This window comes from Mytilus galloprovincialis, chromosome 13 (assembly GCF_965363235.1).
Source record: "Mytilus galloprovincialis chromosome 13, xbMytGall1.hap1.1, whole genome shotgun sequence".
Classification (NCBI taxonomy): Eukaryota; Metazoa; Mollusca; class Bivalvia; order Mytilida; family Mytilidae; genus Mytilus; species Mytilus galloprovincialis.
Window position 1 is genome coordinate 17,899,505 of NC_134850.1, and position 62,800 is coordinate 17,962,304.

Below are 62,800 nucleotides of genomic sequence, written 5' to 3' on the forward strand. Positions count from 1 at the left end.
CTATTGATCTATATTTTCGAATCTGGCACTACTAAACTATAGCACTCAGACAAATTAGCAAAATTAATAACAAAAACACTATTTCACCATTGATTGTTGAAATGTAAAAGTTATTATAGCAATTACAAGCAAAATAGGATATCGGAGAATTCGGCTACAGAACAGTTTAAAAAATCTAAAAATAAGAACGTAAGAATAATACAATGTAACCATAGACATAAACATTATCGTTACTTCAGGAATGTAACGGTTCTTAACCCGACCTTAGGTGAAAAACACCAAAACATGGTACGTCTCATCCGGTTACATATGAAAAATGATGAATAAAAAATTGTCATTTGAATTTGACAGTTGTAGAAATTAGACCTTACAGATAAAAGTTCTGACTCAAAAACATACATGTTGAGTGTTTCAAAGCAGCATTCTTTTTTTATGTACTTGTGTTTAACATTTCGGAAACTTGAGATGACCTTGTTACTACAGATTGGTTACAGGAAAAGAAAGGCTGCAAATTTGATTGAATTACTTCCGGTGATTGATATTATCATATATGCAATCAAAGGCATTAAAATTTTTACTGTAGTATTGGACAGGTTTAAATTTTACTCGTGCCAATAATCATTTAGAGGGGTAGTACTAAATTGATGATGTCAACAACTATATATATTTGTTGAATAATATTTGAACCACAAATTAATACTTTGGTTTTGAAATATATTTATCATTTTACATGTTTCAGCAGATTTAAGGGAAAACGATGCTGTTAATCAAAACCGATTTATAAAGTGAATTTTACGGAAATTGCACAGTACGAATATTTAACGAACATGAATAACAATTAAACAGTTGATACACATTCGAATGGTAAACGTGTATTTAGTGGGCAAACATTTAAAATTCAAATGCATGGTCATATTGTATATTGAATTTACAACACTGATGAGTTGAACAAAAAGACTAAACATTTCTTAATTGACCATGTGGATGGTCTGAACAGTACTGAAGAACGGAAATTCATTCATATGGGAACAAACTGTGCGCCTATCTGTGACGACCAATTTCATTTTCATACGTGTCGGAATTTTTTGGACATTAGTCAAAAACAAGAAGATCAAAGAAGCCAGATCATTTTATTTCACATTCAGATATATTAATTGATGATGTTCTTTCCGTTAACGATCCAAACTTTCTTGATTTGGTACCATGAATACCTCCAGAACTAGAAATATCAGACACGGTTTCCCCCGTCTCATTTTAAACTTATACCTCGAATTTGACATAAGCGGTCATCTCAGTACCAGAATCTATGACAAACGAGACAATTTCAATTTTGAAGTAATAAATTTCCCCCACCTTTGCAGCAATAAAGCAACTTCATCTGTATTTGGGATATTCATTTCCTATGTTCTAAATAATAAGGATGTTCTTATCACAAGCAAAAAACCCTAGCCGTATTTGGCACAACCTTTTTCAACTTTTGATCCTCAGTGCTGTACAACATTGTACTTTTTTTTACTTTCGAACTTTTATATCTGGGCGTCACTGGTAAGTCTTGTGTGGACGAGGCGCGTTTATGCCGTATTGAATTTTAAACCTGATGCCTTTTGTTATCTATTATTCATGTGTTTCTTTGCATAATACGTTCTCCTATTTATTTGTATTGTAGTCCTGTAATATTATGTTGTCATTTTAATGTTATATTTAACATTGCCATTAAAATGCGAGGTTTGGCATGCCACAAAACCAGGTTCCACCCACCATTTTTTCCTTTAAAAATGTCCTATACAAGTCAGGAATATGGCCATTGTTATATTATAGTTCGTTTCTGTGTGTGTTACATTTTAACGTTGTGTTTCCGTTGTGTCGTCTGTTTTCTTTTATTTTTGAGTGTGAATTCACATTACTATAAGACGTGTCACGGTACTTATCTATCCCCAATTCATGTATTTGGTTTTGATGTTATATTTGTTATTCTCATAGGATTTTGTCTAATGCTTAGTCCGTTTCTGTGTGTTACATTTTAATGTTGTGTCGTTGTTCTCCTGTTATATTTAATGCGTTTCCCTCAGTTTTAATTACCCTGATTTTGTTTTTTGTCCATAGATTTATGAGTTTTGAACATCGGTATACTACTGTTGCCTTTATCTACCTCATTCTGTATTCAGAACTTTTTTTTTGATGCAGCTTAAATCGGATTTTTCTAAGTGAGTCATTATAAAGGCAAGTGTCAAATCGGCACTGGTAAAGGTATGATTTTCGCTACTATTTAACTATTGCTGTTTTGGCTTTTTAACTTTATTGATTCCAGCGTAACTGGTAACTCTTTTGTTTGACGAACAAAATATAAGCCTGGTAACTTTGATGGGGAGTTTTTTGTTACCACTCAATTGTTCGATGCCATTCCTGGTGGATTTTTTTCTCTCCCCGAGGTTATCTCCTGCCTTGTAGTCAGCATCTATGTGTTAACATAATATATTATTGAAATGGTCATGTTTATATATGAACAGTTTACAAATTTAAATTGTTCGCAATACTAATGTTTTTCTACCTCCAAGAATGTAATGGAATAGATTACCTTAGCTGTATTTGGCAAATATTTCGGCATTTTGGCTTCTTTATACTCTTCAACTTCGAACTTGATTTTGATGTTTAACTTTATCACTGGACTAGTATATATTTGTTTAGGGGCCAGCTGAAGGACGCCTCCGGGTGCGGGAATTTCTCGCTACATTGAAGACCTGTTGGTGACCCTCTGCTGTTGTTTTTTATTTGGTCGGGTTGTTGTCTCTTTGACACATTCCCCATTTCCATTCTCAATTTTATTTATCGTTTCGAAAGTCTCTGATGAATCGTTTGAAGACAGATACGTGCGTCTGGCTTACAAAATCAAAAGCCTTGTATTTTGATGAGTTTAATTATATACACATTGGATGGTGCTCGGTGCTGTAACAAAAAAAAATCTCACCGCCTTCAAACTCTGAATATTAGAGCTTTGATATGATACCGTATGGAGACATCTTGTGTAGTAGGAACCCATCAATACCGTCTGTGTCGGGATGTATAAGTACCCGGCCACGTCTACTTGTATTTTTGTCCATCTGATGAGTTAAGCCTTTTTCAACTGATTTTTATAGTTCGTTCTTATGTTGTACTGTTATACCACTATCCCAGGTTAGGGGGAGGGTTGGGATCCCGCTAACATGTTTAACCCCGCCACATTATTTATGCATGTGCCTGTCCCAAGTCAGGAGCCTGTAATTCAGTGATTATCGTTTGTTCATGTGTTACATATTTGTTTTTCGTTCATTTTTATTACATAAATAAGGCCGTTAGTTTTCTCGTTTGAATTGTTTTACATTGTCTTATTTGGGCCTATTATAGCTGACTTTGCGGTATGGGCTTTGCTCATTGTTGAAGGCCGTACGGTGACCTATAGTTGTTAATGTCTGTGTCATTTTGGTCTTTTGTGGATAGTTGTCTCATCGGCAATCATACCACATCTTCTTTTGTATATCAGTTGCTCCTGAAGGATACACAGTTCCTATTCAAGATTAGCTCCCGTTGTGTGTTCTCAAGCAAGACAAATAAGGGATTTTTTTTTTGATTTTTTGATTGAGTTAAGCCTGACAATTGTAATTTATCGTATGTTTTTCTATGTTGTGATGTTACGCTATTGTTTCAGAAAAAGGGAGAAGGTTTGGTACCATTAAAACGTTTAATCCCGCTGCAAATGTTTGCACCTGTCCTAAGTCAGGAATCTGATGTACAGTAGTTGTCGTTTGTTTATGTAATTTATACGTGTTTCTCGTTTCTCTTTTTTTTTTATAGATTAGACCGTTGGTTTTCCCGTTTGAATGGTTTTACACTAGTAATTTTGGGGCCCTTTATACTTGTTGTTCGGTGTGAGCCATGGCTCCGTGTTGAAGGCCGTACATTGACCTATATTGTTTTACTTGTTTTAGATTGTTATTTGGATGGAGGGCACTCACACCACATCTTTCTATATCTATAAATCACCTTTTGTAAAGTCAGAATCAAAGTCTTATTCGTCGGAAAAGGACCGGATGGTGATTAATACAAGGGAGACAAATCTAGTGTTATCTATGACACAAAATTTCTATATCGGAAAACCAAATTATGTTGGCATTACACTTCCGATGCAGTGACTTCAATTTTTTTCATTTGGAACCCTGAAAGTAATAATTTCTTTGAGGCAGTAACCCTCTGTAAAAGAATCATAAAAGAAACACAATTCTTGTAACAACGTTTCAACATGTTCAACCGGGAGATATATACATCATGGCTGCAGTTTGTAATTAAGATAAATCAATATTTACAAAATGCATGAATGTTTTGTATTAACTTGTTGCTTGGTTTATTTTGTTTTCTATTTCATTTTGTATGTTACTTTCCTTAAACTTATTAATTATCTGTCGTTTATCGATATTTCTGCATTTTAGAGATCAACACTATTGTCGAATGTGAGGTTATATATAAGTTTTGCATATAAAGGTTGATCCCGAAGTACAATTATAAATAAACCATTTATACTGAAGAAGGTCCCACATTTCAACACACAACCAGCCGTTCTTTTTAGATAATGACAATGGATTATTTGTTCCCCATCGTGTGTAATTCATATCTTTGTTTTTTCCATCGGAAGTAAACCATTTGTATACTCCATGGTCATTTTTCCCACCAATCCAAAAGGTATTTGCTGAAACAAAAAGAAAGACATTTTAAACAATATTTTTTTAAATAATACTTAACAGTTGTTTTGTATGCATTTTTGCGGTAGATGTTCAGTAAGAATAACTTATTTGTTAACCTCAAAAGCTGATATGTTCGACATATTTCTATAGTTCTAACTATTATACCTCAGTTATCAGTTTCTATATAAAATAAGTACACAATATTTTCACTATTTTTCATATTGCAAGCGTTAAACTATTGGACCTCGGTGAAACTATTTGACCGAAAGCGTCATGATATTTCACGTAATTTCAAATGCAGCTACATGATTGGATAACGTTGAGAAAGCCGCGGGAGTTACGACATCGCGTTTTACCTATTGTATTTAGGGTTGACATTAGTGCGGGGCGTGGCTTTGACATTCACAATATATATGAAGTAAACGTGAAGCAGATTGGTTGCGTTTCTGGTTTTTATATTCCGATAGTTGATTTAGCACCGACATTTATTGTCTGTTGTGACTTTCGGTATGGTAAAACTTATTGACTTGATATTCGTGGAATAGAAAGTTTATTGTCCACTTGAATACAACTATTGCCCTCAACTACGTCTCAGGGCAATAGTTGCACCTCGGGGACAATAAACTTACTATTCCACTCATACTCAGTCAATAGGTATCAACTATCATTCGTTCTACAGTGAAAGACGATATTCTACAACATTGTGATGTGATTGCGATGTATATTCAACAAAGTGTTAATCAGAAGAGAAATATCAAACTTGTATTATTCACTACAATCAAAACAATTTTTCAGTTTTTCAACAATTTATGTTTTTCAACACTTCACGGTACTATTTCTAATTCACAATTAACAAATTTACCGATAATATTATCAAACTACTTGACCTTTGATCGACAACATATTCTTTCAGTTTGGGGAATTGATATTTCAGCAACGAGTCAATATTCAAATTGACGACTTCAAACTGGAATTCACGACGTACGTGTGATTTTAACTTACAAATCATTAACTCTCCCACTTCAAAGAGCTCCATACAATCTGACAACCGTATTACTTTTAGAATCTCCATTGATAAGATACGATCGTGCATACTCAAACTACATCATTAGCAGAATTAGGGTGCAGACTTATAAACTGATCCATCTAAGTTCTGAGGAAGCCCATCTAAACATTATTTGTTTGGTCACCATCACAAGTGATTGGTTGCTAATGATGTTAATAGTCACTTCCTTCGCCTCATTTTATACTAATACCTCGAGTTTGACAATGGGGTCATACCAGAACCAGTACCAGAATCAACGATAGACAAGACGATTTTAATTCTGAAATAATCCGTTTCTCCCACCTTCGTAGCAAAATACCAACTTCACCTGCGTATTATCTCCTTACTCGAACATCCCGCCATTGTGTTACCGGTATAATGCAATTGTCATTTTTTTGTATTCTTGTCTTTCATTATTGCTTATGTGCTTTGTCCATATGCCATTATTTTTTCTTTGTTGAAATAATTGTTTGTCTTTATAGGGATTCAGATTATTGCACAATGTTGACTTCTGTATCCCTATTTTGACGTTTTTACCTATATGTCTGTTTATTCTGTTCTCATTTTGTTGTCAATATAATAAAAGTGTATGCAATTGTCATACAAATAAGACGTTTAGCTAGCTAAAAACAGGTTTAATCCACCATTTTCTACACAAGGAAACGCCTGTACCATGTCAGCAATATGACAGCTGTTCTCCTTTCGTTTGACGTGTATGAGCTTTTGATTTTGCCATTTGATAAGGGACTTTCATTCGTGAGTTTCCGTGAATATTACTTTCAACTCTCAAGGTTATATCATAGCGGCAATTTTTATTTCCTTTACTAATGCTCTTCTGGCTTATAATATCCATTTCATATTCTGGACTTTTTTTGTAATTTCAACTAAGTACATCATTAAGCGATTCATTAAATTGATAACTAAAAAACACAATTTTCAGTTAGTCTAATGGCATTTAACTCAGAATTATGATAATCAGTTTATCACGTGTTTCATAGAATTACTGAAACTTGAATTCCAAATTTATTGAATAGAACTTGCAAACACTTACAAACATTTAGACAATTAGATTACGAATTATTTGAATTATTACCAAATTAATATGATACCCTTGCCACAATAACATATTGACAACGTATAATATTATAGTCGGGACGGGTAGAAGCACTTTGGTTTCCTTCAAATTGGACAAATAAACTCATCATAGATACCAGGTTTGAAATTTTGTATGTGCACGTTTAATTAATACAAACCTGTATTATTACGAGCAGTGTCTGCTAGCCAAACGGCTTCATTTTCAGAATGAATATCTGCAAGTGATCCGTTCTGTTTTCTGCATTGCTCCTAAAAACAGAGATATTTAGATTTCGACACTTTTTGTTATGAAATTATAAACTCTCTTTTTTTTACAATGTACGTGTCAACGTTTAACAAACCTTAAAATGAAAAAGAAAAGACTAGTTGCCACTCGTTTATCATGTTTATCAAAGAATGTTAGGTATTATTGCATAGCAATATAACATTTCCCACAGAAAGTAACCAAAAGTTAGCGTGCAATACATTCCTATATGGCACTAGTGCAATAAATCTTCAAAATTCATGACGTCATCAACGACAAAATCTTAGTTTAAACCCGTTTTTACTTTCAAATATTATATTGCTATACAATAAAAGGGTTATTACATGAATATTGGGGAATATTGTCCCTCGTAGAACATATATTGCACTCGCAAGCTCGTGCAATATAAAGTTCTAGTCGGGACAATATTCCCCAATATTCATGCAATAACCCTATATTATGATTATAGAGTAAGTTATTTAAAAAAAAAAAAATCTAAGATGATTTAAAACGGAGGACATCTTGTTCACTTTATTTTGCCACTAGATTACATTGTGATCAGATATAAAGCACATTTTGTTTAAAGTTTAATTTGCAACGCAATCCGTTTGGAAAACGAAAAGTGTTTTTGAGATTCTTTAAATTATATAAATGGTGTGAAGGCTAACATAGGGTTTTGTGCATTTTGCTATGTTGCCTTTTTTCATGATTCTGTTTAGTCAAATCTTAATAAGTGTGTTTAAATAACAGAACTAAACATGACATTTGTATTACAAAAACATAAGGTATACTTTAATTCCAATGCAACACATAGAAAAATGCTACAAATGTATCACCTCTAAGGAAGATATTTTGATGTTATAAATGTTTAATGAAGTATGATCATATAACTTAAAAATGTACTCACAATACAGAGCGGACATATATTTTAAAGTCATACATGTACAATAAGTCTGCAAAATTGAAGCTAAGTTTTTTCTTCCGTTTGTTCATCATTAATCTAAAGTCTATCACATTTAAGGTTTATGACAATAACTATGACCATGACAGATCCCAACGTTATTGGCTACTGCTCGTTCTATCGATTTATAAAAAAAATCAGCTATATATAGGGTATTATATGATCGAATTTATATACATATTGGACGGCCAATTTATAGTGTGCCGAGTTAAATATATACAGATTGACCATAATCATCATGATTCGTGACAGAAGGAGCAGGCATCATGTCTCCTACATACATGTATTAGATTTAAAGCTCTAATAACACATGATAAAAATACTGAACATAAGATTTTCCATAATCACCTGTGAATCGTCCCAGGACATCGTTTCATTACTAAAGAAATAACATGCACCGAAGTCGATACGTCTTATCCATTCAAAAGGGCATTCTAGCTCATCACCTGTATGTAAAATAGAAAACACAAAAATAAACTTGTTTATCAAAAAAATGCATGGTTTAAATCTTTTGTATTTAAATTCAATATTAAATCAATACACCAGCCTTTGCTGAAATCAAATTTCAGGTTTTTTTTTTGTATTCTGTGTAAAATGGGAAAAAATCTCAAATAAACACGTCAATAGTTAAAAACAAGTTAAAGATAACAGTGAGTTACGAGTTCAAAGGCAGTTAAACAATTGAAGCAAATTACCACCAAGGTGGTTTGTCTGAAATGAATTCTTTTTGGCATTTTGGTAGACATTTTTGTCAACCTTTAGATTGTATTTGGTAGAAAAACATATAAAATAAATTCAGATTCGTAAGTATGCCGTAATTGTATTATGTACATCACGCATACAGATACCATACGCATCAGATATCATAGGTCTCGTCTCGTACTTGATACGCATTGAAACATGCGATTGTGTTTGTTATAATCCTTAATACAGTCTTGGCAGGATGTTTGGAACATTAAGCTTCCATGCTTACAAACATTTTCAGTATTTTGTTACCAAAATGCTTTCTCAAAGGAAACTTTTCCGGAAAATGTTTCTTATCCATTAATATCATTTATGCTCTATCATGGAATCTTCAAGACACAGCTTCATGATATTTCCAGAATACCCTCCAACAAGTAATAAATGCTTAGATATTGATGTACCTTAACTAATTTTAAAGAATGTAGACTACTATGCAGTTTTATTTCTTGACCGGATATTCCTAGATCTTTTTTTGTTTTGCTTTTATCATCTCTGCATCGTTTGTACTTAGTTTTGGACGCTTTGTTCATGAGCTTCAATGAAGTATCATTAGTTGTAGAAATCTAATGATGCAGTACAATTGGCAACATACCATTCGTGTTATTATGACGGTTTCACTCGCTTTCAAAGGAATATTACACATCGATAACAGTAATACTTATGTTATAAGAAAATGAATACACACCTGACTTATTGCTTTTCCCACTAAAAAATACATATACACACCTGACACATTGCTACATCCCACAAGAAAATAGATACCCATGCCTGACTCATTGCTATTTCCTAAAAGAAAATAGATAAACATCTGACTCATTGCTATTTCCCACAAAAACTGAATATACACACCTGACTCATCGCTATGCTTTCCCGGTATCTCCAAAGGTGAGTATTTGTTATCTAACAAACTGACGCTCTGAGTTAGATCTTGTATTGTGTCACACATTGTATTCCATGAATTAATTGTTTCGTTTAGTTCTTGTTTGAACTGTATGGATGCATCCCGTAAACCTTCAATTTCACATGAAAGTGTCCGCTTAGTGTGTTCAATTACATTTTTTATCTGTTGTGATTTACCTTTCAAAGTGACGATTGTATGTTCGTTATTATTAACCCTAAGAAGTAGAGCATGGTAATTTTCTTTCATAACGTCAACTTCCATTTTGAAATCTGTAATATCTGTACCCTTACGTTCGGCATTTACAGAACTTTGAGTACTTTGATTCACCAAACTTCCATTGCAGGAATATGACAGGAAAGAGAATATCACTACCAACCAGATTTTCATTTCATCAAATTTCTCACGTCTGCTAAAAATGTAAATTCGTTTAAAAAAAAGTTAAAAATAATATTTCTTTGAAATAATCTTTATGAACACAACACTGAGATGAAAATAGCACAGACGAAAATTATATTGTCCGCATGTTGAACGAAAATGAAATAATGTTGTCCCTTCACGGCAATAATCAATATGTTGCATACAACTTGTCCTACTTAGTACGGACGGTATAAGGTTTTCCAAACGTTTAACTAACAAGACTCTTCTTTATCTTCTTGAATTGGAAACAAATGTAGTTAACTTCAAATTTCATCAAGATTATTGACATGATGTGCATAACGTAAGGGGGTCATATCATTGAAACACTTGAATTGAATACTTTATGTACTTGTAATTGGAAACATGCTTATTTTGAGATTAAATGCATGTATATGCAGAAGTTAGATTATTTTTATTTATTAAACGTTATGCATATTAAGGTGACAGTATTAACACTAATTCACAAATTCGATTTATCAGACACTATAATGGATAAACGAATTACTATTTCATTTTGTAATAGAAAAACATGGCTCAGAGTAAAAGTAAAAGTATCTTTTAATATATTGTGGGTTACTGTAAACCACGAATAAACGTCAAACTTCATGCAACCAATATACCTTGGAGTTGGGTAATTTTATACTTCGATTTCATACTTATGACTTAATATATACACATATATTGTCAAAACAAATCAACTTTTTATTTGTGCAAAGAAAATGTCAAATAAATACAATATATTTTATATAAACTGTTGGCATCTCTGTAGAAAGTAAAATCTTTCTGGTTTAGTCAAAACGATTATAGTTGTCAATTGCATGCTTATTACTGTGCTAATACCCCATACTTACATGCAGCAATAGCTACACTAATTATATATAACTAACACAAACATTTTCTCATACTTATTTATATTTTTAGTCTTCGTAAAAATTATTATATTATTTTCAATCTAATTAAAATATAGATCTCTGATTGTGTTATGCTCATATGTAGTATAACGAGATCTATATTTTAATTAGATTGATTATTTTCATATTATATCATTATATATGGCCCTCGTTCGTGAACTTAGCAAAATGGGCATATAAATCTCTATCTTACCAAAATCATTGAATTTCTTTATTCTGTCAGAATGCTTAAATTGAAAAAAGGAATTGTTAGAAATAAAACAACAACAAAAAAGCTTCTTCTTCCACGATTATTCTCTTTGTCCAACTAAGCGCATATCCCCCCCCCCCCTTTATTTCTTAATTTGTTAATGAATTCATTTAAGAGAGATTACAGTTTGATATGTTCGCTACAATTTATATTGGCTTTATTTCTGTACTCCCGAACGTGATTTGTTTAAAGTATTCGCCGATGATTTGTGTCTACTTACTGTTTGACAAAAAAAAACTTGTTTCTTATGAAAAAAATATAGGATTAAATATCTTTCGCGTATACCCTGGGCCATATTTTGTGTAATTGTAATTGTAATCATTAATCAGTTGTAATTGATTACAATTTTTCAATTAATCATTAAAATCATTAATTAGCCAAACATCGAATTGAATTGAATTTAATTAGTTACTTTTCAAAATATCTTGTAATCCTGATTACCTTTTGATTACATTATGTTTACAATGAAAAAAGTGTTTATGGTCAACATGTCACTTCTTACATGCATCTTTTGTTAAATATTTAACTAGTTAAAAAAGTTTTATTTAAAGCATATGTTAATTGGTGTATTTACTTCAGTAAAACATAAACAGTTACAGTACTGAAAGTCATCATTAACCTGAGTAAAGGGTATTGTACATGTATTTACAATTTTAATATGTATATTTGATAATGACGGTTATATTCAAGTTATACTTTTCTTTAATCCCTAAATTATAATCCTTTGTTAATATTGTGATTATTGTCACCTTTGAATCAATAGCGATGAGATTTAATTGAGGTCTGTTTTTTTTTGCAATTACCAATTTTGTATAACTGTAGGGCAATATAATTTATTTTATCTAATTTGCACAAACAATTTAAATTTTTTATATTGTTAAAAATAAACAAATGTTGATATATAAACTGACATGTGAATTGCAATAATCTTTAATACTTAAGTTTTGTTTAGGATTTTTTAAATAATTCTATTACAATTTTAGATATGTTTTTAACCGGTAACTATTTCATCTATATTTTAATTTCAAAAGACTGCACCCTGAAGAACATATAACGTCTGGATGATGTCAGAAAGACAAAAAAAAACGTTTTACAAACCTTTATTCAATTGAAGTCAACATAATTCAGAGATCAATGATAATAAAGTGTAAAGTTTCAGAACCTATAACACAATGTTCAGGTGTATATGTTGTGATTCTTTCTGGTTTATGAAATTGATGAAGTTTGAATTTATTATTTATTAAGATATAAAATCATTTCTCAAAAAGTGCTTCAGTTATTCTTAACCTTTATTCATTTACATTATTCAAATGGGTTATTTTGAAATTCATTGTAATCAGATGTAATCATGATTACTTCCCAATATAATCATTAATTTAATCAGTTACTTTGAGAAATAATGTAATCATTAATTTAATTTAATCCTACAATTGACAAAGTAATTATAATTTAATCCATTACATTGAAAGTAATCAGACCCATCTCTGCCCTGGGTTTATGAAATATTCAACAACGAAAGTAGACTGAATATGCTTTTGTTCCTTTTGTTCTACTACTGTTTTAAACTATGTGATGGTTAGGAGTATATATTGAGGACCTCCTCATCTTCGAGTTTCTCGGCTATAGAAGATACCTTCAGTTGTAAACACAATACGTTTGTTTATTTGCAAATTCAGTTTATAGTTTATATAGTTATGATATTCTGAATCATTAATAATTGCAAGAAGTCCCTCAATCTTGTTCCAATGAATATAACTTAGTGAATGGTTTTAATAACTTTCTTGGGCCGCAGTTGGTCAAACCTTTCTGTAAATTCATGTATGGAATGTTGTATGTTATTTGTTTTTATTTGAATTTTTGATTGCCCTTAGTATCTCCATTATTTAATTTTTATTCCAATCAAATTGATCGATTGTTGGTTGCTAAATGTCCAGTGAAAAATATTTCCTGCATTTTAAGGACGATATTCCAATTAAAGATCACCGAATTATCTTTTATGTAACATAATAGTAATCAAAAAATATAAATAACGTGAATGTGTTATAGAATAAATAATTGTATTAACGAGGAATATCCAAAAATCTCTGAAAAATATTTACGAGATGTACTTCAAACCAGAAATTATTTGACTCTTCTTCCTCCTTTACGTCAAGTTTAAAAAATAATCACCACTTGTCGTAGATTACATCTCCAATACTTTCATCTTCTAATGGGGAATCAAAGTAATAAGGAAGAAGTTTCTGATTACAATTTAATAAATTTTACAACATTTATTAAGCATGTGAAAATAGAAAATAAGTGGCTGAAATTTATATCAACGCTTCATCTATAAGTTTCCCTACTTGAATAAAAAGAATTATTGTACTTAACAGAATGCCGGTGTACTAATAAACTTTAGTTACAGAACAAGGTTTTTTTAACTTTGGGTCCTAGGTCCATCAGCAGAAAATGAAAAAAGCCCCCCCCCCCCCCCCCCCAAAAAAAAAAAAAAAGAAAAGAAAAGAATAAGAAACATTATACCCATGCATTAAAAGCTAATCTAAATATCATGTGGTAAATTGTTTTGTTATAAATGGGGCCTTTGAACTGTTTACCATGTCGGGGCTTTTTATAGCTTACTATGTAGTATGGGTTTGATTAATATTGAAAACCGTAATTAGACCTATAGTTGGTAACATCTTTGTCATCTGGTCTTAAACGGAGCGTTGTTTTAATGGCAATCATACCACATCTTATTATTCTTATATCTTTAACATTTGTTAGCTAGGTGTTTTTATCAATTTATGTCATATGTTCATAAGCCGAATATCTAAAAAGCATCTTAATGAAAGAAACGTTTACCTAAAAAGAATAAATATACACGCCATGTGCAAAAAGAGATAAAGAACAAGGAATGGAATCGGCATTGAAACGAAATAGTTCCATAGATTATTTCTGAATATATGCACCTCAACCAATCAGTTAACCTTTACAATAAATTATGGAAACATTATGTACATCTCTGTTGACTCTGGCACGTCAAATGTTTCAACATCTAAACAAAAAGATAGTATATTGATTACAAAAACATCATGTTTAAAACTTACAAAATATATTTACAATATTTTCCATATTTATTTTCAAAATAAAATATATATGCAACATATATAATGCTCATCAAACGCATTCGAGCACCGAGTCGACCGCGCGAGAGCTTACCAGTCAGTTAAAGTCGCTAAAAACCACCAGTTAGTATATATGAAAACAGCACATAAATCGTATTTTTTCAAAATATAAAGAAAAAGATTACATAAATGATTTTTTGGCATATTTATAGAAAAAGCATAGACAAGTGTCAAAAATAATTTTATCAAAGACGCCAGATCATTTATTTCATATTCAGATGTATTAGTGAAGTTGCTTTCCATTAAAAATTCGAACTTTTCTAATTAGTTTCTATTATTATATCATCCAGAGCTAGAAATTAAAGAAATTAACAGACACGACTTTGTCTCATTTTTTAGACCTAAACATCGAATTTGACATATGCATAAGCGATCATCTCAGGAACACAATCGTTGGAAAAAGAGACGATTTTAATTTTGAATTTATCAATTTCCCCAACCTTGATAGCATCCACATATGGAATATATATTTTCCAAATCATTCGGTATTCAAGGGCTACTTAGACTTTGTAAAACGCCACCAGTCAAGTATCTGAGCAGAAAGTTGATGAACAAGGGTTATTTAAAAAAACGTAAGCATCTTGTCCTTTTCTTTAGAAATTATCGGAAGATACTTAGACCTGGTTGATAAATTTTCCGTATCAACTTTATTGTTGTTCTTTATTGACATATTTGTTTGTTTTCATTGTGATGATCACTTGTGTTGATATGTCTTTTGATTGAGTTAAGACATTTCAATTGATATTTTATAGTGAGTATTTCTATATTGTGATGTTACACTATTGTTTCAGATAAGGGATGGTACCTGTTGAAACGTTTAAAACCGCTGTTTGCACCTGTCTCAAGTTTTTTTTTTTTTATATAGATTAGACCTTTAGTTTCCCCGTTTACACTAGTAACTTTTGGGGTCCTTTTTAGCTTGCCATTCGATGTGAGCCAAGACTCCGTGTTGAAGACCGTCCGTTGACCTATAATAGTTTTATTTTTACAAATTATGACTTGGATGGAGAGTTGTTCTATTGGCACTCATACCCCATCTTCTTATATCTTTATAGCACAATGTTGACTGCTGTTTTCTTATTTTTTGAAATGTTTACCTAATATGTCTGCTGTTTCGTTCCCATATGTAGATTGTCAATATAATGGCATTTTATTAAATTGACATAACACCAGGTATAACATGTTTAAACCAGCATTTTCTACCAAAAGAAAAGGCATGTACCAAGTCTGTTATATGAAATTTGTTATCTTTTTGTTTGACGTGTTTTGAGCTTTTGATTTTGCAATTTGATTATGGACTTTTCGTTTTGAATTTTCCACGTAGCTCGGTACTCTATTAATTTTACTTTTTACCGAACTAAAAACAACGTCGTTTTTAACAGGAAGACAAATAACCAAGAAATAGAACAACACATGGTACGGATAGCCTGACTCGGTATGGGCACAAATTGTTGTGGAGTTAAGCCAATTTGACGCTGTCACAAACCTCAGCATTATCCAATTAAGTCGTATTGAAGTAAAATACAGCAACCCAACTTCATGGATGACCACTGGTTTTAAAGGAATTAACAAAAAGCTAATCATTTTGATAGCAGCCTTAACATAAGGCTAAGGTATTTCAACATGTGCAACAAAATATCACAAACAACAAAAAAACCTTAAACAAAAGTTGAATCGTCTCTTTCGTCACTTTTATGTTGACATGGAATATAATGTATGTGTTAATTTTTTCCTGTAGAAATACCGTTTTTAGCCTGCTGAATTATACAAATCCCTTACTTATGTATTGACGTTTTCAAAGAAGAGAACTCTTAATAATTTGTTGATTTAGATTTATTTTGCAAACATTTTTGCAATATTCGGTTCTTATTTATTTGATGTGTTTCCTTCAGTTTTTGTTAATGACCCGGATTTGTTTCAGTCGATTTATGACTATTGAAAATTGGTATACTACTTTTGCCTTTATTTAATTATCTTCAACTTTGAATTGATTTGACGACTTTGGTGATAAAACTTTCGACCCGGAGGAAAACTCAAAATTGCTTGAAGCAGTTGTTAGAATAAAAAACTCTAGCCAAATTTGATTAACAGATATTAAACTAAACACAATGGATTCCGAACAAATAACGGATGAGATAAGCGAGACAGATAAAAATTATCTAGAATAAGAAAGCAAAGTTAGAAAATAGAAAATAAAATCTTGAAATCCGTCATCACCACCATATCATCAGTACCAGATACCAACGCCCCAGAGTTTATACCACATTCCATTTACGCATTCCAGTCGGATTTTTATCATACAAGATCAACCTCAAGTCATAATTATCGTGATGGTCAAACTCACAAGATTATCAATGCATACATGAGATAACATTTAACCTGATGAGCGTTTAGAGAGTTTGTTAGCTTTTTACGATAAGTCCGAGTCATACATAAGCGGTCTATAATCATTAGGATTTTATAGTTGACTAAACGGTTTGGGCTTTGCTCATTGTTGAAGGCCTTACAGTGAACTATAGTTGTTGATTTCTGTGTCATGCTGGTCTATTGTGGAGAGTTGTCTCATTGACAATCATACACCATTTTCCTTTTTTATATATACACGTAGTTGCATTATTATACATAGATACGCGACGTTCTACAGTTAGTGGAAAACTCACGATGATATACCTTGAATCTTGTATAAACCCGGAATAATATACACAATGGTTCACTTTTGTATATTTGATAATTGGTTATCATCAAATGATCTAAGTACAAAAATCACAGACGTTTTTGGTATTTCTTTAGTGCTTTGTTTCTTCCTTTATTCTGTTTCATGCAGTTTTATGTCCCCTATCCCAAATGCAATTAATTTTCTTGTGTAAGTGTTATCAACAACAAAGCCTAATTTATTGTTGTATATCATTTTTTGATATACAATTGAATTCCACATGACAATACTAAGAAAACCATTTAAACTTGAAATAAACTCATAATTCCACACATACTGAGCGATTATTTTAAGTTAATGTTGATATTTTTTGGACCTCCTGTTGCCCATCGTGTGTAAACAATTGTCGTTTTCTCATCCTTTCCACCTCCCTTTCCCCTACAAATCGTTTTTCGTCGCAGTGCACGTGACAGAGGCATAATTCTGTGGCGGCCGCGTAAACTATTTGTGTAAAGCTTTTTATTTCAGAAAGTAGAAAAACTGGATGCTTCATATCTTGTTTGCAAAAAATCTTATACAAGAAATGTTCAGTCAATCGTATTTCAATTGTCCTTGGCTTCATTTTCATGGTTTCAGCGACGGCTTGAAAACACACTGTCCTGAATATTTATCACTTAATACGAGAAATAAGATAACTGTTTTTGGTATATGAGTTCGTTGCAAAGTCTATATATTTGGTGGTATATGGGTTCGTTGCAACGAACATATATGCGTAAGACAGTCTGGATGTGCACCTTACCTAGACGTCATTTAATGGATCAGTGATCAAGGTCAAAGTTACGTGATTATGTCTGTTTCGCAAATGTCTAAAAAAACTAATTACATTAGGTCATTTATATTTGGTGTATGGGATTATTGTAAGGTCAAATGTCTGTCTGTTAAGTATTATTTGACCTTGATCTCATATTCATACTTCAATGTAAAGTGTTTTTTTTTTGTCTTGGTCTGTTTTTCAATTATCATACGCAACAGGTCAACTACTGATGTATTATAATCTATAAGGTGGATATGTCTGTGCGACACAAAACATCATACCTTGATCTCATTGTCATGTGTAATGCTTTTTGTAATACCTTTATTTTAGATACTTTCGACATAAAATCAATGGATAGTTAAGCCAGCGAGATATTTTTCAGGTGTTTACTCTTGTTAGATAATGTTACATCAAGTGATCAACAAAATTTGGCGAATGAAATGTCAAATATAGGTTTTGCAGATAAAATTTTCTGCCTCATCACAATTCCATTTTAACCATTTATACTCTACATCGTCATACAACTGAGCACACAGCGAACGATTTCTTGTATTGTACTGTGTTTGTGTATTCGTCCATCGAGTGTAATTCATATGTTTGGTGTTTCCATCGGATGTAAACCATTTGTACACGCCATCGTCATTCTTCCCACCAATCCAGACAGAACGTGCTGCAATAAAAATTGAGCAAAGCATTTTAAAGAATAACTTTTGTACTGATTTTTCTGAATCCAAAAACAACGCTCGTTGAAATAATTGACATTTTTCTAAAATTCTAACTATCATATACTGAATGCCAATGAAAACGCAACATATATTATATTTTGATAATAAAAAAAGATTAACTTAATAAAAATTAAGCAGTTTCCCACAGTTATTTTACTCCCTTATTTAAAGTACTTTTTTTTACAATATGCAGATGTCAAAATCAAATGCACATATTGTAAAAGGAAGTTTTGTTACTTTACGTATACCGGTGGTTGACAGGGCGTCTGCCACGTTTATTGTGTAAAGGACCGTGGTATATTTTATTTATGTAGTCCTGTGAATATGGTGTAGTGCAGTCATGTTAAGATATTACAGATCCAGAGCTTTTTCAAAAACACCGTAGACACATCGGAATGGCCCGAGACCTCGGTATTACTGCACGCAGTTGCAAAGAAGGCTGTCTTGTCATTCACAAGCAAAAGGTGTAACTAAAAAGAAACGTGCACAACAAAGACATGCAAATGTAGAAAGTCTTTGGTACCATGTGGAAGTATAACGTCACCCTAAGCATACATGCAAGAATACAATAAGCGATGAAAACTAAGGTCAACTGATTGTGGCATATATATTTTATTTTTTAATAGCTTTTGAATTAGAAAATTAATACATTTCTAAGTAACCATCATTTTTTTTTAAGATAAAGTTATTTTATAATTGAAACGTTTCTAATGCATATTTGAAAAAAAACTATATGGTCCAAATACTCATATGGTCCGGCCTGTTAATAACCAAACGATATGGTCCGACCATACGTGTGCGATCGGACCATATGAGTATACGTATATGGTCATGACCATACGCGTATGGTCAAAATACTCATATGGTCCGGAACAGTTACATAGGCATAATGCACCCGCCTTGGACAAAAGTCATGCTTTTCGTCGGATTTTGGTCCGATCGAGCCAATGTTGCATCAGATTTGACATGGTTTAGACGATGAAAACAGCCACCAATATCATAAAGTCAACTTGAGTTTGCTTTGCGGGACAAGTGGAATAACATTCCTCGGGATCACATTAAACGTCCAGGATGATCAATTCCACGGCGCTGTCGAGATTGCGCTGCACCACGGGGTTGTAACATTTTTTGTAAGGACTGTGAGTTGATGATTCGACATTGGATGTTTCGTTTACCTATTGCGCCGGAAGATGACAATGAAACATTTTTGTTTGATATCGATCTATTGTTAAAATTGTTAATTTTCAAGATCAATTAATTTTGAAAGATTGTCATTGCTAATATAAATTTTATTTTTGAAAAACCAAGTGTTACGTTTTCATTGGCACTCAGTATATATTGTACAGTAAAGACGACATGCAAAACTAGTATGATGACGTATGCTTAACCAGTAGCTGGAGAAATACCAACAATCTTTATCTTGTACCTGTCACATTGCTTATCCCAATACACACCAATTTATCGTGATCATCTAGATCTATTATCAATTAAGTTTCTTCTGAAAACCAAAGATAAAACTATCATGCTATCAAGTTGTTACAATTTAACTTCCTGATATACTGACATGTCCTACCATTTAATACTCTTTCTCTATCAATTCAAAATTTCCCACTTTGTAATGAGTTCTTGCATTTAATACCTATATGACTTTTCATCTAAATGGTGGTGACTACCATTTACATAGTGGAACGCAAATCAAATTTAAATCTTTGAGGATATCTAAACATATAAGTGTCCAAAGGAACTTATAATAAGTTTTTCTTAAAAAAAGAAAGATACACGTGTACACTTCATATCGCGGTCGTTTCCTTGATAATCACGAACTAGAATCTCTAACACACGTGTTGTCATATTTCAAATCGTCAACTTCCAATTCCCTTGCATCAACTCACTTTGCGTTCATCGATTGTAATCCTTTTATTGTTATGACATTTTGAGTGCAGATTCGAATAACGAGAAATACACGAGAAGCAGTAAACGCTTACACTATAAACTCGCTATTTATTGTTCCTCTGGAGTTCATGCGATTTTATTATTTTATGCACTTTATTATGTATGCTCTTAAGTATTTTATGCGTTTTAAACTTCGAAAAAATACTGTCTGATCTTATTTAAATTCCGTGCTCATAAAAAATGTTTTGTTTATCACTGTGAATATGTAAGAAATATGATGCATGTTTTAGAATACCATGTCTAATGATACATACTGGAGTACATTACATGACTTGACCACTATTTCCACTTTTTTAACATAAACAGAAAGACATGTGTTATTTACATATTGTTTCTCCGTCCGGGCTAATATTTACACCTATATGACTTTTCATCTAAATGGTGGTGACTACGATTTACATAGTGGAACGCAAATCAAATTTAAATCTTTGAGGATATCTAAACATAGTCGTGACGTTAGATCGCTTATGTGGAATCGATTCCATTACAAATATGTAATTATTAGAGTTCATATATAATTAATTAATCGGTACAATGTATGTTGTTGACATGCTACAAGATTGCATGAAGGTTCGAAATCTAAATATAAGTTGAATATTTCTTACTTGTTATCTTAAATTTGAAAAAAAAACAGTATCAATTATTTTTTTACAAATGGTTTAATCTTAAGGCGATACATTAAACTGACACCTAGCAAGAAATGAATTTCGATTAGTTCAAATATATTTGACTTTGACTAGCTAAAAGGATGAGTTTATCAGATCATTATAGAATTATTCAAATATCAAATTCCAGGAAACCACTGGCACATGTTGCAATCATATATTCCGTTATCTAAACAATTAAATTATAAATTGTTACACAGCTCAAATCTGAAGTACAAGAAATTTACTTTTACTATTTAGTAATATTTCTTTACTTTAAAATTATTGTAATATTTAGGTACTTGTATTTTCAAGTACTTGATTTGTACTTAAAATATTGGTACAAAAAAAATACCAACAATGATCACAATATTCCATGTTTGAACAACCTAACTAACAACACATGACTAATGAGATTTCAAAAAGACAAACTTTCAAAATTCTGAAAATGTAACCGTGCAACCAAAAATCTGTCGTACTTAAATTTCAAGTACAAATCAAGTAGTGTAAAATACAGGTACCTAAATATAAGAATAATTTTAAAGTAACAAAATAGTACTGAATATTAAAAGTAGATTTTCGGTACTACAGATTTTTGGTACAAAAGTAGTACCTATGCAAAAGTAGAAGAATACCAAATAATATGATACCCTTAACCTAGCTAGAAACTTTTCAACGGAAAATAAAGTCGGTTTTGAATTCATTTATATTAGGAGAAATAGTGCTAAATAAGTACAAACCTGTATGATTACGACTATATTCAGCCAGAAACACGGCTTCGTTTTCAGAATTGATATCTGTAAGTGATCCGTTATGTCGTCTGCATTGCTCCTTCAAAACATTGATATTTTGAATTTTGAGATTCTCTATTTGAAAAGGATTACATCATTTTTTGGCCTAAAGTATGTGATATACAAGTACCCGTCCACGTCAACTCTGTGTGTTTGTAAGATGTTTTTCTAATTGTATCCACCTGATGAGTGGAGCCTTTTTCGATTGAATATGATAGTTCGTTCTTATGCTGTACTGTTACACCACTGTCCAAGGTTAGAGAGAGTTTGGGTATCCCGCACATTTGTTATGTGTGTGTCTGTCCCAAGTCAGGAGCCTCCAATTCAGTGGTTGTCGTTTGTTGATATGTTACATCTTTGTTTTTCGTTCATGTATTTTTTCCATAAATTAGACCATTAGTTTTCTGGTTCGAATTGTTTTACGTTTGTCATTTCGGAGCCTTTTATAGCTGAGTATGCGGAATGGGCTTTGCTCATTGTAGAAGGCAGTATGACAACCTAAAATTGTTAATTTCTGTGTCATTTGGTCTCTCGTTGAGAGTTTTTATCATTGGCAATCACACCACATCTTCTTTTTTAAGTAAATATTTCATTTAAAAGTCAAAAAGACAGGTCAGCAGCCTATTAATCAAGATAATACAGTGATCTATATTCGCGGATATTGACGTTAGTTTGCCTCATTACAGCTTTTAATTCTATATTATTCGCCACAAATTGATCAAAGAATATTAGGTACTAATATAATAACTGTCAGTTATTGAGTAAGGTTTGAAAGTCGTTCAAATATATTTCCGCTGGAGGGCATTTTCCTGACATGAAATATCATTGACCATAGTTATTTAGGCACGATTTTTGTGTCTGATTTTTAACCTCTTTACTGATTCGACCTTTCAACCTGTTCGAATGGAACACCACCGACAAGTCTCTTCTAGACGAAAGAGCGTCTGGAGTTCTTATGAATTTGGAGTAAGGCTTTCATAGGAACTTTTGCCTTTCAACGTGTTACCTTCGTCTACTTGAGTTTTGAAAAGAATGTTATCTTTAGAAAACAAAAACGGGCATAGACCACTTTTATAAGAACAGAACATTCAAATGCGAACCATCGAAAACAGCCTCCGATTTTGAAGTTCAAGATAAAGATATGGATGCTGTGAATAACATAATCTGATCATGTTACGTCAAGAGGTACTCACAATAAACGGAATAAATTGTTCACACAGACAACAAATGCAATCTATTTTTTCTTTCTTTTTGTCATCATAAAACTTAAATTTATAACATTTTTACAGTATATAACAGTACTGTGACAGTGACGTTAATGGCTGCTCCTTCTAGTGAAATAATACTATGCAGCTACATATGGTATTCAAGAAATCCGTGGATACCGATACAATTTTAGATGCCAACCTTAAGTATGCAGCGTGAAATGCTGTAAACGACCTATACCTTAATTATTTATGACAGAAGAAAGGACGGACATCAGGGCCTCTCCTATTCGATTCAAAGCTAGAACAGTATAGGAATGATACATTGAAAATACTTAACATAATTGATTCCCCAATTACCTGTGCATCGTTCCAGGACTTTTGTGAATAACTCAAAAAATAGCAGGCACCAAAGCCAACACGTCTAACCCAATCTAAAGGGCATTCTGATCCGTCACCTGTATTTATAATAAACAAAGACTTGTTTAATCAGAAATATATATGGTTCTGCATTTTATGTTTGTATGCAATATTAAATCAATAGACTAGCCTTTGCTTAGATTAAATTTTTCGATCAAAACTCATTATTTTTTGTACTTTGCGTAAAATTGAAAATATCTCAAATAAAAAAGGCAATGGATAATAAATTTAAAGATAACTGTGTATTATGAGTTCAAGGCGGTGAGGCTATTGTAACAAATTACCAAAAAAACTGGCTGATCAGAAATATATTCTTTTGACAATTTTGTAGATATATTCGTTGACCTTGCGTTTATAAAAGATCGAAGACAAACATATAAAATAAATTCAGATTTGTGAATATTTCTTAACTTTATTATTTATATCAAGCATGAAGATACCATGCCCGTCGGATGTCATCGGCGTCTGTACTTCTGTTATGATATGTTCCTTAATAAAGTTTTTGCAGCATTGTTTGGATACATTTAGCTCTCATGCTTACAAACATTTTCAGTATATTTTTTTTTTAACAAAACTTTACAATCTCGACGCTTCCTTAATGGAAACCTTTCCAGAAAATGTTTCTTATCCATTGATAATCTTCATGCTCAATAATAATGGGCGGCACAGCTTCATAATATGTCCAGGATACCATCCAACCAGTAATTGATGCTTTCATATTGATTTACCTTGACTTATGTTAAAGAAAGATGACTACCATACAGTGTTATTCCATGCCCGGAATTTTTGCCATTCCTGGGTCCTGTTTGCCTATTACCATGTGTGCATCATTTATACTCAGTTGTGAGTGCTTTGGCAATGGACATCTCTTAGGTATATTTATTAAATATAATCTTATGATGCAGTACAATTGGTTGCGTATCGTTTGTATTATTATGGCGGTTTACCTAGCTTTCAAAGGAATATTACACATCGATAACAGTTATACTCATGTTACAAGAACATAGATATGCAATGTATACACCTGACTAGTTGCTATTTCCCACAAGAAAACAAAGATACACCCCTAGATCATTGATATTTCCAACAAGAAAATTTAAACATACTAGGCTCATTTCTATTTTACACAAGAAAATACATATACACACCTGACCCTTTACTAATTCCCACAAGAAAATAAATACACACACCTGACTCATTGCTATTTCTCAAAAGAAAATGAATATACAAATCTGACCCATTACTATTTCCCACAAGAAAATAAATACACACACCTGACTCATTGCTATTTCCCACAAGAAAATGAATATACACATCTGACCAATTACTATTTCCCACAAGAAAATAAAAACACACACCTGACTCATTGCTATTTCCCACAAGAAATAAATATACACACCTGACTCATTGCTATGCTTTCCCGGTATCTCCAAAGGTGAGTATTTGCTATCTAACACATTGACCATCGGACTTAGATCTTGTATTGTGTCATTAATTGTTTTCCATGCATTTGTTGTTTCCTTTAGTTCTTGTTCGAGCTGTATGGTGCCATCTCGCAAACCTTCAATTTCACATGAAAATGTACGCTTAGTGTTTTCAAGTTTATGTTCCAACTGTTGTGTTTGACCTTTTAGGAAAGCGATTTCATGTTCGTTATTAACTACTCTCATAAGTAGAGCATGGTAATTTCCTTTCATAACGTCAACTTCCGTTTTGATATTCGTTATGTCTTTCCCATCAACTGCCGCAACTGTATAACTTTGAGTGTTTTGATCAACCAAACTTCCATTGCATGAATATAACAGGAAAGAGAATAACATTAACAAACCAATGTTCATTTCATCAAATTTCACGTGTCTTCTTAAATTGTAAATTCTATAAAACAAATTAAAACAAATTTCTTCTTTGAAACAATCCTTATGAACACAACAGCCAAAAAAGAATAACTATTCAATTTCGTAATAACATATTGGCCCAGAATAAAAGTGTAGAGTTAATGCTATTAATTACTTCCTTATCTTTTACGATTTTACGGGTAAAGGTGAACCACGAAAATATCATAATAAACATCAATATTATCCAGTAATTATACATGTTTTATTTTTATTTATTAAATCATAAAAGATACAAGGAAATAGTTTCATTTGTCTTTGTTCTATTATTAATATTACTTATACTGTTGCATGGTTTTATGTGATATCCGTTTGACGTGGTTCGTTACTTATATTACTCAATTTATTTCACTTGACTGGGCGGAGTTTAATCAGTTCGCTCATAATAAACCAGTCCATCTATAGATGGGTGTTTTAGATATAAACTCACCAATGAAGTGTCCAGTCATTCTTTTGTAATTTCTTTGATAACACTGATAGGTGATTAGAAATCAGTTATAATTATAACGGTAATCAACCTTATCACACACATCTTCAAACAGACTGTCCTTATGCAAATATAAACGTAAGCTCTGCCCGATCAGTTGAAATAACATTGGTAATACATCTCGTCAATGTGTTCGTATTGTCTCTCATTGTTTGGTGGCGTGTTTTGTATTTGCGACTTTTTGTATTTCTTTGGTTTTTATAACGTGACTCTGTACTTTAAAAGATCCCGTCAGTATGATATTGTTCTATTTTATGTCATTATGATATGTTTTTATTATGAATTAAAAAATACGCTGAACCATAAACGTCAAAATCATTCAATCGCGTAGTGGAATTAACTATTTGTGGATTCTTATAAATTCTATATATAACTTTTGGACTATTTTCAATCTCGGTCTATTTCTGAAAGTTATTCTTACATACTTTTGATTTTTTAACCCTATATGCTAACATTGCCTAGTATGTAAATTTTAAAATTGTTTGTATGCAAATTGAACGACAAATCTATGTGACGTATAAAATTTTCTGACGTCAGACACACAAATCAATGAATGAATTGTAGATAGATGTTTTTGTGTTCTGTTAAATTGTTTCTTTTAAAATTGTTATACGATGATGACTGATGTACCCATATTTTGACTATTTTATTTATTGTGTCTGTTTAGTTAACGCATCAATGTAAATATAACGGAATTTGATGAGACTGTCATCAAAGTGAGAGGGTTAGCGCTATAAAACCAGGTTTAATCCACCATTTTCTACATTTGAAAATGCCTGTACCAAGTCAGGAATATGACAGTTCTTGTCCACTCGTTTTTTATTCGTTTTGTAATTTGATTTTGCCATGTGATTATGGACTTTCCGAATAGATTTTCCTCTAAGTTCAGTATTTTTGTGATTTTACTTTTTAAATGCACACGAAAGATTTGTCAACATCAGACTTATTAGTGTTGCGGAAATCAAAACACTTGGTAGGCAAACAAAAATACGAAGCATTGAAAAACAGGAATTACGAAAATTGTGCAAGATACAACTTAAAAGCGATATTAAACTTGGTTAGACAAACATTATTAATTTGAATTGATCAACATTTAATTCTGAACAACTAATCTAAAAAAACCAAAATATCAATGCAATTTAATTTAAACACAAAATTGGTAAACACTTGTCCATGTTGTCTAATGATACCAGCTAGCAGAAACGTTCATGAAGTTTGGCAACGACCAAATTGTTGCAAAAAAATCAGATACTAGGTTTATTGTTTAGTACTCTGCATGTACGTTGCGTCTACAGATAAATCATTAGTGACTCTAGATAGATTATGGCAACAGTTGTTATCGATACTTGTAAATACATGTTTTAATTTCACTAACTTGTATAATTATAAACTTTGTCTTACAACTATCTTTTAACTGAAGCATCAAACCTGTAATATTTACTTAATATGTCTTGCTAAATGTCTCTCTTTTTTATTGTTATAACAGGAATATTCTGAAACATGATGAGTAGATAAAAGAACGTTCTTTTCCAATGAAATATAACTTGGTTATCTTTATATACCTAGATGTATATGGGGTTATTTTATTTCAGAAGGATATTTATAAGTCATCCTCTTAAAGAATTAACCTGGACGATACCAAATTTAAGTAAAATTTACTTAAGGCATAAAAAATGTGACACTTGTCATTATTTTGCTTGATTAAAGTGAAAAAAATATTTTAGGTAAACATTCAACTCATTTGATAGTTATCGTGTTTTGTTGCCAATTGAGGTTTTACTCTTCAAACTTATATCTTTGGTAGGTTAAAAGAAGGAACATTCCTTTCCGTCGTTTGAAAGACAAAAATACAAAAAAAACATGTTTGACGCACATTTTAACTTCAGAAACAAGTGAACTTTTGTTAAGTTATCGTCAAAATACAAGGACATCATGCGAAATGAATTCGATAATGGAAGATATTCATACTGCTTTTAAACAAACCAGATTAAACACAATCGTGTGTAGGATTTTGACTATCTTATAGATTCATACTTAATCTATTGGAACTCATGTACTTCTACCTACAGATATTCGTTTTTCGTATTATAATGATATACCTTCACTTGTATCAAGGTTTCATACTTTTCGTGCCAGATCCTAACTTGTTACGTCACTATTACCAATAACTTTTACATTTTACTCTATTAAATGACCAAATATTCTTATTTTCGATACAATAGTAGTCTCGTATATTATAATGAGGTTTAGTATTATATTTAATCCTGATTCTTAATATTAAAAAAAGTATAGTTAGACAAAACAGAGAAAACAATTATTCTGAGTAGTTCGATAAAAGTTGTTGAAAATATACAACAGCTGTTTACAAAAACGTTTCATGAGAAAAGAAGGAAACAAACAAAGCATCCCCCTTTCATGAACTAAGTTGATAAAATTATTTACTTACAAAGTGACTTGTATTTTTAATACACCGTAACAATTCATTTGTGTCTAGTTTCAAGCAGTTACAGTTATATTTGTACACCCCAGTTCTATTGTTATACTTCATTGTTTCTATTTTTGATAAAAAGTAAAAATTGAATAGATTTATAGATCTATTGTTACGAATAACAATGGATTTTGACAACATGGTGTGACGTGCGTGGTTTTTGGAAACCCCTGCTTCTACATCCGGAAAGCATTGTTGTTCAAAACAATAGATTTTTTTTCAATACCATGATCAGAAGTGTCTTATAATAGTGCCTAGTGCATTTAAAACATAGTTCAGGACTCCAAATAGTGAGAAAAAAAAATTTGCCATCTAGTTTGAATTATAAAAAAAATCATTTAAATACTCATTTGCCTGAAATATAATTTTCATTCCATATGGCATATTCCTTTTTCAGCCGATTTACTATAAATAACTGGTCAAACTCAGTAAAGAAACGTTATTGTTACATTTAGTTGACACATACATCAATACCTAAACCAGTACACACTATACTAATATATAACAAAAAATATATCAAACACAATTTATAATTGCCGATCGCCCACAAGACTAGAAGGACACCGGATTTTATTATAATCTATCAGAACACACATAGTATTGTATGCAAATAATATCTATATACATATAAACAATGCTTTCAATACGAAATGAAAACATTGACTCTGTCATAAACGAACCCGCCGGCCAGGAAAAAACAACAACCAAGTTACCTTAAGCTAGGTTCACACTGCCGATCAGATCAACTCGATCAAGCCCGATCAAGACAAATTACGTGATCGGGAGACTGGTCTGACTCAATCGACAAGGATGTTTGGGATAGTCTATCCCACTCGTCATCGATCAGACCATCTACCCGAAAGTTTTTGGCATGTTGAAGGTGATATATGCATAATTATAACAAAAGCGCAGAAACCACTAAAACATGTAAAATGTGATCCGTGTTAAATCATCAATCTTGAAACAAACTTACTAGTAATGTTATGTTATTAGTGTCACGATAAGATCTTTGAATATTGTTTACGTTGGCACTTATATAGATTATTCCATCAACAAATTAAAACATAACTTAATTAGATCTTTTTTCAAATATTTTTTTTTTGAAGCATAAATTCACATTTACGTTTTGTTTTTCTATATATATATTGCATTATTTATAAATATATAACATGATACTGATTTATTTCAATGTTTACTCCTAACGATCCTGCTTCATGTCGATACTTTTATTTGTCATTGCACAAGAAATTATTTTCTTGACTGTTCATAGCATTAAAACACTAAAATCACTCTAAGGATGTTTTTTCCTTGATTTTTAAAGTCTCTAAGGCATGTTTTTTTTAATCGTTTCTGGTTTTCAATTAAATAATATAATGTTATGTACTGAATAAAATTAAAATGATATTTTCACTAAAATTTGATAAATCTCAATTAGATTACAGTAAAATTTAGAGATGATCGACACCAAGTTGACAATTAAAAACAATTCGTCCGGGAAAACCGACAATACCATGGTCAATATGAAAAGAGAATAATGGACAAAAATATGCAAAATGAAAGGGCAAAATACAAAAAAATAAGAATAATGGGGAGCTAAAAAACAGAGATAAGAGAACAATTAATTGACAAAATAGATAAGAATAGAGAAAAAATATCTAAAAATTTAAAAGATAAAGAATAAAGCCACCCTCCCATCCAGAGTATCGATTATGAAATTCATACTCTAATATATCGTTCAGTACAAATAATGCTAATTTAGTCATGTAGAGAAAATTATCGGTTAAGTGTTAATATAACTTAATTACAGCCACTTATTTCCTATTTTTATGACAAGCGTTGTATAAAATTTATCAAATTGTCATAAGACACTTCTTCCTTATTTAAGTCGATTCTTGATATAAGATGAAAATATGAGAGGTTGAAAAAATGACAAGTGGTGTGGTTTTTTTTTTATCTTGACGCAAAGGAAGAAGAATATTTAAGAGTTAAATAATTCCTGGTTTGACGTACGTAGTTTTTTCCGAGATTTCTGGATGAACCTCGTTATTTTTTTACTTTAGTTATACACGTTCACGTTATCCATATATTTGCACTACTATAATGTTATTGAAAGATAACCCTGTTCTTTGAATTTTAAAACAAGTAGAAATACAAAATTAGTTAAAAAATCATGAATAAAAGAACATCCAATAAAAGAATTGTGCCCGGCTCCTCCACCATGACTTAGGTTTGGGGGACTAAAGACAAAGATAATGTAAATAAAACTAAGAGCTTTCAATTTATGATCCTTTTACTTTGGATTCAAACGCCAAAAGAGGCTGTTACATGTAATCATCACAACAATCATGGTTAAGACAATACAGTCCCTTAACATACAGATTCAACATACAGATACATATAACAATTTACAGAAAAGTTGAAACAAGCCAGCACAGTTATAGATAATCGCTGTTTTCTCGGAAGACCGTTACAACAGGAAGTTATTGCGTAACATTCAAGATAATGCATATTTAAGGTTTTATCTTGTTGAATAACACACTGAGGGGTGTCAGGGTTGGTCAAATGAAAGACCGACTGTAAAAAGTCTTTCCGCTTTGGGCAAGCATGTACAAAGAGTTCCATTTGTATGAAAACTTCAACTTGGTATCATTCTGCCTGTACAATGGCTTCCATTTTCACCACAGGCATTTGTCTAAAAAAAAATCCTTTTTTGAGACAAGTGCCTGTGATTTTCACGAATTAAAGAATACGTGGTGTAGTGTGGAGAAAAAATAAACGTAGAACTTGTCCTGACTGGTCAGGTATCCCTGATCCTTAACTTCTTTGCATTGAATCCTTCAAGTGTACAAAACAAATGCATTTATATAAAATGTTATAATATAGAAGATATATCTTATACACAGGCACTTGTCTAAAAAAAAATCTTATATAGCTTAATATAGACAAGTACCTGTGATAAAACACCGTCAAACATCCAAACATACTGTCCACACTCATCTGTATCCACACTGGTACAGTTTATAAGATATCTTATAAAGTTTATGAGATATCTTGACGGTTAGAATAAAAAGCAAAACGGCTTGACATATATATATATATATATGGTACATGAGTGCATGACACTTTTTCACCACACCAGAGACGTATAATACAAAGTATTATATGTCTCTGACCACACCGACTAAAAACCATTCAATGATATATACTAAGATTCATGATACCCGCGGCAGCTAAAAAAACTCGTTCGGTCAAAATAAATATTATCAATATCCTTTTAAAAATAAATTTTGAATATCATTAACTCTTTAAACTTCTACACAATTTTTTGTATAACCTTATATTATGATTACGATCCTTTACCCCGGCAAGTATCACAATTCAATATTTGAATCCTTTGCGTTGTTCAATTTGTAAATTAAAAGAAATGTGTTTAAAGTGTCTGCACCTCTGTTAATACCTCCCGAAAGTTGTTACTCGGAATATCTAAATAAGAACTGAAGTTCACAAAATAAACGTTTGCAGCGCTTCAGAGGTGCTCTTAATTCAGGAGTCAAATGCAAGTAAAAAGAGTATTTCGGAATTCCGTTATTTGTTTGGGCTTTTAGTTTTTTCTCCACTTTGATGACGTTGTACACAAAATATCTTTACTTTCTGTTTGTCAGGGAAACATGATCAGCTTTCGTTAATCATGTAATCTTGTAACCCTGATTTCACATCAGTCGAAACATGTCTATGGTCATCATTTGGAGTGTCAGGACCAGATAAAGTCGATTAAAATTATTGTAAACATCTAGTAGGTCGAATGATCTCGCATAGAATTAATTACGAATCCGTTGTAAATTTACCATAAACTGATAAAAACGTTCCTACAAACTGACAAAAACACAACACCTGAAAGATGAATTACTCTGTACGTCTATAAAAATTAAACGTTCAGTTCATCAATAAACGCACCTACATCTATAGATATTAAGTATAACCACTGGATTTGAAAAAAAGTTATAATATAACTACCCCTTTCAAGCATGTCAAGAAATAAATTACAACTTTTTGCATCAAGTATATATATACTAATCGGTCTCACTAATTAGCGACAACAAGCGTCAACAAGCGACAAGAAGCGACAACAAGAATTATTTTAGCGACAACAAGCGACAAGAAACTATTTAGCGACAAGAAAACATTTTTTTTTTAATTAAAATTAATTATTGCAATAAATATTAAAAGAACATGCAAAAGAAAATAATTTTAGCGACAAGAAAGTTAAAATTGATAGAAAAAAATGAAACATTATTTACATAATATTTTATCATCTATTATGAATAACAGCCAGTATTACGTTTAATTATTGTATTATGAGATTACTTTTCCTTGTGTTTTAGAACATATTATTTATCTTATAATTTGTTTTTTAAAACTCTTTTCGTGCAATATGTATTAAGCTCGCAAAATGAATTACCTGTGCATCATTGTCGTGAAAATATTGACACAAATTGTGAAATACAAAGAACTGAAACCAAACAGGAGGAAAAGAAAATTGAAATGTGAATGTTTTCATCTTTTTATTTATTTATTGCCTCATTAAACGATATTTATCATGTTTATGCATATTGATTGAAGATGAAAGGAAATTAATGGCAATCTTGAGTTTTCAACAGGTGTTCAATATTTACAATGATTGTATATTCTGGCGCGTGTAATTGTATAGTCTGACGCGTGTACAAAGTTGAAAGTGTTAATTGGATGTTATTGTAGCAATAAAACAGGGGACACGCGACTCGTTAATCTCATTTGATGTTCCACATTGTGTGTACTGTTATTACCTTAGGGTGAAGCCACATCTAATGTTGTTCCTATCAAGAACAATGAATTATACTGTTAGAAAGGAAATAATATTTCATGTTTTTGTTTCAATAAATCCTTCAAAGGAAAGCTAGTTGACCTTTTTTTTTTTCTTTTTGTTTCAATTTTATAGCATGTGCATTTCCTTTACTCTACCAAGCTGACTGAAGCCATTCAACTTTTATGTTTAGTATAAAGTAAATTGTCAGCATTTCAGTATTATTCTCGCAAAAGTACGTGCTCTGTATATGGACCCCAAGGTAGAACCACGCCTCGTCGTGGGGTCTGGAAACACGCTTAAATAATAAAGATGGCAAAGCGTGGCTGAGAGTTCTACAAATAAAGCAAGCATCGAATTGACATAACAAGAGTACACTTAGAGCATAGTATGAAGCAAATGAATCAAAATATTATATTCCATTATGCCTGCTCCATATATATCTCCATTCGTTTATTCATACTTTGACTTTGATGAAAACAGATACATACATTATCTTATACATATTCTTCATATTTAAAAATTAAAAAAAAGAAGCTCAATCTCTTTCTTTTTCACAAATGTTAAATTCTTCATCTACCAATATACTAATATAAACTTCACAATCTCTTTCTTTCTCACAAATGTTTCATTTCTTCGTCTATCTATATAATAAAACATTTTAATTAGACATATCTGCTCGTATATTTAAAAAAAAAAAACATTAAATACAAATTTCTTTATATCTAATAAAAAAAAAATGTTTTCTTGTCGCTAAATAGTCTTCTTGTCGCTTGTTGTCGCTAAAATAATTTTTGTTGTCGCTTCTTGTCACTTGTTGTCGCTTCTTGACGCTTGTTGTCGCTAATTAGTGAGACCCATACTAATTATTATACATGAGGTTATTTGAATAATAAGAATAAGATGATGTGGTTACACCTCTCCACCAGAGACCTTAACAACTACAGGTCATTGTAAAGCCTTCAATAATGCGCAAAATTCCAACCGCATACTTAGTTGGCTAAAAGAATGCTTTGAAATGTAAAATTAAAAGCCAATCTCATGATTTCAAGTTGATTTGTATGCCCCACCTACATGTACAATAGTAGAGGGGCATTATGTTTTCTGGTCTGTCCGCATACCTTCCAACATTTCACATGCAAGATGGCTCTCATAGTCCTACAAAACCTGAAAAGTGGCCTTCAAACTTATTTTAATGATATCTATTTGCCTCTTCATACTTCTGCAATCATAAAACCATGGTAAAATTTATTGTTTTGATTTAAATTGTGGACAAAATTGCTCTTTCAAATTTCTAATTGGGAGGCTCCATGGGGGAAAACTCCATGTGACAGTTGGCAAGTATGCCTCTGTTGGTCTGTCCTGCTTCAGGTGAAAATTTTGGTCAAGGTAGTTTTTGATGAAGTTGAAATCTCAACTTTAAACTTAGTACACATGTTCTCTACATGCATGATATGTATTATATTCATGATCTTTCTAATGTTAATTCAAATTAGAGTTTTTACCCAAATTTCACGGTCCATTGAACAAAGAAAATGGTAATGCATGTACTATGGGCACATTCTTGTTTATAAATGCATCTCAGTGGTCTTGTTGTAGCCTGAGGTGTAGGTGGTTGATGGTTTGAACTCTAGCCCATGCCTAACCTAAGTCTAACAGTCAGGGGAATATCTGATATATCATGTGTATATACATGATATATATATATATATATAAAAGTTATTTATAAAATCTCTGTTTTAAGTACAATTGTAGCAAGTTCAATATTTTGTAAGAAAGTATGATTTTGTAGTTTTACCAAAATTTTAAATATACATGATATATTGGTTTATATAAAAAAGAAGATGTGGTATGATTGCCAATGAGTCCACAAGACACCAAAATAACACAGACATTAAAACCTATAGGTCACCTTACAGCCTTCAACAATGAACAAAGCCCATACAACATAGCTATAAAAGGCCCCAATATGACAATGTAAAGCAATTCAAACCAGAAAACTAACGGCCTTATTTATATAAAAAAATGAACGACTATATCTTATCATGCTTATCATGTTTATTATCATGATTATATATAAGTAGCAAGGTTTATCACTATGATTCAATCATTTAGCTGTAAATTCTATATTTCTCCAGCAGTGGGAGTATTTTGCCTGTATAATTGTAAACCAGTTAACACTGAAAAAAAACCTGCAGATCCCAGCCATGTGTGATATCAGAATCAGAATTTTTAGAAACTTCTCTTAAACAGACAAAATGCTGATTTTTCATGAGTGACAGCTGCTTAAGAAAAGTTAGACGCTACATATTTTTATGTCTAAAAAATGATTCTTTTTCAGTTTTTGTATTTTAGTTTCATTTTTGAATATTTTACACCTTATTATCTAACTAGTTGGTAATAATTTCCCCCAAAAAATGAAAGACTACATATCTTTAACACAATCAAAAGATTGATTTCTGTTAGTCCTTGGTTGGAGAGGGGGAAAAAATGAAGTTTTGCAACCTATAACATGTTTAATGTTGCCAAAAAAAAAAGTTTTGATAGGAATATAGTGATTGAAATAAGAGGTATAATTTTATATTTAACCAATTATTGATGCATTTTTAGAAGAACAGTAAAACTAACCACAAAATTACAACATGAATGACGAAGATAGAAGAAAATTACAGACCAGTCGTTCATTTCTTGTAAAGAATATAGAAAATATAGAGGATATAAATGAAGAGTTATATACACGTGAAGTGTTCACCGATGGAATGAAAGCTGATGTTGAGGTACCTTTGTTTTATAATTTCATCAGTCAGGGGACTTACTTAAATAAGTGATTTTCTAAATCACTGATTTAAGTAACATTATTTCCATAAAGGTTGGAAGTTAGAGTTGTCTTTCTTTAATAATCACCTATTTAAGTAGTACAAATTAATCACTAGAAGAAGTGATTTAATTTTTACTGTAGCTTTAAATATAGAATACTAATGATCCAGGGACTAATTATGTTTCTAAACTTATCAGAACCAACATCTGTGTTGTCTAGGATGACCAGGTCATTTCAGGTGATGACCTTGTACTGAATCTAGGATAATGACATAAAAATCACTTGTTTAAGTATCAGACCTCAATTTCCTTCCCAAGAATCATTTCTTTAAGTAGCATTCTTTTAATAATCCCTACTAATTTCAACACCCCCGAACAGTGAGATTTTTATCGCGAACAGTAGAATTTTATTACATAATCTGAAAGATGAAACCTTGAACTTCACAGGAAAAATACTCCCACTGCTGGGAAAAATCTTTTAAGAAAGTATCAGTTCATTATGTAAAGCCATTATTATAGCATTTTTTCAACTAAAATAGAATTTTCAGCTAAATGATAGCATCAAAGGCAGAAACCTTTCTACTTAAAAGAAGCAAAAAGTTTATTTTTTTTTAATTTTACTAATTAAAAGATATTATTTAAACCTATGTGTTTAAAATTTGGAAAAAAATGCAAAATTCCAATTTGTGCCAAAACCACGATTTTGCTACTCAAATTAGTGATTTAAAAATCACCTATTTCAGTAAGTCCCCTGACTGTTCATTGGTTGATCTTGAAAAAGGGACAGGATGGGTTCTATAGATTAAACAGTTGAATACTGTCACAGGTAACGTTACGTTATGAACGACCTCATATGAACATTATCAGTTGATGATAACCATTTTGAAAAGAAAAAAAAAACGAAATACCAATTCTAATACTTGTGATTTTAATGTGAATGGTCACTTTTAGGTAAATGAAGTGTTTATGAAATTGACCAATATGATTACAATTAAATTTGCACTCTTTATCTCATGTTTTTTATGCTTGATTCCTGGGTTGGGATAAAATATGTGAGTGCAGAGATTTAATTTTAATCAGAATGGAAATTTACAAACATGAACTAATTAAAGTCAAAACTGAGAATAGACTTATTTAACTCTTTGTCTATTTAAAGGCCAGTTTTCAGTGGTGAAGAATCTAGAGAGAACCACTAACTTTCAGTTAATTAATATAAAATTTAGTTCGAAGTGGAAGAAGATACCTTACCATGAACCAGGTTCATGAGGTTCAAACTCACAATCTGAGTGTTAACAGGCAAGTGGTCAATGGAGATCAAGTAACTTGACCATTGTTGACCACATGCATGACTTGACCACCAACAGCTCCAGTAAAGATAATAATTGAATTTTGTTTCTTACAATTGTAATATTTTTCAATAAGTTTCCTTTATTTTTGTTATTTATATAAGTAAAATAATGTAATTTTTGTTAAGTTAGCTACAGTCATTTGACAGTCTGAGAGCTCAAAAAAGATTTTTTTTTCTTTTTTTTAAAAACAAAGAAAGTGTTGTCTTTGAATTTATTTTACTTATATTTTATATAGGTCCAAGACACTAAGGAAAAAAAAGTGAGGAAATTTCTAGATATACTCCCAAGAAGAGGACCTGAAGCATTTGACATCTTTCTGGATGTACTAAATCAAACCAAGAATAAACATGTTTACGATAGATTAATGACAGGATCTCCTGGTACTACTTATCAAAGATCATATATTGCACAGCCTCTTAATCTTCCCACTATAGGGGGAGATAACCAACTACCAGAAAGTAAGTTTGAAATAGAGAGGACTTTAAAGGGAGATGATTTTTATAATCATTGACTAAATTTAGTAATTTTTGCAGTATTTTTTGCATTGTGAAAATTGTTACGGTATTAGTACATAAAATAAAAAGACAATTTTTTTATGCCTCATTTCTTGAATTAACAATAATTGATCTCACATTTGTTCCATAATTGCAATCGCTAATGCACACACATATTTCTGAATTTGCATTTGTGGTAGTTCTATGCATCAAGTTATCATCTGAAACAGAATAAAACCTATTGTGTTTTTGAGTTACCAATTTTTTTTTAATTTCATGGGTACAGATAAATCACAAATTTATATTTTCAGCAAAATATTTATTCTATATGTTTTTATGCACACTTTGAGAAGACCACAAAAGTTTGTTGCGTTTCAAGTTTTGTTGAAGGCCATACAGTGATCTATAATTGCTTAAAACAATGTCGTTTGGACTCTGTTAGATAGTTGTCTCTTTTGCAATCATACCACATCTCATTTTGATCTTATTTGGTTTATAAAGTACTTTTTATATTTACAGCATGGCCAGATGAAAGAAGTATTTTGGAGGCATCCCAATGTAAAATAAAACCCCATGATCCTTCACTGATGCAACTTGCAGTCTCTGGAAGGGTAAGATTCTAAAGCAATCAAAAATCAGATTAGAGAAAAATGGGCCCTTCACTTATCTAGTACATGTAGTTTAAAAAGAGGGTCTATTTACATTTGAACAAATGATTAATTTTTTTTTTAAATATGCATTTGTTGTGTATAAATTTATCTTTTTTCTTCAGATGTTGTCATTTATTCTGTAAGGGTTATTCCATTAAAATGTATGTGGGAGGGTAGGAAGAAAAGTTAATTATTGAATGTGAGTCCTTGATCTTTTTTTCAGTATGCTTCTATTGCCATTAAGTGAAATTATCTAAAAAAAAAAAAGGGTTCTTGGTTGTAGGGATATTTTGAAAGTCCTTTCCTACCATCCTACATGCATTTTAATGGAATAATGAAAAACGTATCAACATTTTCATAAGATTATCTTTACCTGTTTACTATAAATTGCTTTGTTTTTGTCATTAAAAGGTTAGAAAAAGCTTTTATGAAAATAGTTCGAAAATTATATATAAATGAAAGCTAAGATTGTTAGAAGTTATAAATGGTTTAAAAGAAGGGGAAATAATCCAAATAATTTAAATGAATAAATTTATTTTCATTCCCAATGACTGCATCTCAAATCTTCAGTCAATAACCATTTAAGGAGGTAGACCTAGGTTAAGGGAGATAACTCTTAAAATCATCAGTACGTTTGTTTCAACCATTTTCAAAAATATATTCTAAGCGTCTAGGTTACATAGATTATTTTCAATCTGTTTCAGGTAAATGCTTAAAATACATTGGTGAACTTTACTTTTACAAACGCTTAACTGATTTAAAGAGTTATCTCCCTGAACCAAGGACTACCCCCTTAAAATATTTTTTTAGGCATACCAAATGAAGAGGAATCCAAGAGGCAGAGCTGTGATTATAAACAATAAAATATTCCACGGACCAGTTCAGAAGATCGACGGTAAAAACAGAGTGATGTTAGCCATGAGGGAAGGTACCGATGAAGATGTCCAAGGATTACATAAACTGTTTACAGATCTCCATTTTCATGTAAAGATTCACAAAGATAAAAATGCCCAGGTACTTTATAAACTAGAATTTTTGAATTTATTACAGAAAATGGGACTGAGCTGTTTTACTATCTGTCTTTCCTTACTTTTCTGAACATAAAAAAGAATGGCAGTCAGTTTATTATGAAAATAACAGGTGTACTTTAATAATAATCAAAGTTTTAGAAATCAGAAACTATTTTTTATGGCTTTTCAAGGGGAGGTCACAGGTGTCTATAAATTCGTTGATTTAAGGGTCATGGGGTAAAAGCATTACAATTGTGTTCAGGAACACACATTACTATTGATATTGAACAAAAAAGAAGATTAAAACAAAAACATTTTTTTTAAGATAATTACAAATAATATGATATATTTATTGTTGTTGCATTTTATTTTTTATTTTATTTTATAGAAAATCGTAGATATTTTACGAGAGGAAGCAAGTGATGTAGGGTTCCACAGAAATGCTGATTGTTTTATTCTGATCATTCTCACCCACGGAAAACAAAATGCTATTTATGGTAGTGATGGCAAAACTGTAGAAATAAGAGATATTAAAGACATGTTTAATGCAAGGAATTTCCCTTGTATGGAGAATAAACCAAAGCTGTTCTTCATTCAGGCCTGTAGAGGGGGTATGTATTCTATGATTCTATTCATAATATATAAAAAAGAAGATGTGGTATGATTACCAATGAGACAACTATCCACAAAAGACCAAAATGACACAGACATTAACAACTATAGGTCACCGTACGGCCTTCAACAATGAGCAAAGCCCATACCGCATAGTCAGCTATAAAAGGCCCCGATAAGAAAATGAAAAATTATTTAAACGAGTAAACTAACGGCCTTATTTATGTAAAAAATGAACGAAAAATAAATATGTAACACATAAACAAACGACAACCACTGAATTACAGGCTCCTGGCTTGGGACAGGCACATACATAAATAATGTGGCGGGGTTAAGCATGTTAGCTGGATCCCAACCCACCCCTTATCAATAAGTTGGCTACTGTGGATTCATTAGTATTAGTGGGTACAAGGATCCCACTTATTTAAATGTTCAACAAATTACAAATTTTCTATCAGAATGAAGGCAGACTTTGTTAAAACATTGACATAAGATACCCAAGTATTCCTCAATCCAAGAAAATTGGTACCCAAGAAATATTATGAATCCATAGAATATATTGCAACCACATTGACCCTCAATTAGAACATATATGCAAATAATTTCATTACACTTTTCTCAAAAACTATCCAGCAGAACATACATGTCAAGTGACATGATATTCGTGTGTAATACACGCTTTTTCAACGGTTTACACGCGAGGATTTTGTCACATGGCGTGTACACGCTTTTCACCACTTTACACGCAATTACACGCTTTTTCGTTCTTTTTCATTTTTTGGTCGTTAGTGATATCGCTATTCTCGGGTTTTTTCCTTATTCGGCGATAAATACCGAAAAGTTCGAAGTAATTGTTTAGCTGCCAAATGGTTTAAAAATATTTTCTATATGGACAAACAGTAAAAGGTAAGTAGTTTGTGATTAGTTTTAACGATTTTGTGACTTTCTTTCAAATTCACTTTAATGGGGAAATGTGCACAGAAAGGGGTTCCTTTCAGGGCCTGTACCGTCGTCTAAAGTGCCGATTGATAAGCCAAAACGATGTGTACGGCAAGATTCAAAAATTATATTTTGGAGTTCGAGTTTAAATGATCGAGTGAAAAGTAACGCATAATTTGTGCATTCTATGTTGCAATGATAAAAAAAAAAAACAATACATGTGAGAGGAGAAATACAATGTAGCTATTTGAATAAGCATTTCACATATTTATCTAATGGAAATCAAATTTATAAAACATTTTTCTTTTTCAATTTCAGTTTCAAATCTAGCCAACAAGGCAACAGATTTATACAGGCCATGGGGATAAAAATATCACAGAACTGTTGGATCAGCTCTCATAGTACCGGCTTTCTTCTGATGAACTATCCAGTTTTAACCAGGCAATAGCAATGGGAGCAATGGCAGAGATAATAAATGACATTTTACATTGCCAAAAAAAACCAACATGATTATGACATTCTTTCAAATCTTGATGAAGCTAATTCAGTCAAATATCAATTCCTACTGTGGGAGAGCCTTTTCAATTATAAAGAAATTGACACTGAATTCTGATCAAGTGACTGTGTTACATTTGTATTGTGTGCTGTTATCAAATAAATGTAATTAACTTGCAACTGGCAGTTGTTTTGAATATGTGCCTAGTGGTGGTGCTTTAAAAGCAACATAAAAGACCACTGTTTAATACAATAAAAGTTCACAGTAGAATATATATATTGTTTTTTTATATTAACAAATGTGTATGAAATTATGAACATTACCACATTCATATTAACAAGTCGGCATCTATGTCACGCGTTTTCACACGCTTTTTGACATATCATGTCATGTCATGACATGATTTCCCATTGTCAGAGGTTGACATGTATGGCAGAATGACTTCATATTTGGTCATCAGCTATATGAAACAAAGTGATGCGTTGGAGGTGTAAGCTGAAATATCCTTAAAGGATTTTTTTGCCAATACTTTGAATTATAGAGAACAGCTGTTTTCTTCTCTTTGGTCCAGTTGTTGTCTCATGGACACATTCTTAATTTCCATTCTCAATTTTTTTTTTTTGGCAAATTTCTCAATACTACTTGTAGCAAACAAGCTTCATAATTTGTTAGCAGCTTATTGACATTGAGTCGTAATTGTGTATTTTCATCATATATGTCAAGCACCTACCTCTTGTTTAAGGATACTTTGGTGTTTGGTGTATACTTAACACAAAAATTAGTGCATTCTTTATTTTTCTTTATTTTAGAGGAATATGATGGGGGCAGGAATAAGACTGTTCCTGATGCATCAAGTACTGATTGTGCAATGTCTGGTAATGTGGTCAATCTGGCATTAGAAAGAACAATAAAGGACTTTGAAAGAATTTCTGTAAATAACGCCAATGATACGGATGCAACAGTGGAGAAAAGTGTGGCAACGGATTCACATCGGCTGGTTGCTATGGCCACAACAATGGGTTTGTAAATAATTATCTAAATTGCTTGTACCTTCAGAGGATAGTGCAGCTTATAAGAAAAATGGGGAATTAAACATGGTATCACAAATATTGATACTGTGAAGTAATTATCATTTTGAGGATACCAATTTTCATGGATTTTGAGTTTAAAGGTCTATATATATCGTCATTGAAAAAACTAGATGCAGGGGAATTTGAACAAACTATAGATTATTCTTCATTGGCTAGAGGTATAGGGATTGGGTTGAGCTCTCACTAAACATGTTAACACTCATTGATTTATGTGCATGTCCCAAGTCAGACCTTTGTTAGTATTGGTTGTTTTAATTTTAGTTCATTTATGCATTTTTGGAGTTCAGTATGACATCCATTTTAACTGAACTAGGACACATTTTTGTTAAGGTGCCATCTTGGGCCCATCTTTGGGTGTGGGATTTACAACTTTTGTTTGTCTAGTTGATGTATGCCAAATAAATTTTGTAAATGTATAAGTTCAAAGAAGCCAGATTGCAGCAAGTCACATAGATTATGATTTTTTTGTTTTAGACAGCTGGTTTCACTGCATGTAATTTGACTGGAGTTTTTGTTCCATTTTTTTGTAAAAAATAAACATTTTTTTGTAATTTCAGACATGGTATCCTTTAGGAACAGAATTCTAGGTTCCTGGTTCATGCAGGCAGTTATCTATGTTTTCAGGAAGTGTTCACATAATGAAGACATTCTTTCCATGTTGTCAGATGTAAGTTAGTTGACATAAACCACAAGTTGTTGAGAAAAAGGGGGAGGGGACATGGTCTAACAGTAGCAATGTAAAGTTATAAAATATTTAAAAAAGAAGATGTGGTATGATTGGCAACGCAACAACTCTTCACCAGAGACCATATGACATAGATTTAACAACTATAGGTCACCTAAAATCTTCAACAATGAGCAAAACCCATACTGCATATAGCCAGTTATAAATCCTGAAGTGACAAATATAAAACAATTGGATAAAATAAAATAGATATCTTTGTACAAAAATCAACCCAAAAAAAAAATCATTTTGGCCCCAGATGACTTTAATGTTTATATCATTGGAAAAGCTTCAAATTATCTGCCTTTGGTAAAAAAAATCCATTTCTTTGCTTTAAAATTGAAATATCTTTTTTAACTCATCGTTGACCTATATTTTGATTTTTTTCTTCAAATAACTGTACTTAAACTTAACTATTGTAAAATTTAAGGGATTTCTGTAATATAGTTCTTTTTTTATTTCAATATTACTTTTTTTTCTCCTATTAGTTCAACAGAAAAAAAGTACCTTAACAAATCTGCATGCTTCTTTTCGAAGGCAGATGAAGGGTGACCCCATAATTTCATCTAATTTTTCCATTAAGAATAGGATAAAGTTTAAGGAAAAAAATTGAAATCTATATTTAAAAAAGAAATTGATTTATACCAGCAAGCCCCCTTAAGTTTGTTATTTTCATGTGTACTACTGGGTTCAGTACAGTTGATTATGCTATTGCAAGTGAGAGTCTCCTGCCTGAGGTAAAATACTTTAAAACAAATGACTTTACATATTTATCAGTCAGGGGACTTACTGAAATAAGTGATTTTTAAATCACTTATTTGAGTAGCAAATTCGAGGTTTTGTCACAAATTGGGATTATGTAGTTTTTTCAAAATTTTAAACACATAGGTTTAAATAATATCTTTTAATTAGTAAAATTAAAAAAAAATGAACTTTTTGCTTCTTTTAAGTAGCAAGGTTTATGCCTTTGATGCTATCATTTAACTGAAAATTCTATTTTAGTGGAAAAAATGCTATAATAATGGCTTTACATAATGAACTGATACTTTCTTAAAAGATTTTTCCCAGCAGTGGGAGTATTTTTCCTGTGAAGTTCAAGGTTTCATCTTTCAGATTATGTAATAAAATTCTACTGTTCGCGATAAAAATTCCACTGTTCGGGGGTGTTGAAATTAGTGGGGGTTATTAAAAGAATGATACTTAAAGAAGTGATTTTTGAGAAGGAAATTGAGGTCTGATACTTAAACAAGTGATTTTTATGTCATTATCCTAGATTCAGTACAAGGTCATCACCTGAAATGACCTGGTCATCCTAGACAACACAGATGTTGGTTCTGATAAGTTTAGAAACGTAATTAGTCCCTGGATCATTAGTATTCTATATTTAAAGCTACAATAAGATTAAATCACTTCTTCTAGTGATTAATTTGTACTACTTAAATAGGTGATTATTAAAGAAAGACAACTCTAACTTTCAACCTTTATGGAAATAATGTTACTTGAATCAGTGATTTAGAAAATCACTTATTTAAGTAAGTCCCCTGACTGTTTATCAGATCATGTTCAAATAAACTTATATATGAATTGTTCTATTATATCAGATACATGTATGAAGAAATGTTTAGATGAAAAGAGATGGCATTTGATAAAATCATACAAATGGACAGAATTGTCATCTTCAAAATTAATTGATGTTCTATCAACAGAAAATGTTAAAAAGGAAATTTTAGATTTAGAGATGCAACATTTTGATAGCAATAAACTAGGCGTTGATGGTGCAACTGAAAAACTTACCAAAATTATACAAACTGTTGCAGAAAATACATGTAAAGTCATATCTAAACCAACAAAAAAGAAAAAGAAAAAAATTAAACAAGTATGGTCAGATAATGTAGTATATGAAACAAGAAGACAAATAAACTTTTTAGGAAATAAAATCAAGAATAACTTAAATGACAAAAGTTTAAAACCTAAATATTCTGAATTATGTAAAAAACTAAAAAAAAATGATTAAACAGAAAAAATTTGAATATCACCAAAAACTTTATAAATCACTTTCAGATAATTTTAAAAATAATCCAAAAGAATACTGGAATATTCTAAAGGCAATAAAAAAGAAACCAAATATTGAAGAAGATATTCCTGAAATTTTAATGAATGAAAATAAAATCATAAAACATTTTCAGGATCAGGGTACACCAGCCTCATATGATAAATCCTTTGTAAATAAACTGGAACGTGAACTAAACATTCTAGAAGATAATATTGAATTGAATATGGAAACTGATGCACCAATTACATTTGCTGAGGTAAAATTGGTCATTTCAAACCTTAAAGTAAACAAATCAGCAGGTCCAGATAGAATTGTGAATGAAATACTCAAACACTCACAACCTGTGATAATTAATTCTATTGTAAAAGTTTTTAATTTGATTTTAAAGACAGGTAATTATCCAGATTCTTGGAAATTATCTTTCATGATCCCTTTACATAAAAAAAGGTGACAAGTTAGACCTTAATAATTATAGAGGAATTTCTCTTATAAGTAATCTACCAAAAATGTTTAATGCCATATTGAATAATAGACTAATCAAGATTGTTGACAAACAATTAAGTGATTGTCAGTTTGGTTTTAGAGAAAATCACAGAACAGCTGATAGCATCTTTTTATTAAAGTCCTTGATAAATAAATATTTACATAAAGAGAAAAAAAAAGATTTATGCCTGCTTCATAGATCTGAAAAAGGCTTTTGATTCAGTATGGAGAACTGCTTTACTTTATAAATTATGTAAAATGGGAGTTGGCAGGTCTTTTTATAGAGTTTTAAAACAACAATACTTAAATACTAAATCATCTTTAAAATATAAAGATTATGTATCAGAATATTTTAATATTGCTAGAGGGGTTAAACAAGGAGACACACTAAGCCCCACTTTATTTAATGTCTTTATAAATGATATTGTAAAAAATTTTGAGGGAAATGATTCAAGTCCCCTTAAGCTTATAAATAGTAAGGTGGGATGCCTCCTTTTTGCAGATGATCTTTTAATCCTGTCAGAATCAAAAGAGGGTCTTCAAAACAGTTTAAGTAATGTTAAATTATATTGTAACAAATGGCAACTCTCTTTGAATACAAACAAAACTAAATCCATGATTTTTAGTCAGTCAAAACATAATAGTGAAACATCACATATTTACTATTAGAATAAAGCCATAGAGAGTGTAACAGAATATTCATTTTTGGGAATGTTGATAAAATGTAATGGAAATTTATCACAAAGTACTTTAGAGTTGACAAAAAAGGCAAAAAAAGTATTTTTTGCAATAAAATCCTATACTAAATCATTGAATAATCTACCTATAAAAGTAGCAAATTATCTTTTTGATTCTTTAGTAAAACCAATTATGACCTATAATTCAGAAGTAACATATTTGGATACATATATTTCTTTTCATCGAGCCAATAACAGAGCCTTATCTTCAGGAAAAGAAATTAATCAACTTGATTTTATAGACAAAACCCCCATTGAAAATATGCATCTTAAATTTTGTAAATCTACTCTAGGAATAAGAAAAAATGCATCCAATTTAGGAGCAAGAGCTGAATTAGGGAGATTGCCTATCGAATGTTTTATTAAAACACAAACCCTTTTATATTTAGCTAGACTATATAATAATAATATTAATCCATTGATAAAGGAAGCTTTTTCTCTAGCACAGTCTCTAGATTTGACAGGAACTTACTCATGGTATACATATGCTAAAAATATTGTTAAAGAGACTAATGTTGACCTTAATATTCTTTCTACTTGTAAGGACATAAAAGATGTAAATAAAATAAAAAACGATATAAAGTTAAAAATGAAAAATAGATATGAAGATTTAATTTAAAATAAATTTCAAAACATTGATGATAAAAGTAAATTTTTTCTTTATAAAAAAATTAAAAAAGATTACAAACTAGAATCTTATCTTAATACATCTAATTTTCAGATAAGGAGATTAATCACTAAATTTAGAATAAGTGATCACTCCCTTTTGATTGAAAAGGGGAGATATTTTAAAATCCCAAGAGAGGAACGACTTTGCCATAAATGTAAAATACTAGAGGATGAGAAACATTTTTTACTCTATTGTGAGTATAATAAAACTCTAAGAAATGATTTTTTTCATCACATATGTACTGAAAATAATAACTTTAATAATTTAAATAAAGAAGAAAAAATTCAATATTTACTAAATCCATCATCGCCTTTACAAACAAATAAGTTAGGATCCTTCTTGAAAAAGTCATTAGAACTGAGGGCAGGGGACTCTTAACAACTTGTTTGTTGTTAAAAAAAAAAAAATTTTGATGCTGTTGTTATTGTGTATGTTTAATATGTATGTTTATTGTGTTTATTGTGTTAATATATGTTGGTCACAAACTGTAAAGTTTATATGACAATAAAATATTTGATTTGATTTGATTTGTTATTTTCAGAAAACATTTTCAAACTGTTTTATATACTGTTATATATTTCAGGTCAATCATTTAGTAAGTCTTGGAAGAGCTAAGGATAGGGAGAACAGAGATGCAGTTGCGGTGTCAGAGTTTGAATCAACATTATCAAAACGTTTTTATTTTTTCCCACAACAGTGTGAAACAGTGCCAATACAAGCATCAACTTCATAGGGTTATCAGTTTGAATTACATGTAAACTAAGATCATGGACTGTATTGTGAAATTTTCATGTACTTGTGATGCCAATTTCAAATAGAAAGTAAAGTAATTAAAGTGAAATTTCAAGAACATTTCATGTTTGCAAAATTTCCTAAGATATAGAGAAATATAGATTTGATCCCAAATCCTGTTTTTATTGAAATGTGTAACATGAAGTCAATGTCCTTAAAATTGAAAATGGTAGGCTTAGATATAGGAAGATGTGGTATGAGTGCCAATGAGACAACTCTCCATCCAAATAACAATTTATAAAAGTAAACCATTATAGGTCAATGTAAAACCTTCAACACGAAGCCTTGGCTCAAACCGAACAACAAGCTATAAAGGGCTCCAAAATTACTAGTTTAAAACCATTCGGCTTGCCAAGTAAAACGAGGGAAAGTGTATGTATGTTCCTATAAATCTCTATAAATATTGAACACCTTTTTTGCTAATTTTCTTTGATATCCCATTGAAACAGTCTATTCATGGGGAGGAAATCTGGGTATTGGTGGTTCCAGAAGATTTTGGCAACATTCCAGATAAACTTTGTATTGAATACATAAATGTTAATATAAAAAAGAAGATGTGGTATGATTGGCAATGAGACAACTATCCACAAAAAACCAAAATGACACAGACATTAACAACTATAGGTCACCGTACGGCCTTCAACAATGAGCAAAGCCCATACCGCATAGTCAGCTATAAAAGGCCCCGATAAGACAATGTAAAACAATTCAAACGAGAAAACTAAAGGCCTTATTTATGTAAAAAAATGAACGAAAAACAAATATGTAACACATAAACAAACGACAACCACTGAATATACAGGCTCCTGACTTGGGACAGGCACATACATAAATAATGTGGCGGGGTTAAACATGTTTGTTTGTTGAAGTTTGTTTGTTGAATTTGAAATTGAGCTATTTATGTATGTATTGAAAAAAGTTTCCAAACAGGGTTCTTACTTTTTCCATAATTTACAGATACTTTATCAATATCTGGGGGGATTACAGACAATAAATTAATGACTAGTTGATGGTTGCATTTTTTATTAAATTTTGTATGTACTGTAAATGAAATAATTTCGGATGTTTTGGGACTTTAAAACTTGGCCTCCAATCTCCCCTTAATTGGTTTAATCTGGGAAATTAAGTTTTATATATAAGGGGAGATAACTCAGATAATTTAATTTTTTAAATATTGTCATTTTAGCTATCAATGAATTCATGGTCCACTTAGCAAACAATTAAACTCACCTTCTATTATCTTGGTACACACCTCAATATATGGTTGTAAATATCAAATATTTTAAGAGGTATTTGGATGATTAAACACTAAGTTGTCTTCTACTGTCTTAGATTGTAAATTGCAGAATATAATACATCTACATCTAAATGTTATATGCAAATATTGAATCAGAAATGCAATATGTTTAAAAGTTCTTTCGTTAGAATGAAAAAAAAAAAATATCAAATTTATTATAATAACTGTTTTTAAAATTATAGAATGTTAATTGTTTAATTTAAAAAAAAACCTTAATGGGAGATAACTCAGATATCTTTTTTTCTGTTTGAACCTACCACAATATATATAAAACTATTTATGGATTCCATAAAGATATGCCTGTATCTTTGAGATGAGTGCTGGGTTAAATTATATATAAGCTGCATAGAATAGACATTGATCTTACGCAAATGAATATCAATACATCTGTTATCCTTAACTTAACCCATAGGTGCCTTTGGGTAACTGTAGGCAGCCTTATATCCAACAAAGCTCATATGCTAAAAGTGAAAAATTTCTGCTTGCTTATATTAGATTTTTAATGTGTACTATGTCTCATTTGGGTGTTTCTTATATTCATTTATTTATTCAGTGCTTATAATTAAATTTTTATACGACCGCAAAATTTGAAAAAATTTTCGTCGTATATTGCTATCACGTTGGCGTCGTCGTCTGCGTCGTCGTCGTCGTCCGAATACTTTTAGTTTTCGCACTCTAACTTTAGTAAAAGTAAATGGAAATCTATGAAATTTTAACACAAGGTTTATGACCACAAAAGGAAGGTTGGTATTGATTTTGGGAGTTTTGGTCCCAACATTTTAGGAATTAGGGGCCAAAAAGGGCCCAAATAAGCATTTTCTTGGTTTTCGCACTATAACTTTAGTTTAAGTTAATAGAAATCTATGAAATTTCGACACAAGGTTTATGACCACAAAAGAACGGCTGGGATTGATTTTGGGAGTTTTGGTTTCAACAGTTTAGGAATTAGGGGCCAAAAAAGGGCCCAAATAAGCATTATTCTTGGTTTTCGCACAATAACTTTAGTTTAAGTAAATAGAAATCAATGAAATTTAAACACAATGTTAATGACTACAAAAGGAAGGTTGGTATTGATTTTGGGAGTTTAGGTCCCAACAGTTTGGGAATTAGGGGCCAAAAAGGGACCCAAATAAGTATTTTTCTTGGTTTTCGCACCATAACGTTAGTATAAGTAAATAGAAATCTATGAAATTTGAACACAAGGTTTATGACCATAAAAGGAAGGTTGGTATTGATTTTGGGAGTTTTGGTCCCAACAGAATAAGGGGCCCAAAGGGTCCAAAATTAAACTTTGTTTGATTTCATCAAAATTGAATAATTGGGGTTCTTTGATATGCCGAATCTAACTGTCATGACTGTGTATGTAGATTCTTAACTTTTGGTCCCGTTTTCAAATTGGTCTACATTAAGGTCCAAAGGGTCCAAAATTAAACTTATTTTGACAAAAAATGAATCAGTTAGGTTCTTTGATATGCTGAATCTAAAAATGTACTTAGATTCTTGATTATTTGCCCAGTTTTCAAGTTGGTCCAAATCGGGGTCCAAAATTAAACTTTGTTTGATTTCATCAAAAATTGAATAAATGGGGTTCTTTGATATACCAAATCTAACTGTGTATGTAGATTCTTCATTTTTGGTCCTGTTTTCAAATTGGTCTACACTAAAGTTCAAAGGGTCCAAAATTAAACTTAGTCTGATTTTAACAAAAATTGAAATCTTGGGGTTCTTTGATATGCTGAATCCAAAAATGTACTTAGATTTTTTATTATGGGCCCAGTTTTCAAGTTGGTCCAAATCAGGATCTAAAATTATTATATTAAGTATTGTGCAATAGCTAGTCTTTTCAATTGCACAGTATTGCGCAATGGCAAGAAATATCTAATTGCACAATATTGTGAAATAGAAATTTTTTTTTTAATTAGAGTTATCTTTCTTTGTCCAGAATAGTAAGCAAGAAATATCTAATTGCAAAATATTGTGCAATAGCAAGATTTTTTTTTAATTGGAGTTATCTTTCTTTGTCCAGAATCAACTTAAATCTTTGTTATATATACAATATACAATGTATATTCACTTTTTACTACCAACTGATAAATTAAAATAATCTTTACCATTCAGTGATAACAAGCAGTTTTTTTACATCTTAATATTTTATGATGTATTTAAATCAGTAGTTATTGTTGCAAACTCCATTAGAAATTTTAATTGAGATTAGTTTTGGAATAAGGGAAAGGGGGATGTGATTAAAAAAATTGGGTTCAATTTTTCTCATTTGAAATTTCATAAATTTCATAAATAAAAAAGAAAATTTCTTCAAACATTTTTTTGAGAGGATTAATATTCAACAGCATAGTGAATTGCTCTAAGAGAAAACAAAAATTTTAAGTTCATTAGAACACATTCATTCTGTGTCAGAAACCTATGCTGTGTCAACTTTTTAATCACAATCCAAATTTAGAGCTGAATCCAGCTTGTATGTTGTGTCCATACTTGCCCCAACCGTTCAGGGTTCAACCTCTGCGGTCGTATAAAGCTACGCCCTGCGGAGCATCTGGTTTATTATGTGCCTATTTATAAACTTTTACTGAACAGTTGATTTTTTTAAGACATTTTGTCAGCATGAAATAAAGTTAATCATGTTAAAAAGTGTTACAGTTGGGACTTTTCTATTCAAATCTATGTAGGTGGGGAGAAGGGTAGTTCAATCAAAATCTGTGTAGTGGGGAGCAAGGGCTATTCAACTAAAAGCAATGTAGTGGGGAGGAAGGACTTTTAAATTTTGTTTTGATAAGTTATTACTGTGGCTTCATTTATTTTCGTGGGTATCAATTTTCGTGGATTGAGGAAAACCAGCATTTTCGTGGGTATTTGATTTCGTGGTTTTGGTCAATCTCTGCATATAAAGCCTACAGAAAAAGTGCATTTTGTTGAACATGTTGAACATTTGAATTCGTGGTTCCCCTTTACCCACGAAAACTGGTATCCAACGAATAATAATGAATCCACAGTACATTAAAACAATGCAATGGTGAGGAGGGCTATTCCATTTTAAGAAATGTAGTGGGGAGCAAGGACTAGTCCATTAAAAGCAATGTAGTGACCAGGAAGTGCTATTTCATTAATAGCAATGTAGTGGGGAGCAAGGACTATTCCATTTAAATTGATGTAGGTGTGAAGTAAGAGAAGTTTTATACTTTTACCTGTATTACGGATCATTTTATAAATGTTTATCACTTAATGTGAGCAAAAATACTCTAAGAAAGTATGTTGGATGTTGAAAAACTTGAAAAATCTCTTCATGTCTTTGCACATCCATTTTAATGACATCTATAAGACATGTCTTTATACCTCATATGCTTAAATATCCCTAAGGAAATTTTGAAAGTTGGAAAAAGGTATGAATTATGTCATGGAACCAAGATCTCATTTTCAGTTGTTTAGTTTAGTTTACAGATGAAGGTATATTCATTATTTATCATGCATGAGAGTTCATCAATATTTCAGAGGTTAGTTTGTTGGAAGAAGTCAGACTTATGCTATACTGTATGTCTGACCTCAATTCAATTTCATGCTTGAATGGTACTTGTATGTTGCTTTTTGCATGGTATAATTAATTTCTGCCCCTATAGAACACATCCTCATTTTCAGTTGCATTGGAAATTCCTGCTTTTCATTAATGTTGATATATCCTGCAAAAACTACATATTATAAATACATTCTCATCCTAATTATATAAAAAAAACCTGACATATTTGTCACTGTATTGAGCAAGCAATCAATCAATCACCTCAGTTGTCAAAGTTTTCAAAGTTTTTATTTGTCTAAAAATAAGGAGATTATAAGTTATATGGTTCGCTACTGACCCCCTACGGATCCATAGAGGGTTAGTAAAATCCATAGGGGTTGAGGCCGGAATAGATTTTATTCACCCTCTATGATCCGTAGGGGGTTTAAGTAGTTAACCGTATAACGAATTTATCGGACGATGGACTTTTTCTGCTGCGTTTTGTTGAAAAATAAACAATGTGACGTCATGAACCCCCATGAAATTTACTAACCCCCTACGGTCTCATAGGGGGTCACCATGTGACAGCGTTTAACCAATCACAACGTGATAATTTACCAGCGGTTCGAGAAGTAGTATTATTATCAATGAGACAATTGTTAACCAGAGTTCAAATGAGGTCAATGTAAGCAAGCATAGCAATAGGCAACCATACAGCCTTCAACAATGAGAAAAACCCTTATGGCAAACCAACTACAACCACTAAGGTACAGTCTCCTTGGTCTGTTGCTATGAAACTCTGTGTGATAGACATACATCATATGGTGTAAGAATTCCTACAAGATTACATGAACACTTTGATCTTTACCCCCAGTTTTTAGAAATTTTTGACTTTTTGTTAAGTATTCAAGTATTACAACCTAGTGTTCCCATTTGTTTATGATTTGTTGTATATTATTCCATTTGTTTATGTTTTATTGTATATTTTGTTACTGTGGATTCATTTATTTTCGTGGGTACCAATTTTCATGGTTTGAGGAAAACTTGCATATTCATGGATATTTAATTTCGTGGTTTTGACAAAGTATGCATATATTCCTTTAGAAAATTTGCAATTCGTTGAATATTTAAATTCGTGGTTTCCCGGTATCCACGAAATCCACGAAAATTGGTATCCAACGAATAATAATGAATCCACAGTATTTGTTTTTGGTTTCATTGTTTATTTTGTTGTTATAAAATCTTCTACATGAATAAGAAATAAAACAATTTTTTTTTTTTTGTATGAAGTGGACTGGAAAGAACTATTTTTTTTAATCTCCCTGTTTAAACATATATCTTTTGTTAAAAGTGTTTTGTTTGTCTGATTTTTTTCCCATAATGAAAAAAATGTAATAAGCAAGTTAAATTTAGCATGATGAGCAAACAATGTATTTGTTAGCAGTGTTTAAATCTTCTATATTGCTTAAAAAACTAAGGAATTTTTCAGTGTAATTAAACTTTGTTTATTGACTGTTTAACAAAATCTATTTTTATAAATAATATTTTTATATACATACTTTGTACAATCTAATAAATGCTTATAACAAACATTAGAATTGTCTTATCTTGACAGAGTCAAAAAGCAAGACATAGCTAAGGATGCTGTTTACAGCGACAAAATCCTCTGTGTAAACAATTTGTTGAAGTTGGTGCTTCGGTCAGTTCAAGTGGAACCAATTATAATAAATCATAGATATTTAGTATGCAGTTGTGTAAGCTTTTCCATGAAGATTGATTGCCATGCCCATCATTCAGGGTCTATTGGTTTTGGAACTTTTGCATAGTTTACAAATTACAGTTTGGGATAAGGTCAGCAGTTTAATGAGAACCACTTATGATGAATCAATGATATCTTGTATGCAGTTTTATAAGCATTGGAACATTTAATTCTCATGTAGATTAATCGACTTTGTACATTCAGTCATGGTTCTTTTACTTTGAATATTTTGCATAACATACGTGATTTTATATGTGTTAAAGTATTGCTGTAATTTTGATTTCCCCCTTTTTGGACGATCAATGCATATTGTTGACCCACCCACTCCACCCCCTGAACCCCTGTTTCTCGTTGATTTAGGACCCCTCTCACTTTTAAAATGGCTAGATCTGCCCCGAGCATGACTTTGGTTAAGTTTGTCCAATTTGCATGTTTACATATTAGTGGTGTAGAAATGGCATTTAAAGTGAATCAATCCGTACTTTACATATAATAATTGTATCATTTCTCAATTTGAGGCTCACAGGGAAATCGTGAGAACTAAAAATGCTGTCACCTTTTATTTGAAAACCTACTGTTTTAAAGATTTGATTGAATCTGGGATTTTTTGCTGTTCTGAAGGGCAGAGGACAATAACAGAAAGTATATTAAAAATTTGGAATTATTTATTGGCAAATTTTCAGAGCATTAATTTTCCTTGTTGAAAATTAAAAATCTATAGAAACCAAATCACAAAGACCACTAAATTGTCCAGATTTGATCTTATGTATTTCCAAGAAAAATCACAATCTCCATCATGTACATGTGGAATGATTCTTCTTTAAACTTTATATTGCATTATACTAAAAAAATGTAAGAATGTTAGGTAGACGAATATCCTGGACTAAACTAAGAAGTAACCAAATAATCTTGGCAATAGACAGAAAATCACTTTACATGTGAATTGATTCTTCTTCAAAATATATATTGTATTATACTAAAAAAATGTAAGATTGTTTGTAGACAAATATACTGGCCTAAACTAAGAATTACCAAAATAATCTTGGCACTAGACAGAAGGGAAATCGTGGTAACGTAGACAGAACGAAAATGAATATTCTGACCAAAAAAAATGCATGAAATAGTTGTGTACAAAATTGAATATAGAACTTGTATGAGAGTCTCTGTTGTCGGACTTCGTCAAAAGCTTTGGCAAAGTTCAAAATGACCATGTTGTGTAGTGTTTTGTCCAAATTTGAAGCAAGTTCTTACATAGAGACTGTAGATATGTCTTCTAGGATTTGGAATATATGACGTGTGTCCGATATCGTATAATGAATTGGTATTTTCTATAGATAGGCAATTACATAGTATAACTTAAAGATAAAGACATGTGGTATGATTGCAAATGAGACAACTATCCACAAGAATGAGAGGGATGGAAAGTAGCTGTTTTAACAACATGTTTTGGTAATGAATGCAACATAAGATTACAACTGATGCAAGGGAGGGAGTCTCAGCTATTACGCTGTATTTTTTCGCATATGATAGCGCGACGTTTGAATGTTTCCAGTCAGATGGTATACAGCCAGTTGTAATTGATTTCTGGAATAGGTTGATACTGTTATGTTTTGAAGTTATTTATAAGTATTATGCTATTGATGTTCAGTGTCTGGGACCACTGAGTTGGCATGGATTGATGATGTGTAAATTTTTATGTATGCCAGCTGTAGAAATTATAGTAATTAAGAAATGTTAAATATGAACGGGGACACCCCGTTGGGCCAAAAATAAATTTGAATTATTTAATGTTACCTTCCTATACACCTGAAAAGCATCCCAGCTACCCCCCCCCCCCCCCACCCCAAAAAAATAAATAAAAATAAAAAAATATGTCACAAATATCATTTCTCTCATTTTTTTTTTACCTCCTGTAACGCCCTTTTTTCGTCTTACAAATATAATTTATGTTTATGGCCAAAAATAGAGGTAAAAAAACAAACTTCTAGACATGGGTTGGTACCATCAAACAAAGAATTTTTTAAAGGTTTCCTGGTGGCTTAATATTCCTTAGAATCAGTTACCAGTTGACCTTTTGAGAGTTGCAACATTCCTGCTTTGAGTTTTAATCGATTTTTTAAAGAAGAGTTTCCTTGGTTTTTGTTTCTTTGCCGTATTTTTTGTTTTGAAATAAAACATTTCCGTTTATTCTTATACCACAGACCAGAACAAAACCTACACACTCACTGTGTAAAACACTACTACATTGGAAAAAAGTAAAATCACAAAAATACTGAACTTAGAGGAAGATCAATTGGGAAAGTCCATAATCACATGGCAAAATCAAACAAAACGCATCAAAAACGAATGGACAAGAACTGTCAAATTCCTGACTTGGTACAGGCATTTTCAAATGTAGAAAATGGGGTGGCAGATTTCGCATCTTATGGGAGTGAGGCATTCGCGTTGTTTGCTGTGTTTGAGACGGGTTGGTGGTTTCAAAGCAAAAAAAAAATTATCAAGGAAAAAATTAGTCTCATATTTTATTAAGTATATTAGCACCATGTAATATTTCACACGGAAGGTACTGATCCATAATTATTACCATCAAGGAAAAGCATACGTCCAAAGTCTCTCATTGAAGTTTTCCGTTTTGCAGATTTCTAAAATGCGATTTTCAGACTAAAAACTACTTAAAAAAAATAATGATTTTGAATGGGTTTACACTAGTAATTTTTGAGACCCTTTATCATGTTTATAGCTTGCTGTTCGGTGTGAGCCAAAGCTTATTTTGAAGTGACACTCTTGCTCTGATATTGCAAAGTTGAAATATAACATAATTTGGTATCATATGAACTATATTTTTTGTTTGTTTCTTTCTTTCTTTCATCGTGAGCAAGAATGAATATATCCCTTTCTTGTACAATGTATCTACTACCTAGTTTTTGCAGAGAAGATAATTCCCAAATTATCCTATAAAAATCGCTGGTCCAGTGGAAGCCGACTTTTTATATTTAATTTAAACTTATTAATCAATTAGGAAAACATGTTTAATGAGCAGCTGGGGTCAAATAACGGCATTAAGCTCACATTTTTTTAAAGAATGCCTCACTCCCATAAGATGCAAAATCTGCCATCCCATGTGCCGTTTTCCATCTAGACGACACATTAAATTTAAAGCAAGAACATTTTGAATGGGAAGCTGGCTTTATGTCTTACTCTGTACTGTGAAAGTTTTTTAACCTGAAATATGAAAATATGAAACACGAAAAGTGTTTGAGAATTTAAGAGACCACTGGTCGTCTGCTTCTACTTGCCGGAAAAAGATTATTTGACGATACCTTCAGGGCAATGCATTATGGGTAGTTGGTGATAAAAGAAAATGTGATACTTTTACTTGTCTTGATAGTTTTTTCTTCTTTTAAAAAACGCCAACCATGTCTAGAATAGCCAAACCCCATTATTTGGCGTTCAACACGATGACAATAATGTAAACTCATCTAGATTCATAGCTTTTGTATCTAATCTTGACATAAATCGCGTTAGTGCACAATATCATAGAAAGGAAATATCTATTTCGACCACTTTCAGTTTGTGATCAATTTTGTTCCATTTCATTTGCAAAATTGTATCAACATGTCCACGGTTTCAAAAAGAAGTATATGATAATATAAATTTCGTACGTCCGATGCACTTTTTGTAATTTAAGACATCTTTGCATAATACGTTTGAAGGCCAAATATTGTAATCAAACACTTTTATTTGCTTTATTTGGGTAGTGTTAACATAAAAATCAAAACAATAAGGAATAATTCAAACTAAAAATGAACGGGCAGCATCGAGTTCGAATGTTAAACAATATCTACGTAATACGTTGTCGGAAAATGATAAGTGAACAAATGTAGTACTCCCTATACTATCAACAGGAGACAAAAATCGTCGAGCCAGGCTTTTTCATGTTTCTATTCAGTACAAATTTAAATGCAATGATCTTTTTATAAATAATGCACTTGAATGGTTATTTTCAACGCCGTGTTTAATTGATTAGAAATTTTGCTTGAAATATATTTTATTTTTAATCAATTTTTATTTAGACTTACAATTTTATAAAACAATGCAAATTTAGTACTCCACTCTGTCAGGCATTTTTATTATAATCTGGTGCTAAAACTATGGCAGCTGTTTCGGACATCTTGTGATACCGACAAAATAGCATTAGCAGGTCGCGAGCTACTCTTTTTCGAGTTAAAATTATCAGATAAGACCCTTTCTTCCAAAGTGTGTCGCCATCTGCAAACAACAATTGTTAGTGCTTTGCGAAACCGTCTTCCGCTGATACAATAAAGGAAAAAGTTACAACACCTGTTGACATAAAGCAAATAAAATCCCAAGGACGATATGAGATGTCTGATTTGCTTTTCATTCCAGTTGCTGTTTAAAAATTCACTATTCGATTCCAGGGTAACAAAGACGGAAAACGGAAGTGTACATATCACTATGGTAAACGAATCCACCAATAACATAATTGCTATCTGTCGACGCTTAGAATGTCCTCGTTGATGCTTGGACATATTGTGTGCGTCGTAATTTTGTTTAGTTTCCGATAATTTACTGTTGTAAATTTTGTCAGACTCCCTAATATGTCTAATTATGATGAAATTACTTATCATTATAATTGAAAACGAAACCAAAAGGAATCCATTGTGTAGATATGGCCAAACATCCGTCCAAAAAGTTTGAAAAAACTTACTTGACGGAGACACAAAACACAAAAGATCGCGACGTGTTGCAGGCGTCATATCAGACGTTATAAGAAAATGGAAGTCCTTGATAATAATAACTAAAGTTAATATTGAAAACATTTCCTTTGCTTTTTTCACAGTGCACCATCTATGCGCTTTCATTGGAAACAAAATCGCCAATGCTCTTTCTGTTGTCATGGCAACGGTTAGAATTATGCCAAGGTCACTTGTCCCCCATCCAGTGAAATTGAAAATTTTACACATGACATGCGCATGCTCTCCTCGATACATTATTTCTGGGAAATTCGCATTTATCCAGTGAACTGTAAGCAACACAAGCAAACTAAAAACATCCAAAACTGAAGTGACTAATATAAAGAATGATGTAGAGACAAACCGGAAGAAGACACTGCGCATGATTTTAATCACAAGTATGTTTGAAATGGCACCTATTACAATGAGCAATGGCGGCAAATACTGATCAATTACGGTTTCGGTATTAGATATATCATTATTTGAAGAGTTTCTTTCGTCATTTGAGCTAATAACGAAATCTATGGTTTCTATATACGAAGACAGATTTATCGCTGGTGTATTGAATGTCGTCATAGTAACAAAAATGAATTAGCGCATTCTTGTCTGATATTTTTCTGAAGTCTTTCTCAAAACTTCCATCCACTGTTCTGATGTAAAGGAGATCTAAGATAAAAATTAAAATAAAACCATTCACATATTTAAATTGGAATGCATTCATACATATTGTCTTATGAAATAACATCTGATTCACAAGATAGAAGCTAAATAACAAATTAATCATAATAGTCAATAACAGTCAATCCTTTTGCCACTGATTGCTTTAGTTTTCTGTTATATTACTCTACTTGCCATGATAACAGGGATAACAGGGATACCAGAGTGTTCACACACATGGCGTTTGTCTTTGAAAATGAGTTTTTGATAAGTTTATATTTGCTTTGAAATAGCTTTCATTGACTGTGAGTAATCCCAAATCGATAGTTTGTGTCTTAAATCTTTGTACTAGTAATTTTGGTGTGTTTTGTAATGATCCGATACATAAATCCTTTTTCAGCTGACCGTTTTTTAGTTTGTTCTTAGTTATGTTTTGGTTCTACACTATCCCCATGTTCGGGGAGTGTTAAATGGCTCGCACAAACATTGAAGCAGTGTAGCAACACAAGATAAAGACACATTAAAAAAGCAGTCGATAATTGCAGACTCTTATGCTTTAATTCGTTCAATATGCCAGTGAATGGGACTCCCGAGCAATCGGACAGTCAAGTTCCACCTTGCATTGTTAAACGCTAAATATTGACGATTGAATATACCAGAAAAGAGAAGCTGTGTGATTGCCAATGAGACAACACATACGAGGTCGAGGATATTAACAACTACAATAGGTCAACGCGAGGTCTTTGGTGAAATATTTCAAACGCGAAAACATGATGATTGGGTTTTTATTTTCAAATCAACAAGAAAACCTAATGTTTGGGTTATGTTTTTAAAAAACGAGAAAGTAAACAACATTACAGACAGCCACAGACGACATCACCTAATTATCAGTTTCTGACTTGGAACAGGCACATAAAAAATATGGCGAAGTAAAGCATATTTATAAGTGCTCAAGCCTAGTACCAAATGTATGTTGTATCGGTTTTGTTCATTGTTAATGGCCATACGTAGTTGTTCATATCATTTTCTGTTCGCCTTTAGTACATACATGTAATTGTATTACTTGCAATCCATCATATCGCATCTCCTTATTTCAAAATATGATAACGTAAATTACATTTTTTGGTAGTAAATAACCCAAGCAGACGCGCAGGCGTATGTGATCTTACTTTGGAAGATTTACTTTAATGATGTCTTTGAATTTTTACTGCAAATTTGCTCTCCGTATATAAATCCATGTATCTTTTAGAAAAGTATAAGTTACATAGTGAATGAGAAGTTAATTAATATGTGTTTAAACGATGCATATTTTAATATTTCTTCTTATATTTTATCTGTTTTGATAACATAACTTAATATTGGATACAAGACTTAAATAGGTTTATGGCAATTTATAATATTGAATTGAAATAGATTTTGAATTAATTTAAACTATCGACTAAAAGAAAAGAGGGACGAAAAATACCAGAGGGACAGTCAAACTCATAAATCGAAAACAAACTGACAACGCCATGCTAAAAATAAAAAAGACAGACAAACAACAGTACACATGACACAACATAGAAAACTAAAGAATAAGCAACACGAACCCCACCAAAAACTGAGGGTGATCGCAGGTCACATTCATGAAAGGGAATGGGGATTGTAGTTACGACGTAAGGAACATATCCGATATCATCTGTGAAACCGGAAAATGAGTTATCAAACATTTTTGATGATTTTTGTTTTGTAAAACAATAAAAAGAATTTCTTTAAAATGGAATAAACTTGCTAAAAAAAGATTTGTGAACTATACTTTTTATTTGTTCATATTTCATAAAACAAATACGAACATTACTGAAATGGATTAAACATTCAAAATTAGCTGTGTGGGACTTATTGTGTATGTGTTAGTTAATTTCGTTTCTTAACTTCCAGTGGCAAACAGTTGATGCAAATCTAAAATGAGCGGGATTTGAACATTTTGAAAGTTCAAACTTTAATCCGAAGAAATGCAAAATCCAATTGACGTCTATTTTTTAAACAACGTTTGGATTTGAATTTAATTTTATTGTTTTCTGCGAATTTTAATTAATGGTGTTGAATCCATTTATCATAAATTCTTCTCATTCATGATGGAAATATGATTTTTGATTTACATTTAGGAATGGGGATCTGATATGATAAAATAAATAAGAAAATAAACTTAAAATAGGAATAGAGATCTGGTATGACAAAATAAATAAGAAAATAAACTTAAATATGAATAGAGATCTGGTATGACAGAAAATAAACTTTAAATAGGAATAGCTACATGTAGAGATCTGGGAAGACAAAATAAATAAGAAAAGAGATTACAATAAAATTGAATTTTAAAATTAAAAAAAACTTACATTTATCAATGAAGATCTTGGATGACAATCACAATAACAATTGATACAATCGATGTGTCATTTTGAGAATATCTTTCTCTTATCTTTACATTTCTGTAATTTACATCACCAATTGAATTCTAATGAGACAGGAAATTAGATCTGTATTGGTCCATTCAATTGATACTTAACATCGTAATTGAA

The 62,800-nt window shown here is 31.5% G+C and overlaps 2 protein-coding genes and 1 long non-coding RNA gene across 4 annotated transcripts; 1 reads left to right on the forward strand and 2 right to left on the reverse strand.

The window, feature by feature from the left end:
* Positions 1 to 4,257: 4,257 nt before the first annotated feature.
* Positions 4,258 to 10,284, reverse strand: LOC143056302 (hepatic lectin-like). The gene is made up of 4 exons (XM_076229388.1): positions 9,651 to 10,284; positions 8,406 to 8,503; positions 7,011 to 7,101; positions 4,258 to 4,717 (listed from the first exon to the last, which is right to left on the reverse strand). Exons 1-4 carry the CDS (start codon positions 10,087 to 10,089, stop codon positions 4,488 to 4,490), a joined length of 858 nt encoding a protein of 285 aa, XP_076085503.1. The 5' UTR covers positions 10,090 to 10,284; the 3' UTR covers positions 4,258 to 4,487.
* Positions 10,285 to 18,215: 7,931 nt separating this feature from the next.
* On the reverse strand, positions 18,216 to 25,181 carry LOC143056303 (uncharacterized). Its single transcript, XR_012972290.1, has 4 exons — positions 25,049 to 25,181; positions 23,590 to 23,687; positions 21,974 to 22,064; positions 18,216 to 18,581 (listed from the first exon to the last, which is right to left on the reverse strand). It is a non-coding gene; the product is annotated as an uncharacterized LOC143056303 (long non-coding RNA).
* Positions 25,182 to 32,155: 6,974 nt separating this feature from the next.
* On the forward strand, positions 32,156 to 48,387 carry LOC143056916 (caspase-7-like). Of its 2 annotated transcripts, none has more exons than XM_076230108.1 (9): positions 32,156 to 32,309; positions 35,967 to 36,133; positions 37,758 to 37,980; positions 38,536 to 38,627; positions 39,477 to 39,680; positions 40,065 to 40,287; positions 42,533 to 42,742; positions 43,372 to 43,481; positions 48,065 to 48,387. In XM_076230108.1, the coding sequence occupies exons 2-9, from the start codon at positions 35,999 to 36,001 to the stop codon at positions 48,212 to 48,214; spliced, it is 1,347 nt and encodes a 448-aa protein (XP_076086223.1). In that variant the 5' UTR covers positions 32,156 to 32,309; positions 35,967 to 35,998; the 3' UTR covers positions 48,215 to 48,387. The 2 variants fall into 2 exon arrangements, with proteins under 2 accessions (XP_076086223.1, XP_076086224.1); XM_076230109.1 differs by having other exon boundaries at positions 32,160 to 32,298.
* The last annotated feature ends 14,413 nt before the right edge of the window (positions 48,388 to 62,800 follow it).

Bases quoted from the DNA above. Each gene is read 5' to 3' on its own strand.
- LOC143056302 (XM_076229388.1), bottom strand. From the start codon at position 10,089: ATGAAAATCTGGTTGGTAGTGATATTCTCTTTCCTGTCATATTCCTGC. The intron at 8,504-9,650 runs GTGTGTATATTC...TTTTACATACAG, and splicing joins AAAGCATAGCGATGAGTCAG to GTGATGAGCTAGAATGCCCT. The intron at 7,102-8,405 runs GTGATTATGGAA...CTCTGTTTTTAG, and splicing joins TGTCCTGGGACGATTCACAG to GAGCAATGCAGAAAACAGAA.
- LOC143056916 (XM_076230108.1), top strand. From the start codon at position 35,999: ATGAATGACGAAGATAGAAGAAAATTACAGACCAGTCGTTCATTTCTT. The intron at 38,628-39,476 runs GTAAGATTCTAA...ATATTTTTTTAG, and splicing joins AACTTGCAGTCTCTGGAAGG to GCATACCAAATGAAGAGGAA. The intron at 43,482-48,064 runs GTAAGTTAGTTG...TATATATTTCAG, and splicing joins TTCTTTCCATGTTGTCAGAT to GTCAATCATTTAGTAAGTCT.